At 54.9% G+C, this 69814-nt stretch overlaps 2 protein-coding genes across 5 annotated transcripts in view; one reads left to right on the top strand and one right to left on the bottom strand.

The window, feature by feature from the left end:
• SLX9 (SLX9 ribosome biogenesis factor) overlaps positions 1-7158 on the bottom strand; it is a gene marked incomplete at both ends in the record, with an annotated part of 21776 nt that extends 14618 nt beyond the window's left edge. For all 3 annotated transcript variants that reach the window (XM_080696255.1, XM_080696254.1, XM_080696253.1), the window contains 2 exons: positions 4552-4660; positions 7021-7158. In XM_080696255.1, coding sequence (XP_080552381.1) covers positions 4552-4660; positions 7021-7158 — 247 coding nt within the window. The remainder of the gene's footprint in view (positions 1-4551; positions 4661-7020) is intronic.
• A 27359-nt stretch (positions 7159-34517) lies between these two features.
• Positions 34518-59310, top strand: ITGB2 (integrin subunit beta 2; the record flags this gene model as incomplete). Of its 2 annotated transcripts, none has more annotated exons than XM_080696775.1 (15): positions 34518-34575; positions 34761-34849; positions 36949-37129; positions 37937-38107; positions 40164-40405; positions 42528-42683; positions 43948-44043; positions 47277-47366; positions 48652-48792; positions 53036-53223; positions 54164-54412; positions 55114-55329; positions 56038-56243; positions 58805-58971; positions 59248-59310. In XM_080696775.1, 15 exons carry the CDS (start codon positions 34518-34520, stop codon positions 59308-59310), a joined length of 2313 nt encoding a protein of 770 aa, XP_080552901.1. The 2 variants fall into 2 exon arrangements, with proteins under 2 accessions (XP_080552901.1, XP_080552900.1); XM_080696774.1 differs by having other exon boundaries at positions 54164-54408; positions 55110-55329.
• Positions 59311-69814: the final 10504 nt, after the last annotated feature.

Raw genomic sequence — 69814 nt, forward strand, 5'->3', positions numbered from 1 at the left:
TTTTCCTGGCTAGTACCATAGAGAACTTACGATGTGTGAAGACAAAGCAAAAGCAAGTTCCACCAAGAGCAGGGCAGGCATCCAGGACAGGCACGGCGCCTCTAAGCCCCGGGGACCCGCAGGGTGCCCACACTTCCAGAGTGCAGGGAGCCCGGCCACCCTCCCTCACATGCCTGCTAGATCTTCTGGGATCAGCAGGTGCCACGGAGCCAGAACAGGCCTTCACCTGGGAACGTGCTGCCAGAATGGCGCCCACTGCCCTCCAGCCAGCAGGCTCCTCTAGGTCAGCCAGGACCTGCAGCCAGACAGCCTGAATGGTGGAGGGCCCCAGCTCGCACACGTCACTGAGTGCTCCCGGCTGCAGAAAGCCTCTGGTGACCATGGGGAGGCACCCAGCTTCAGTCCAGGCTCCACCAGGTTGCCAATCACACCTGGGCGGAGACAAATGCTTCAGCACGTGACTATGGCAGAAGGCCCAGGAGATGGCACTGGGAAGGCCCAGAAGCATGCTCTGGCTGGACAGGCCACACACGCCACAGGATACCAGGCCCAACACAGCAATCCATGGGGCCTCCCTGCGCCAGCGTGAGGAGCGCGGCTGGGAAGGAGCGCCTCGGCCTACCAGTCGACACCAAGCAGCCAGGACCAGTGCTCTGCAGAGACTTCCTCCAGAGCACTCCAGGGACACCCTCACTTGCACGCTTTCTAAGTGGGGGTGACAGGAAGACAATATGTTCAACAAGATTTCTGTCAGAGCCCTGACTTCCTAGCAGTCTTTTAAAAAATCTAAGTACTTAGTGAGGCCTTGGCAACTTAGTAACACTCTGTTTCGAAATAAAGAATAAAAAAAAGGACTGGTAATCTTGTAATCCCCATTCTTGGTAGGCTGAGACAGGAGAATTCCGCAGGTTCAAAGCCAGCCTCAGCTACACAGTGAGGCTCTTAACAACTTAGCAAGACCCTGTCTCCAAATAAAATATAAAATAGGTCTGGGAGTGTAGCCCGGAGGTAGAAGGCCTCTGGGTTCCATCCCCAGAACCACCAAAAAAAAAAAAAGGACTTGGGTGGAGCTCGGAGGAAGAATGCCCCTGGGATTCCATCCCCAGCACTGCAAAATGAATGAATAAATGAAGAAAACCCCAAGACAACTCTCCAAGCCTCCCCTGGCTCTGCTACTGCCAGGAGCTGAGAGTTCCAGGAGCGAGAGCCCCCTGCCGTCCTTGTCTGCGCCCTGGACTGCCCTTCAGCCAGGCTGATCTACATAGGCAAAGGGCTCTGCTGCCCTCTGCTGGCAGAGCCCAGGCACACCGGGTACAGGTCAGGGAAGGGACTCCAGCAAAGGTCTCGCCTGTGGTGGGGGGCGCAGGCAGAGTCTAAGCAGGTGGAATCACCCAGCCCAGCACTCCTGAAGGCTGCTCCCACAGGCCCGCTAGGTCCTCCGCGTCCAGCACTGTGACCCAGAGACAGCTTCCTCTCAGCTGGCCCCAGGCCCCTGCCTTCCTGCCAGGCCTCAGCCTCCTCCTGTGGTCCCCAGTGCGGACCTGGAGGGCAGGGGCACAGACGATGGTGCTCACCGCCATCTGCCCCAGCCCCGGAATCCCACCCGAAGAGCAGAGAGCCTCTGCGCATGGGGTCCAAGGGCGCATGTGGAGCTCCTCTGAGCACAGGCCCCGGCTCAAGGAGCAGAGCTGGGGCGAGGGGACCACAGGACAGCTCCAGCCAGCTAAGCTCGGCACCACACCCTTTCCGGGGCAGGAGCGGGAAGCCCTCACTGCTGTCCCATGCCTCTGCCTGTAACAGGAAGGGGGGCCAGGGGATGGAGGGCGCTGGGGCAGACGGCCCACAGCAAAGAACCCACCGGGCTCAGGCCCTTCACCTTCCGGGGCTGCAGCATGCGTGCAGAACAGCCCACACGTGCTGCTCCCTGTGCTGCCCGTGAGGAACCACAGCCCGGCAGGGGGCCGTGGCCTCCTGGGGCTGCACCAACTGCAGCCAGCCCAGCTCTAGGTCCAGAGATGCAGACTGTGATGCTATTTCTAACTCAGCTCCGGGCAAGGACAAAGCACATGGCAGGAGGTGTCGTGCTAATGCAACAGACAGACCACCAGGGCCACCGTTGTACCCTCACAGCCAGGCAGGGTGCCGAGCAGCAGCAGTCAGCCCGAGATGCAGCTCTGCGCGTGACCTGCATCCTCCCCACCTGTTGGGACCGGGCACTGGCCAGCCAGGAGCAGATCCATCAACACCAAGAGCGAGGCAGTGCTGGGGAACAGGGAGAAGGTGTAGGGGCGGGACACAGGCCAGCCGTCCACAGGCCCTGAGGCTCAACACCTGGACGCCCTGCAGAACGGTCGGTGGAGGGAGCCCAGGCCAGAGAACAGCAGGCAATGCGGCATCACCCTAAAACTCCAAAGCAGTGATGGAGACGACAAAACACCACAGAACACACCTGATCTACGACCATACTGTGATACGACAACTTAAAACAAGAGCTATTTACAAGCTCAAAACTAGAGGAGGACCAGGAGCTGACTAATTACACAATAGTAGCTAAGAAAATAATGTGTCTGAGCCAGGCGTGGTGGCGCACGCGTGTAATTCCAGTACTTGGGAGGCTGAGACAGGAGGATCACAGGTTCAAAAACAGCCTCAGCAACTCAGTGAGGCCCTCCACAACTTAGTGAGGCTCTGTGTGCAAATAAAAAATAAAATACAGGGCTGGGAATGTAGCTCAGAGGTTGAATGCCCCTGAGTTCAATCCTCAGTACTGCCAAAAATAAAGACACAGTATGGATTCCATGGAGCACCACGAGACCGCTGAGACTATTACCGCAGCAGACAAAGTGTCTGCCTGAACACCCAACCAAGTGTCCAAGGTGCACCATGCACGCACGCGTGCACACGGGAGGGTTGCAAGATGAGGGCAAACAGGCTGTGCTGGAGGGCCCGTGGGAGATCCTGAGCCCCCAGTCACACTACTGTTCTGAGTGCTCAGCTGTCACCGGAGCAGAAAACACCATTAAAGCACCTACAAAGGCGAGTCACAGGGCGTGCCTGTACCCTAGTACTTGGGAGTCTGAGAAAGGAGGGCAGGTTGCAGCCAGCCTCAGCGACTTATCGAAGCCCGCTGCACTTTAATGAGGCCTTGTTTCACAATACATTAAATAGGGCTAGATGTGTAGCTCACAGGCAGAGTGCCCCCACATTCAATTCCCAGTAACCACACACACACACACACACACACACACACACACACACACACACGTATATACAAGGGTTTCTCTCCAAAAGTAGGTGGGGGGAGGCCCCGCCAGGCTAAGGCCCCACCTCCCCAGCATGCACCCAGTTAAATAGGGGCTCTATACCCCATATGCCACAGCTTGAAGACAGAAGCTTGAGATAGAAGGCTGTCCAGGTCAGAGAAACAAAGAGAGATACCAGGAGAATGCTATTAGCAAAATACAAAATGAGGGAGGGGGGTGATTAAAAAACCAACCTGCACTCATATCATAAAAACCATGAAGGGAAAATGATGGAGAAGGAAGGCAGGAGGGACCCTGGTTTGTACCAAGAGACTCTTTTAGGAGATGGTCACGAAGATGAGCCCCATGGGTTTAACTGATAGTAAGAAACTATTGCTTATTTATATAGGTGTGATAAAAGCACTGCAGGAACCTTATCTTTTTTTTTTTTTTTGGCGGTACTGGGGTTCCTGAAAGCCCTTCTATCTCTGGGCTACACTCCCAGACCTATTTTATATTTTTAATTTGGAAACAGGGTCTCTTAAGCCAGCAAGGCTGTCTCCGAACCAGCGCGATCCTCCTGTCTCCGCCTCCCAAGCGCAGGGATTACAAGCGCGCGCCACCACGCCTGGTGGAACCTTATCTTTTTAAGAGCCCTTAGACATGCATACTAAAGGATTTAAGAATAACATGTATGGAGTCTGGTGTTTGCTTCAAAGGAATTTCACGTGTGTGCATGAAGGCAGTTAATGGGCACACAGAGTTTTTCAACACTGCTCTTTCTATTTCACATATCTTTAAATTTTCCCATAAAAATGAAACCTTTTATTTTAAAAGTACAGTTGTTGAGCCGGGCGTGGTGGCGCATGCTTGTAATCCCCGCGCTTGGGAGGCGGAGACAGGAGGATCGCGCAGGTTCGAAGCCAGCCGTGCTGGCTTAAGAGACCCTGTTTCCAAAAATAATAAAATAGGCCTGGGAGTGTAGCTCGAAGGTAGAAGGGCTTCCAGGAACCCCAGTACCACCACCAAAAAAAAAAAAAAAGTACAGTTGTGCCAGGCATAGTGGCACATGCCTATAATCTCAATACTTAGGAGGCTTAAAAAAGAGAATCACAGGTTCAAGGCCAGCCTCAGCAATTTAGCAAGGTTCTCAGCAACCTAGTGAGACTGTTTCAAAATGAAAAAGGCTTGGGGGGGGGGTGTGGCTGAGAGGTCCCCAGTACCCAGAGCCTTGCTGCGCTTGGCCCACAGGTTGGAGTGACGTGCAGAGCAGGCCCTCTGCAGCAGCGCACTCCTGCCGGTGGCTCACCTCTCCTGAGGGAGGCGACACTCTTCTCATCCAGGTCCAACTTCTGCACCAAGGCACTGGGATCTATCTGGGTCTTGGCAAAGATGTCAGTGCAGACTAATGCCCAGTCCTATGGTCGCCAACAAAAAGGAAAGAAGACCATGTCAGGTGGCACTGTGATTGCAGAGGGAAGCCGCAGGACAGGTCTGCAGCAGAGACGGGATGCACAGGACAGCTCCCACTTCTCTGCCAGGCAGGACCTAGGGAGTCAGCTCCATTCCCAGAGTGCCCTGCGCCTAGTCCCCGCCTCCCACCTCCTCCTACCCTTTCGTTTTCCCTTCCACCACCCCCTCTAGCCAAGGTAGCCAAGCCCAGGCTATCCAACCCACATCCACCCCTGTATCAAGATTCCGAACCCTCCAAGTCACATCAGCCACACAGATATGTGGGGTCCCCACCCCCATGCCTACCTGGCTCCTTCAAGCACCATGACCTCTGCAGGGGGTCAACACCAGCCCCCAGGGGCTATTTACTGACCACACCAAATATGTCACTCTGGCAGGAATACTTTGGGCCAAGAGCACTTCAAATGGTGGCAGATACAAGGGTGCTATAACACCCCCCCTCCCGGAAGCAGATGAGCCCCCACATGGAAGACCTCCTTCCCCTACTCCTATATCAGGCTAGGAAGTCAAAGCTGCGAATTCTGGACAAACAGACCTTGTTAAAACAATTCTTAGCGGGTGTGGTGGCGCATGCTTGTAATCCCAGCATTCGGGTAATCCCAGCATTTGGGAGGCTGAGCCCTAAGGATCACGGTTCGCGGACAGCCTCAGCTACTTAGTGAGGCCCTCCGCAACTCAGTGAGACCCTGTTTCAAAATAAGGAATAAAAAATTGGGCAGGGGTGTAGCTTGGTGGTCAAATGCTTCTGGGTTCCATCCCCAGACTCAAAAAAAAAAAACATATATATATATATATTTATAAAACATATATATATAAATATATATATATTTATTTCAGTCATAAAAAGAAATTAGTGCTACAAAAAGAATGTTACAAAGCCGGGTGTGGTAGAGCATGTAATCCCAGTACTTGGGAGGCTAAAACAAGAGGATCATAGGTTCGAAGCCAGCCTCAGCTACTGAATGAGACCCTGTTTCAAAGAATGGAAAATAGAGCTGAGGGTGTAGCTTGGAGACAGAATGCCCCTAAGTTCTATTCCCAGTACTGCAAGTAATAATAATAATAATAATAATAATAATAATAATAATATTAATAAAATAAGGCTGGAGGCGAAGCTCAGAGGTAGAATGCCTCTGGTTCCACTTCCAGTTCTGCAATAAAGAAAAAAAAGAATGCTACAATAACCGTTGAAAACATGCTAAGTGAAAGAAGCCAAACATGGGCCGCATGTTGTATTATTTTGCATGTATAAAATGTACACAACAGGCAAATCCACAGAAAGAGAGAGCAGACTAGAGTTTGGTACAATAACTGGCGTTCTTTTGAGGGTGATAAACATTTGGAAACATGTAAGGACAGCTGCACAACTCCGAATCTACTAGAAAACACTGAGCTGTACACTAGAAATGGATGGACTTTATGACATGGGAATGACATCTCAATACTTTCTTCGGTTGTTTTAAAGGCAGGACTGAGCCAGGCCTAGTGGCCCATATTTGTAATCCCAGCACTCGGGAGGCTGAGACAGGAGGAACACAGATTCGCAGCCAGCCTCAGCTACTTAGTGAGGCCCACCATAACTTAGTGAGAGCCAGTTTCAAAAATAAATAATAAGCCGGGCATGGTGGCGCACGCTTGTAATCCCCGCGCTTGGGAGGCTGAGACAGGAGGATCGCACAGGTTCGAAGCCAGCCTCAGCTACTTAGTGAGGCTCTCAGCAACTTTGTGAGATCCTGTTTCCAAATAAAGTATGAAATAGGGTTGAGAGTATATCCCGAAGGTAGAAAGCCCCTGGGTTCCACCTCCAGTACCACAAATAAATAAATAACGAATAAAAAATAGGACCGGGGTATAACTCGGAGGTAGAATGCCCCTGGGTTAATCCCCAGCACCTCAATAAACAAACAAACAAACAAACAAACAAAGCCAGGACTGTGAGGCCAGATTGTCACCAACTCCGATGGGTGTCCTCGGTGACTTATTTAACTCTTGGATTTTTCAACAGCTCAAACATGGGGAGGGCGGTGGTGGAGGTGTGCAGTGCACGGCACGCGGCTTTCACTAGCATCACGGGTGCCAGGCCGTGCCTCCCGCGGACCACGCCGGCTGGGTGCCACGCACCAGGCCCTGCGCGCGCCGCTGCAGGAGCGGCGCCCGAAAACCACCTGCGGGCTAGGGGCCGCCACGCGCGGCCCTGCACGGCCCAGGACGCCGCGCTCGACCCTGGAAAGGAGCCGCGACGCTGCCGGCGCCCCGCAGGCCTGCGCTCCCCTCCCGAGCCCGGCCCGCAGGCCCGCCGCCTCACCTTCGCTCCCGCCCCGCCGGCCGAGGCCCGCGGGAGGCCGGCTTCCGGGGCCGGGGCCGCCGGGCCGGGCGCAGCCTCCGCCTGGAGCCTCACGGCCGCCTGGTGCACGCGAGCCCGCAGCCCCCTCACTTTCCCCATCTTCCTCACCCTTGCCGGCCGGCGCCGCCCCCGTGCGCGCGGAAAAACCTCCCGCCGGAAGTCGGTACCTCGGCGCTCGCCACCGGGCGGAAACAGGAGCCGGGGCGGTTGGGATCCGCGAGGCCAGCAGGGCCTCCCCGCTGCGCATGCGCGGCGCCGGCCGCCCGGCCTGGGGGAGCGCGGTGTTTGCGGGCAGGGCAGAGCTAGCCTGTCTGTTGACCAGAAGGTGCTTATTACAGGACACTTGCAAAATGGCCCTGGGGCAGTGGAAAGAGCAAAGGCCTCGGGGTGCTTATTATGAGAAATGGCATTCCTTTCGCGAAGTACTGGCACAGGAACCCGCGGCCCCGAGGGTGGAGTGACGCCTTGTGGCTTGGTGTGAACTCTTGGCTCACACTGTGGCATTTAGTCCTCAGAACAGTTCCTGGAATTGATATTTCTCGGTCACCTAGATGGAAATGGATGGGAAGGGAGCCTCTATTGATTGCTGATAAGGGAAGTACTAGTTGTTAATAAGAACAAGCTTTCATACTTAGGCAGAACGATAAAACCCTTTTCTCTTTCACTGAGCTGTCAGCCAAGAGCTGCAGCCAAGGTTGACCCTGGTCAGCTAAAAGTTGGCGGTTAGCCTTGCCGAACACTGAATGCTGAATTTACAGACACCTGCACTTAGAAAAGAATTATGCACGCGCTCATAGTTGGGACTGAAGTTAAAAGATGGGAAAACAAGCCATATTAACCCAGTACATTAAGAGCACAGAGTAGTTATAGCCCTAAAACCTCCACACTTTAAATGGTTATATTTTTGTGTCTTTCTTTTTTTTATTATAAAAAAGCTTTTCAGTCGGGCGTAGTGGCGCATGCTTGTAATCCCCGTGCTTGGGAGGCAGAGACAGGAGGATCTTGCAGGTTCGAAGCCAGCCGCGCGTGCTGGTTTAGAAGACCCTGTTTCCAAAAAATGTAAAAATAGATCTGGGAGTGTAGCCCGGAGGTAGAAGGGCTTCTAGGAACCCCAGTACCACACACACACACACACACACACACACACACACACACACACGCAGCTTTTCATATAATAACTTCTCGCAGATGGAGATAAGGGGATGCTGAGAACTTACCAAGTTCACGGATGGACAATACAAGCTTTAAACTTAAATGGTAAAAATAAATAAAGAACAAAGAGGCTTCTACCCTGCAGCCCCCATAACCCTGCCAAATAAGTAGCACATCTTGGTCAGTGATGTCCGACCAGTCTGTCCTTGTGAGGATACACAAAGAAGGCTAATGAGTAAGCTCACGCAGCGGAGATGACCAGCAGAGACAGACTAGTGCCTGCCGCTGCTGAAAAAGGAAGACTATCCGTAGGGTAGGAAGGATGAGATACCGAATTCCTATAAATACCGCGTTCTCAAGGACAGCAGGTCTCGCCTCTGAGACCCTCCATCACGTCTGTCTCTGACATGCTTTCCTTGCTCTGACCCCCCCCCCTTTCCTGTATTAATAAGATCTTGTTTAGGTTTGCAGCAGTCTGGATTTTTTTTTTCTATTCTAGCCAGGAACCCATGGTGACATCTCAAACTGTAAAAGAAATGAGCCAGGTGTGGTGGTGTACACCTGTCACCCCAGTATTTTAGAGGCTGAGACTGGGCAATCAAAGCTTTGAGGCCAGATGCAGCAATGTAGCGAGACTCTCTGAAACCTAGCAAGACCCTGTTTCAAAACATAAAAATAAGAAAGGGCTGGAAACCGGGTGTCATGGCACACACTTGTAATCCCAGCATTTGTGCTACGGTCCCGCTTTCCTTGGTGTCTGCGTGCCCCCACACATGACTGGCATCGAATCTCAAGGAGATGAAGCCCCGAGGGAGCGTTGTTTCTGGCCAAAGTATTTGTTGCTCTTAGATAATGATTCTTTTAACTTTCCACACGAATTGCTCCGGTGATGTAAGATCAGGACTGTGGGAGAAACTGAATCGGTGAAAATTAAATTTTCTAGTAATATGTCTGAGCCTTTAAACGCCCTCGGCTTTGCTCAAGCTGTAATAAAATGTAGTCAGAATTCAGATGCTGTGGTAGCATTCCAGCTGCAGCAATTACAATGCAGAATTCCTCTCTATCTCTGACCTTCATTCTACTCATTAACCTATAGTAAAAGCCTTAAGAGTCAACTGAAGCCATTAGCCCTAAAAATTAGCAAGGGAGGCAACCTGTGCCTCTGTTTACCCCCTCTCCTCTGGAATCCGGCTTGAGCATAAGAAAGGTAAGCTTTGTGTGCAGCTTTTTTTTTTTTTTTTTTTTTGGTGGTGGTACTGGGGTTCCTGGAAGCCCTTCTACACTCCCAGACCTACTTTTTTTACATTTTTTATTTGGAAACAGGGTCTCCTAAGCCAGCGCATGCAGCTGGCTTCGAACCTGCGCGATCCTCCTGTCTCTGCCTCCCAAGCGCGGGGATTACAAGCGTGCGCCACCACACCCGGCTTGTGTGCAGCTTTTAAGCAGCCTAGTTGATGAGCAGCCAATACTGCCCATACAGTAGAGCCAAGGGCTAGGAAGGTTCTTGACCTTTGCACCCAGTATGTGCTGCCAGAAGACAGGGAAGCGCCACGTGGTTAAGAAATGATTATGTCAGAACAAAGGACAGATATAATAAGTGTGCAGGTATGGAGTTTTTTGATGGCGATAAAGAAAGGAAATATTGTGAGAATAAGAAAGCATTTTGTATGAAGTAAAGTTTATCCTAAGATTGTCCCAAATGGGAAAGAAAGGAATCAGAAAGATTAAAAGCAGGTTGCAGAAGGATTGTGGTATGAAAATGGATTATTAAAAGAGGAATAGGTTTCTAATAACCCTATCACTTGAGGAAAAGTGCTCAGCAGCTAGAGAAGTACATCTGACAACTAAATCTAAAAACTTCATGTTACTTTTTGATGTTTATCTGCTAAACTGTGTTGTGAGTGTTGTTTAAGCTTTCAGACTTCAGATGATGTTGCAGACAGAACCTGAAAGACACCTACTGCTGCCCTTTGGACGGCCATAGACACATACTGTAGGGGTGCTGGAAAGCAGGCTGGAAGAAGTGCTTTCCCCCCCTATATGAGAAGTTAACTAGAGAAGTCTTCTCCCATATTAGGATTAGAAATAAGGTATTAAAATATAGTTAAGATAGAAGTAGGGTAGGATTGGAAATAAAATCAAGATCCATCCAAGGACAAGGGTAGGGGACCCACAAGGTCAAAGCCTCTAATCTCCAGCTTGCCGGCCAAGGTCTTTGTAAATGGGACCCCATCCCCATATCTCTGAGCTAGATCAGCAAACAAGGCCAGGCTAATCTGCTCTCCAGTGCAGAGATAATCTGTTCTTCAGTGCAGAGATGAGCCTGGCCCAGCCAAGGTGGGTGGGAAAGGCAGAGCAGGCTCTGACGTGTGTGGATGCATGTTTTAAAATTATTGGTTGTACTTGTTTGTCCTTGTATCTGATTGGTTGTATTCTAAGGTTGGCGGGCTCTGACTTGTGTAACCACTCCCTCATGTGTAACCACTCCCTCCTAGGGTTATAAAATTCAGAGCGTGGAGTGGGGAGGGGTCGGACCTCGGCCATGGTGTCTTGGTCTCGACCCCTGGCTAGCCGGGACAATAAACCTCGCTTGCATTCTTACATCTCTTGTGAGTCCTTCGATATTTGGGTTGGTGGGCAATTCTTGGACCCTTCATATGGGGGCGCGTCCGGGTAAGCCCCTCCCCATTTAGCGAACGGCACCAAGGGGCAGAGGTTTCATTTTGGGGCCCTCAGGCCGCGAGACGTCGTTGTAAGTCCTGGGATGAGACAAGGGAAAAGGCTTGGGCATCAGGACGCTGTGTTAGGCCCTTGTGACCCTTGATCGAGTCTGGAGGCGACGGCCTCAGGCGGGGGAAAAGGCTCGGGCGGCAGGACGCTGTGGTAAGGCCCTTGTGACCCCCTGGGCTGGAGGAACAGGCTTGGGTATAAAGTCCCTTGTGACCTCCAGTGGTGGTGCTGACCAGGGCCCCTAGCCCGAAGGCACCACCCACGCCGGGTCGGAAGTTGGAGGAAGACCCCAGGGGCAGTGCGACGGCACGTAAGACCAGTGACCTCCAATAGGAAGCGCTCAGTGGAAGTCTCTCTGTGAGAGGGGGAGCTCCATTCTTGAGTTTCTTCATGAGAAGGGAGTTGGAGCTGTTTTAGAATTTTTTTTTTTTTTTTTGAGAGAGGAACAGTGTCCTCTATGCGTGAGCAAAGAAGGTTTTGAGAGAGGAACAGTGTCCTCTGTGCTCGAGCAAAGAAGGAATCCTGGCGCCCAACGAAGAAGTTGATCTGCCACCGGTGAAGTGGACTCCATTCGGCCTCATCAAGGATCCTAACTGTGTGAGTGTGAGAGTGTGAAAAGGACCGGTCCGTATGATTGGAAAAAGTGGAGTGAATGGAAACAATTGCGATAGGTGATTGGATTTGCAATTTTGTCATTTTTGTTGTATGATATTTTGGAGTATTGGTACCAGTAAATGTATCATAATTAGTGGTTAATTATAATCCTTCTAAATTTAGAAATTGCTCTGTTAATGATAGTGGTAATTTGCATGCCTAAGTTTTCATGGTATCCATTTAATATTCATTAATTGCTATTCTAAGGTATCTGGCTAGGGAAACAGCCGATTTTGGGTGGGGTGAGCAACGACATCTGTAGAGCCCATCCTAGACTCTGGTCTAGGTGAAGGACTTCTACCGATTGCCCAGGTGGCTTTCCCATCACCTGTGGCCCTTAAGGATTGGGGGGAGCAATTCGGGATGAAGGACTAGCCTCCAGAGTTCTAAAATCATACCCCTAGACTTATAAAGGAGTAGTAGGGACTGAGATACCACAGACTCGAGATCAAGAGCACCTTAAGCGAAGTCATAGTGACCCAAGGGAAGAACCCAGAGAAGGCACAAACTTCCAAAATCATGGGAAAGAGGAATAACAATGGAGCAATGAATGCCCACAACCCCAACATCAGAACCCGATAAAACAGAAATTCAGAGATTTCTAGAAGATCAAATCAGGAAAATAACTATAGAAATAATAGAGGTGTTTCGAAAAGAATTCAGAGAGAGCCAAAAAGAGATAAAGGATGCAATTAATGAAATAAAGGCCTCAATTCAAAGTACAAAAAACCGATTAGACCACATGGAGAACAGAACCTCGCTCTTAGAAGATGATCACTCCAAAAATGAACGCATAGTTTCTAATCTAGAAAAAAATATCCGACAGCAGGAATCTGACATTGAAGAAATATGGGCCCATTTTAAGAGAGCTAACCTAAGAATAATTGGAATAGAGGAGGGAAAAGAAGGTGAAACCAAAGGGATCAACAATCTCTTCAAGGAAGTAATAGCAGAAAAATTTCCAAACCTAGAGCAAGAGGTCGATACACAGGTCCAGGAAACCTATAGAACTCCCTTTAGACAGGATCGGAGAAGAGGATCCTCACGCCACATAATTGTCAAAATGACCAATGTGGAAGCCAAGCAGAGAATCTTAAAGGCAACAAAAACAAAGGGCCAAGTGACATTCAGAGGCAAACCAATTAGAATCACTCCAGACTTCCCAAACCAAGTCATGAGAGCCAGAAGGGCTTGGAGTAACATATTCCAAACTCTGAAAGAAAACAACTTCCAGCCAAAAATTTCCTACCCAGCAAAACTTTATATCAAATTAGATGGGGAAATAAGAAGCTTCCATGACAAACAGAAACTGAAGGAATTTATGTCTTCAAAACCAGCGCTAGAGAAAATACTCAAAGAGATTAACTACAAAGAAGAAATAGGTAACACACACCAGAACCAGAGAAACAAGAGTTTCCATCCAACAGACAACTAAGATTGGTTATCTGTGGAGATTCATTATTTATGTTAGTCTTTTACCTATTTCTAAATTGTATTGTTTCCTTTTATTGTTGCTAATTTTTAGGATTTCTAGTTGGAATATTACCTTCAGATATAGCATTTGGAAATATTTTATCCCATTCTATCAGTAACTTTTAACTCTGTTTACATTGTCTTAGGAAATACAATATTTTTTTTAGGGAGCTTGTTTACCCTTTTGTTGCTTGTGCCATTGAAATCATATCCAAGAAATCACTGCCAATTTCAATGTTGCAAGGTTTTATGACCCAGATTTTCTTCTAAAAGTTTATAGTCTTAAGATTTATATTTAGGTCTTTTATCTATTTTGAGTTAACAAATGTATATGGTGTTAGGTAAGGGTCCAATTTTATTATTTTTCAACAATATTTAGTTAAAAGATTATTATTTCCTCCACCAAATGTTTGTGAAAACCTTGTCAAAAATAACTTGACAATATATGAAAGAATTTATCTCTAGGCTTTTATTTAACTCCAATGGTTTATATATCTGCCTTTATAACAGTACTAGTCTGTTTCAATTATTGTAGCTTTATATGGTTTGAAATCAGAAAATATACATCTTCTAGTTTTGTTCTTTTTTGAGATCGTTTTGGGTATCTAGAGTCCATATTCCATATTAGGATAGATTTTTTTGTGTGAGTGGTACTGGGGGTGGAACCCAGAGGCTTTCTACCTCCGGGCTATACTCCCAGACCTTTCTTATATTTTATTTGGAAACAGGGTCTCGCTAAGTTGCTGAAAGCCTCACTAAGTAGCTGAGGCTGGCTTCGAACCCGTGTGATCCTCCTGTCTCAGCCTCCCAAGCACGGGGATTACAAGCGTGCGCCACCATGCCCGGCGGATAGATTTTTTTTCTGAAAAATAAATAAATAAATGTATGATAGTTTCACCTAAAAAAAAAAAAGAAAGAAAAAAAATATTCTCTAGTAAGAAAGAAAGCAAAAAGAAATATTGAAATGTTATCTTTAAGTCATCAAAAGCTTGGTATCAGACAAATTAAACTGTTATGTGAGATTATCATTGTTAATTTTGGATAAATTGCTATAATACTAGATGTCAACCACTAAGCCAAGCATGAGAAGGAGGGATGGGGAGGGAACGGGGTGGGGATCGGGTGGGGGCTAACTGGGCGATGTGTGCATGTATGTCTACAAAAGTATTTTTTTATCCCATTATGATGTATGAATACAGTGCACCAATAAAAAATAAAATAAAAATAAAAATAAATAAATAAATAGCCATTCCAGTCTGAGATTGCTCCATGAGATTATACCTGATTTGATTTGATTTGATTTGATTTTGCAGGTCTGGGGATGGAACCCCAGGGCATTTGACCTCCGAGCTATACCCCCTGCCCTATTTTTTATTCTTTGTTTTGAAACAGGGTCTCACTAAGTTGTGAAGGGCCTTACTAAGTAGCTGAGGCTGGCTGTGAACCACGATCTTCCGGTCTCAGCCTCCCAAATGCTGGGATTACAAGTATGTGTCACCACGCCCAGCTCTGTGCCTGATTTTATTTTATTTTTTATTTTTTCAAATATTATTTATTGCCAGGCATGGTGGCGCACACTTGTAATCCTTGTGCTTGGGAGGCAGAGACAGGAGGATTATGCAGGTTTGAAGCCAGCTGCGCTGACTTAAGAGACCCTGTTTCCAAAAATAAAAAATAGGTCTGGGAGTGTAGCCCGGAGGTAGAAGGGCTTCCAGGAACCCCAGTACCACCAATAAATAAATAAATAATATTTATTTATTTATTTTATAAATTTTTATTGGTGCATTGTAGTCAAACATCACAATGGAATACAAGACTTGTGTGGATATCCAAGCACATATCATCCAATTTGCCTTTATCCAATCCCTATCCCACTCCCTCCCACTCCCTCAATCCCATGCTTGATTTAGTGTTAAACATTGATATATTTGTTTACGTACATCTTATGTTTTAATGAGATTCCATCTTCCCCCTTCCCATCCCCTCTGATTGGTCACCTTAACTGCTCCTCCATAGGGCCCCTTCTTCCACTAGATTCCCTCCTATTACCCATTTCTTCCTAGTTTTTGAATATTAGGAAAAGCATCTGATTTTTTATTTTTCTTTGATATTTCTCTGTGTTTGCCTCATTGCAAGTTCTGATCCCACTCCCGAAGGCCCCGGCACTGGCCTGGTCACCCAGCAGACTCTGTTCCCGGCTCCAGCACTGGCCTTGCCTCATGGTGGGCTCCGATCCTGGCCTCAGAGGCCCCTGCACCAGTCTTGCCTTTAGGCAAATTTCTATTCCAGCCTCACTGGCCCCATCTATGGCCTCACCAAATGGCAGGCCCCGATCCAGGCCTCGCTGGCCCTAACCCCGGCCTTACCCCTTGGCAGGCTCCGATCCCAGCCTCGGAGGCTCCAGCACCAACCTTGCCTCACAGCAGCGTCCGATCCCAGCCTCACTGGCCTGGCGCAGGCCTCACACCTTGGCAGGCTCCAATCCTGGCCTCAGAGACCCCAGCACCGGCCTTGCCTCACGGCAGGTTCTGATCCCAGTCTCACTGGCTCTTGCACCAGCCTAGCGTGATGGCAGGCTCCGATCCTGGCCTCAGAGGCCCCAGCACTGGCCTTGCCTCACACCAGTCTCCGATCCCGGCCTCACTGGCCCCAGCACTGGCCTTACCCCTCAGCAGGCTCCAATCCCGGCCTCGGAGGCCCCAGCACCAGCCTTGCCTCATGGCAGGCTGCAATCCCAGCCTTGGAGGCCCCAGCACTGGCCTTGCCTCACAGCAGGCTCTGATTCTGGCCTCTCTGGCCCTGGCACCAGCCTCACCCCTTGGCAGGCTCCGATCCCGGCCTCGGAGGCCCCAGCACCGGCCTTGCCTCACAGCAGGCTCTACTCCCAGCCTTGTTGGCCCAGGCACCGGCCTTACCCCTTGGCAGGCTCCACTCCTGGCTCCGGAGGACCCAGCACCAGCCTTGCCTCACAGCAGGCTCCGCTCCCGGCCTCACTGGCCCCGACACTAGCCTCACCCCTCTGCAGGCTCCAATCCTGGCCTTGCTGGCCCGGGCACTGGCCTCATCCTTCAGCAGGATCCAGTCCCGACCTTGGAGGCCCCAGCACTGGCCTTGCCTCACAGCAGGCTCCGATCCCGGCCTTGCTGACTCTGACACTAGCCTCACCCCTTGGCAGGCTCCGATCCCAGCCTCAGAGATCCCAGCACCAGCCTAGCCTCACAGCAGGCTCATCTCCTGGCCTCGCTGGCCCTGGCACTGGCCTTACCCCTCGGCAGGCTCCGATCCCAGCCTCGGAGGTCCCAGCACCAGCCTAGCCTCACGGCAGGCTCAGCTCCCAGCCTCGCTGACCCTGGCACCGGCCTTACCCCTTGGCAGGCTCCGATTCCAGTCTCGGAGGCCCCAGTCTGTGCCTGAATTTAAAAACCATACTTGTTAAATACCATCCTCATCTTCCACTGTCCATCCAGTACCCCAAGACCACTACACCTGGCTTGAAAAAATATATTTTCACTTGTTCTTTCTGTCACACCAGGCAGCTCTGCTGTCCAGCAGCCGCTGCGTCCATGAAGTTGGGATCATGAAGTTTGTCTCCACTCCCCTTGCCCTCACTAGCATCAGCAGGAAAGGCTCCAGATGTGGGGTGGGGGTGGGGGGCAGGGGCAGGCAAGGTCCCACAGACACTGGGCCTAGAGGCCACCCAGAGCCGGACCGGGTGATAGCACTCTGGTCCAGCTGCAGCCAGCAACGAAAGTGGAGGGAATTACTGACGCATGTGGCGCAGTCTGCCTCGGGATGTCGTGCCAGTGTCTACCCAGGGGTCTGCAGGAACCCCACGGGCGAGGGTGTGGTGTGAGAGCGTGCTCCTAGCAGAGCTGATGCCCAGCTCTCCTATCTCCTGTCTCTGCTGCCTGCCTCTGAAGGTGCCCATGTCCTTGAGGTGCCCACCAGCTTGAGAGAGGACGCCGTCCTGACTGCAGTTGGTCCTGTGTTATTGGAGTGGGCACTCAGCAGGCAGCGGCCCCTTCTCTGCTTGAGTGGAGAACTGGGCATGAGGCAGGGGACTTACTCTCCCTATCCAAAGCAGAGGCTCTGAGGAGGAGACAGGTAGGCAGCCTCAGTCAGGCCAGAGACCCGAAGCCAGAGGCAGGCACGAGGTCCCAGCCCCCAGGCTGGGTGCAGCGGGGTCGCAGGCCACCTCTCAGCAGTTCTCAAAAGTTTGGTGCTAGGAAAGGTGAGAGGCTGCCGGCTGCAGGATTGGGACCACCTGAGCAGGGTTGGGGGTGGCTCCTGCCTGTGGCCTCCACCCAGGTGATTGGGTGCTGGAGACCAGTTGGCGGCAGGGACCGGGTATGCTGGGTTTGGAGAGCGCAGCTGGGCTGGGAGACCCTGCCCCCGGGACCTGCTGGCTTTGGCTGTGCTTCATGGCCATCTGGGGTGAAAAGCAAAGTTTGATCCAGGGTGGTGGCTCACACCTGTAATCCCAGGGACCTGGGCCTCTGAGGCGGGAGGATTGCAAGTTTGAGGCTAGCCAGGCAACTTAATGAGATTCTGTCTCAAAACAAAAATTAAAAAGAACTGGGGATGTAGCTCAGTGGTAGGGTGACCCTGGGTTCAGTCCCCAGTGCAACACACACACACACACACACACACACACACACACACACGTGCGCGTGTCTGGGTTTCTGCAGTGCTGTTTGTTTGTGGCCTGTAGATTTCCTTGAACCCAGCACGCTGGCCTCCTCCCCCTCCCCCATTGGCTCCTGGGTCGCTGACCCCGCCTGTGACCCCGCCAGCAGCAACTCAGGGGCCCTTCCTGCCTGTCCTCACCCAGGGTGCTACAGGAAGTTGAGACACAACAATTTGTCACTGTGAAGTTCCCACTTTTGGAAACCTTGGGGTAAAAATAATGTGTCCAGCTCATGTTGTGATGCTGAGGGGGGCTCCGAGGCCGTGTGGGGCCGGTGGCTCCACAGGGCGCTGTGCTCCCAGGGCGGGAGGCCCGGCCCCGGGGTAGGAAAGCAGGTGCCGGGTCTCTTTGCTTCTCAGTTCTCTTCCCCATGGTCGTCCTTTCCTGAATAGACGGAAGCTGGCTGCTGGGGTCCAGGTCCTCTTATGCTTGTTTGGGATTCAATGAACTTTTCTGACTATAATGCGAATTCCTGGTTTTCACAATTTGGAGAACTCGTTGAATACACTGAAAACACTGGGATCCCATTGGCTGGAGCTGCGGCAGGCAGGGTGCCGCCCACCTGTGTTCTCCCCGCCACAGCCCATTCTGACCTGGAATCCATGTTGCTGCGTCGCTGGGACGGGCCCCTCCTCTGCCGCCCGTGGGCCCTTCAGTGAGTCACTCTCCTGCGTGGGGTGACGCCCACACTAGAGTGCAGTTTCCCTCCCAAGGCCTGCTCAACCTCACCCACCCTTGCCCGGCAGCCCTGTCTCTGGAGGAGAGCCTCCTCATTGACCTCCAACTCCCAGTCCTGCCACACCTTATTTGCCACCCTGGCTGGGTTGGGAGCCCACCCAGTGCCGCCCAGCCCAGTGTCTGCTGGAGTTTCTTTATTTGCAGTACTGGGGATGAAACCCAGGGGCATTCTACCTCCAAGCTACGCCCCCAGCCCTATTTTTTACTCTTTATTTTGAAACAGGGTCTCTAAGCAGTGGAGGGCCTCACTAAGTAGCTGAGGCTGGCCGTGAACCTGCGCTCCTCCTGTCTCAGCCTCCCAAGCGCTGGGATCACAAGTGGATTCCCGGCTCTGCTGGAGTTTCTAATGTGCCCTTGCTCCCACCTGAGATCAGAGCTGGCACTGCAGTTTACTAATGGAGAATGGCCCTTCAGAGCCCAGCTTGGGAGCGTGGCCCTGGACCTCAGCCCAGCCTCAGGGCTGCCACGCAGATTTGAGTGCAGAGGGGGCATCATGGCCTGCCGTGGTAGGTGAGGGTATTAGTTCCCCCCTTTCCACAGTTTCCTATTTAACCCAAATGTAACTCTTTTGCAATTCTAACCACATGAATGTTGTTCGTTGTTGGGCCAAGTCGACAGTCCATCAGTGCGTTTTCGTCTGTATACAGCTCTCTGGGTTGGTCTCAATGACCAACTCCAGGGTTGGTCATTGCTTAACTGTTTCCTTGCTCAATCTCCTTTGAGTTAGAGCCAAGACTTTGCACCCACCACAGGCCTGTAAAACACTCCCCGGGATAATTCCCAGAGATTCAAGACTGTTTGAGAAGGGTTGGGAAGCGAGTCCGGTGTTTGGCAGCCCCTATGCAGGCTGAAGGCCGGCCCCTCCTGGGTGCCCTGCCATCTCCTTTGGGTGAGTCAGGGAGGCCGGAATGCCACCTCTTCAGTCCCCTCCCACAGGGGATGAAGCCTCAAAGAGGAAGGGCAAGGAGGAAGAGACCGTGTCATGGGGCAGTGGCTGCGTGGGGAGCCGAGCTGTGGGAGCCCAGAGTGGCCATCTCTTCCCTCTCCTACACGCAGTCAGCTGCCCGGCGCCTGCCCAGCCTGGGTGCCATGGCACCTGCTCGCGAGGCTCTGGGGATGAAGTGAGAACTGTGGGCCTCGCGGGCGCCCACGCGTTTCCTGCGCAGCCCCCCCCCCCATGCTGCTTTCTCATCTGTTGGCCCGACCCCCACCCCGCCGCGCTGCAGGGGAGGAAGTCACTGGGAGAAGAGTCAAAAAGAAAGAAGAGGCCAGGCTGGGGGCTGGGCGGCCAAGGGCAAGGTGTGGACCAGAGGAGGCTTTGCAGCCAGCAGGGAGCGGCAGGGACACTGCTGGGGCTGGGGAGCTCCCCGAGTGGCTCTCCACAGGGGATGGCGTGACCCCGTGGCATCCTGTCCTGGCTCCACGGGGGACCCCGCGTCGCCTCGGTGGTGCTGGCCTTGGCTCTCGTCCCTCAGCAGCCCTGTGGCCTGAGCCTCCAGCCTCGATTCCCTCCCCTCCGATCGCAGCCCCGGGGCCTTTGAGCTGAGCCTGGAAGCTCTGACTCCCGTTCTCCATCAGAGAGATCTTTCTGAACCTCCACTCCAACGCGGCCCCCTCGGTGGAAGCTTCCAGCATCCCACCTGTGTTACTGACCTTTCTTTCCATCGCTGGAAGAGAACACCCAAGAAAAACAACACAGAGGGAGGAAAGCTTTCTTGGGCTCGTGGATTCTGAGGTTCAGTCCACGGGCAGCAGGCTTCACTGCTTTGGGCCTGTGGTGAGGCAGAGCCGTGTGGCTGGAGCTCGTAACAGAGGAAGCTGCTGGCCAGGTGGTGACCAGGAATCACCAGGCAGGGAGCAGCTGAGAGACAGAGACAAGGGGGAGACTGACTTTTATAACAAAGCCCTACCCAGTCCCGTCCGGTAGGAGCCCATCCTTGGGTTAATCCACTGGGGAGGTCGGAGCCCTGGGGATGCAGCCACTTCCTAAGAGCCCCTCCGAACACTGCCGCACATGGGACCGAGCCCCAGCATGAGCCTAGGGGACCCCTACATGCAAGCCACGGTGCTGCCACTGGCCAGAAGCCCCTGGCCGTGCCCTCGGGCTGTGTGTGTGGGGGTGGCTGGGTGAAGTGAGCCTGGGAAGCAGGGCCACCACTCTGGGGGGCAGGGGATGAGAACAGCTCCCCCCACCCATCTCCTGAGCTCTCCCTTCTTGCTAAACACCCTGGCTGCCCCTTGGCCCCCAGGCCTGGGGTGCTGCTTGGGCCCCTTACTTTCTGCGTGCACCACTGCCCACAGCTGAACCGCCTTTCTCTGAACCAGCCCCAAAGTTCTGGGCGGGGGCTCTGCCAACCCTGCAAGGTCACTCTCTAGCAGGTGGCGAGAGTGGCCGAGATGGAACTCCCTGGCTGACCTAAGGGAAAAGAAGACCTGGAAGGCCGAGCATCCGTTGCTGGCCTGGGGCCTTGCTGGCGCTTGGAGCAGCGGGAAGTCAGCAGCAACGGGAGTCTCTCCAGGCTTTGGCTCTCTTCCCCCTCCTAAGCAGGACCAGCATGGCTCTTCCACTGACCAGCTGCGGGGTCTGGTGGGGGTGTGGGAACCAGCCCTTGAGCCCAGGACCCGCACAGGCCCTTCTCCAGCCACCATTTCCTCACCGTGAAGCCCGAGAGCCAGCCCTTGGAGCCCACACCGTTCCCAGTGCCACGCCTGGCACAGCCGCTATTCCAGGTGTCAGGCAGACGCGCGGCAAACGTGAGAACGAAGGGATAAGTGGCGAGCGGGCTGCCAGACAGAGCCTGCTCATGGACACAGGCCACCAAGTGTCAGCGTGTCCACGGGGTCTCCATGCTGAGGGCCGGGGCTGAAGGAAGCCCAGGAGGCTTCTTGCCCTGGCTCTCCCTCGCCTGGCGGGGTTCCCTGGCTGAGGCCGACCCGCTGTCCCTGGGTCCTCGTCTGGGCCTCCACTGTGCCCGACCTGCACACACTGCCCTGTGCAGCCAGGCCCGTCCAGGTGGCCTTCCGGTGGCCTTCCGAGCAGAGCCTCGCTCCTCCTGCAGCCCTGGGCTCCTGTCTCGGCCTCCCAGCCGCCTTCCCGCCAGCTTCTCCCAGTGCAGACACCGAGTGCTCTAAACTCTTGGCCATGCATAAACACCTACAATTATGCCAGCCTCCTACTGGGCTGGGCTGTCACCAGGGAGCACCGCCCACAGGGCCTGCTAAAGTCTTTGCTGTGAAGCCCTGTTACTGGGCATCAAGATGGACATTTTAATCTACCCCAGAGTCACGTCTGAATGGCGTATCTGCCCCCCACAACCTACCTGTATCACCGCGTTTAAAGTAGGTTTCATAGCTGGACAAAGTGGCTCACGCCTATGATCCCAGCACTCGGAAAGCTAAGATAGAAGGATCACAAGTTCCAGGCCAGCGTGTAGTAATTTAGCAAGACCCTGTTTTAAAATAAAGCACTAAGCCAGTTGTGGTGGCGCACACTTATAGTCCCAGCACTTGGGAGGCCGAGACAAAAGGATCGCAGTTCATGGCCAGCCTCAGCTACTTAGTGAGGCCCTCTGCAACTCAGTGAGACCCTGCTTCAAAATAAAGAATAAAATATAGGGCTGGGTGTGTATCTCAGAAGTAGAATGCCCCTAGGTTCCATCGCCAGTACTGCAAAAAAATAAAATAAAATAAAACATTAAAATTAAAAAAGAGCTGGGAGCATAGCTCAGATATAGAACATGCCTGGCTTCAACCCCTGGTACCACAAAAGAAAGAGCAGACTTCGTGTCGACAGCACAGCACTGAGTCATTTCTTGCCCCCGCCACAGCAGCCTCGAGCCTGGCGCACACTCGTGCATGGCTGGCGTGGTTGGCGTTCGTTAGGTCTGTCAGGTTTCCTCCTCACTTGTTTTTGTCTCATCTTTTCTTACTTTGTTTCTCGTTTATCCTCATTTTACCACCCCATCTCTTTTCCATTTCTGTTCCCCCGTCCTTCCTATTTTCTTTTAAGTTGCATGAATATTTATAGTATTGCATTTTAATTCATCAACCGATGAATTTTTTTCTGTACTGGGAATTGAACCCAGGGGCATTCTACCTCTGAGCTACATCCCCAGCCCTTTTATTTTTTATTTATTTCTTTTTATTTTATTTATTATTACTTTTTTGGTGGTACTGGGGTTCCTGGAAACCCTTCTACCTCCGGGCTACACTCCCAGACCTATTTTTATATTTTCATTTGGAAACAGGGTCGCTTAAGCCAGAGAGGCTGGCTTCGAACCTGTGCGATCCTCCTGTCTCCACCTCCCAAGTGTGGGATTACAAGCTTGCGCCACCACGCCCGGCTTATTTTTTATGTTGAAACAGGGTCTTGGTGAGTTGTTACGGTTGTCCTCGCACCTATAATCCTCTTATCTCAGCTTCCCCAGTACTGGGACTACAGGCTCAAGCTACTGCACCTGGCTCAAAATGGCTCTTGCAGTCATTCCTGCCACTGCTACCTTGGGAGCACAGCAGCTTCGGGACAGGGGTTAGCCTTGTGGGCGTGACCAGAACAGAGAAGGTAAGCCAGGGCTCTTCCCCCGGGCTCCACACTGCAGGGCGCCCTCGCCAGCCCTCCCAGAGGAAGGAGGCTTCCCTTGGCCGCGCCTGCCGTGTTCAGGCTGCCTGGGGTCTGAGCCAGGAGACGCAGGAGGGGAAGCGCCAGCCATCTCGCCAGGAAGTCAGCCCTTCCTGGCCTTGGGTTCCCTCTTCTGTCCGTTATCTCACTCTGAGTGCTGACTAGTGACAGTGGGCGGACGGCCCTGTGGCTCCCGCTCCACGGGGACTGGAAGCTGCTGGTGCTGACGCCCTGTAAGCGCCTTCAGCCTCACTTTGTCTTCTGACAGCACCGCAAAGACAGGATTTAATGCCGCTGCCCCTACCCATTTTCAGGGTACACTTCAAACATTTTTTAAAGTTCATAGTTACGTGATTGTCACCACATCAGAACCTCCCATCACCCCAAGCAAACTCCTGCTCATCCTCTGTCTGCTGGTCTGTGTACACATCCCATAGTTTTGGAATCCACTCATCTGCTGAAGGACATCTTGGCTGGTTCCACAGTTTGGCAATGGTGAACTGTGCAGCTGTGAACATGGTTGCTCACACATTCGTTTGGTATTTTGGTTTTCATTCTTTTTGGCAGATACCCGGAGGTGGTGTTGCTGGCTCATTTAAATTCGTTTTCCTTCGGAGGATCTTCCATACTGTTTTCCAAAGTGGTTGCACCAACTTGCAATCCCACCGACGATGTCTTCGATTTCTCCACATCCGATCACTTACAGTTTCTTTCTTCCTTGGAAGTCCTTTTAATTTCCACACTTATTCCCACTTCCTGAAATCCAGAAGGTGAGTAACTTTGACAAGATGATCCACTCACAACCAGTTTTTTTAGTAGAGGTCACTTGGATCTGGGAATCTGCTGAGAGATGAGGTGAGACAGCGGCAGCTTCTAGTGCCTCCTGGCCACACGGTTGCAGGGACCCGCTGGCCCTTTGCTCTGGAGCAGGCCCTGGTCCCAGCCCTGCCACACGACAGGCTCCAGGCCCAGCCTCGCTGGCTCCAGACCTGACCTCGTCCTGCGGCAGGCTCCGGGCCTGTCTTTCTTTCTTTCATGTGTGTTGTGGTTCTGAGGATTAAACCCAGGGGCATTCTACCTCCAAGCTACACTCCTAGCCCCATTTTATTGCTTATTTTGAAATAAGGTCTCATTAAATTGCAGCAGGCCTCCCTAAGTTGCCAAGCCTGGCCACAAACCCGTGAGCCTCTTGTCTCAGCCTCCCAGGTACCGGCAGGCTTGGCTCTGATTTTTTTTTTAATGAAATATTTCAAGAAACAGAAAAGTATAGAGAACACCATTGCCAGCACCCATATATCCACTGTCCCATTTTATCAAACAGATCTTAACACTTAGCCTGGAACTTTTTCTTTCTTTTTTTATTTGCCATGATAGGAATAGGGAAAGAAGGTGAGGCCTCACATACGCTAGGCAAGGGTTCTGCCAGACAGTGTGCCCCAGCGCCTCTTCCCTCCTCACCCACTCCCCAGGTCTGCCGCCTCTCTGTCTGTAGTCAGCAGTAGCTGCCTTCCTGCACTTGGGCCCTGAGGCTGCAGATGAGGCTCTTGTAGTCATGGACGCAGTACACGGGGCCACCCTAAGCACCTTCTGAAACTTGTGTTTTTATTGGTTGGTTGGTTGGTTGGTTGGTACTGGGGATTGAACCCAGGGGCATTTCACCTTTGACCTACACCTCCAGGTCTATTTTATTTTATTTTTTATTTTGAAACAGAGTCTCACTAAGTTGCTGAGGCTGGCCAGGAACCTGTGATCCTCCTGTCTCAGCCTCACAAGTACTAAGATCATAGGCATGTACCATGATGCCTAGCTTACAATATGTTTCTAAAAAAATGCTTGTTTGTTTATTATTTGGTGCTGGTGATTGGATCCAGGGTGCTCGACCACTGAGCTCCACCCTCAGCCCTTTTTACTTTTTATTTTGAGACAGGATCCAGCCAAGTTGCCGAGAACCGGTGACCCTCCTGGCTCAGCCCCCAGGTGCTGGGATGATAGGCGTGCACTCTCTTGGACCTCGTGGTCCGTTGTCTTTGTGGGTTCTCCTGCCTGGGCTTTGCCGGCCGTGTCCCTCAATGCTACTCAACATGTCCCTCGTGCCCTGCCTTCACTGTTAACCAGCAGTTAGATCTCGAGGCTTGATCTGATTCAGGTTCAATAGTGATAATTATAATTTTATGTTGTTATTACCTCTATTTTATAGTTATTCCGTCGGCTACTCCATCAGAGACGTGTGCGGCTTCCACGCCCCTGGCCATCAGCGCACAGTAGTGGTTGCTGCCTGGTCTGCGGGTCACCAGCCGCCGGCAGGTGTGACAGGACAGTCTGTTTCCTGGCCTCGAGGACACGTCTGCACCAGCAGAGGACACTGGGTCAGAACTTGCTTGGTGTCTTTAGGGCTCACTGTGAGGACTGCTGGCTTGGAGGGAGCAGGCCTGTGCACAGGGGCCGCCGTTGCTGACGCGTCCAACGTCTTTCCTGACATCTTCTGCTTTTTGTCCACTTTCTCGCTTGTTCTATTTTCTCCGTCAAGTTTTGTCATTGCTTCCTTCTCTCAGAAGTGTGCATCCTACTTTTACTCTTGAGAGGACTCTGAATTACTGCATATCCTTAAAGTTAAATCTTTTTATCACAATGCCTGCTGGCGAGTATCTGGACACTTCCCAGATAACTCAGAATAGCAGCACGGGCCCCTGCCCACCCACCGTGCTGGTCTTCTGGGGCTTTTGTTTTAGATGATTAACACTTTTACTATTTTGTTTTAAACTTAAGACAGATTATAATTATAATCTTTAGACAGATTACAGACTTCATAATTTTGACTTATTTTTTTTGTTGTTGTTGTTGTTGTTGTTCAATTTTGCATAGTCTATCTCGGGCGGGTCTCTCTTGGGATTACTCACTTATCTGCCCCCTCCTGTGTGTGAGTGAGTGTGTGTGTGTGTGTGTGTGTGTGTGTGTGTGTGTATCTGTCTGTCTCTCATAGAACCTATAGATTTCCTTGCTCCCCTCCCCGTTGTGTGACACCATCATAACGGACCTGGTTATGGGACCTTATGGACTCATACCTGGTGCACGCAGTGGCCCCTGGTCTGGGGTGTCTGGGTTCTGGGGTCTCTCTGTCCCTTGTGTGGGGCTCCTCCTCTCTGTCCTGTCCCTCCCGAAGCTCCTGTGCTGGAGGAGGCCCTGTGCTGCGCCGTGGACCTCACTTCTTTCCAGAGCCCTTCCGCGGCTCTCTGGGGCAGGTATGTGGCGTTTTCTTTCCCCATCCAGGCACCTGCAGCACCCAGGGTGTTCTGCGCAGGGGCCTGCAGGCCAGACCCCTCTTCTGGAGAATGAGTCCACTGGAGAGCCCCCGCTGTCCCCATGCTTCCCATGCTCCGGTGTGCAGGGGCTCCCTCGGCCCCCAGAGACCTGCCCAGTGGTTGAACCTCACTTCACGCCCGTCCACTCCTCGCCAAAGCACCAGCCAATGGCAGGGCCCGCCCTGTCTCTGGCACCGCCCTCGCCTCTGGGAGCAGGTGAAGCAGAGAGGGGCCCGCTGTGGGCGACCAGCCGCCTGTCCCTCCACTTCCTCTGAGAAACTGCCTTGAGCAAGAAAGCCTCAGCCTGGGAGCGGGGCCTCAGTGTGTCCTCCAGACGTGCCACAGAGCCAGCCTGGCCTGGAGCAGGCAAAGCCACCGCCAGCCCCACCCAATGCGCACAGCCCAGGCCTCCAGGGACAGAGCGGTGAGTGCGGGCCCGTGCCCACCTCCATGCCCGGCTTTTCCCCAAGGGCCAGCTTTCCCCAGGAACAGCACCACGTGGCCCTGGCAGCCCATTCTTGTCCCCAGCCCAGAGTGTCCGGCAGGAAAGGGTCTCGGGATTGCCCAGTCCAGGCCCCTTCGGCTGAGACGCCGTGAGGGGAGGTGGGCAGGGCTCTGGAAGCCCTCCTGCCTGGGGGGCCGGGGTTTTAGGGTGGAGGTGGCACCGCGCTCTCCTCACAACGGTGCCTGGGACTGGGGCGGTGCACTGGAGGCAGGACCCAGAGGGACGCTGCCACCCACCTCCCCAGGACTGCTACAGAAAGCCTGTGGGCTTGGAGGCTCATGCCCGACAGGGAGAAACAGAAGGAAGAGGCACTGCGCCACCTCGCAAACAAGCAACCTGGGGCCTCCACGTTCTGGGAAGGGGCCCTCCCAATCCAGCCCCAAGCCTCTGGACTGAGTCCCTGGGAGGTGCCACCCGGCACCCAGGGTGCCCACAGCATCCGGGTGGATGAGGAAGTGCCCACAGAGGTCCGCACACCGGCTGAGCACCCGCTTCAACCTGGGGACCCTGTGGGCCTCATCCCAGGAGGGCCACAGCAGGGTGCCCCGTGGGGCCTGGACCCCGTGGCCACCTGGCCTCCATGGGGCTGCGGCCTCTGCCGGGCCACGGTCCCCATATGGCTAGGTCTGCTCCCTAAAGGCTCTTCCTCTTCCCTGGCACCGGGGAAGCAGATTGGTGATTGGCAGGGGCCCACGGAACAGGGACAGAAAATCCCAGTCCTCCCAGGGCCTCTGTTTCCACCAGGGTAAGTCAGGCGGTTTCTGAGAGGCCTACAGGGCTAGAGATGCCCAGTTTTCTACCCCAACCCTCTCCACAGCCCGGCCTACTCAGCCAAAACTGGGGTGGCGACCCGCCTTGCAGGGCGCATGGGCGGGATCAAGAGGACCCCATCACCATGGGCTTGGGGGGGGGGAACACAGCCTGATATGGCAGAGGCCTTCAAGAGGCCCTGCGCAGGGGCCACGCAGGGGCCGCATCTCACTGATGTGAGCAGGAGGCTGGCCTCTGCGGGACTCAGTTTCCCCATCTGTGAGGCAACAGAGCTGGACTGGCCAATTGTACAAACTCCAAGTCATTGGCAAGGAATCTCTGCGATAAAAAATAACTCAAAACCCGTCCCTGGGAACGGGCTTGGGGACACGGGGCTCCCTGAGGCCCAGCTCTGTCCCCTCAGGCTCAGGGGTGCTATGGTGGCTGGGCTGCCCGGAGGTGCTATTTGCCTGTATAGACCGAGCAGTTAGAGCCGGAGGCTCTACTCTGTGAAGTGGTCTGCGGTGGGTCCCCCTCACTGCACACAGGTGGCTCAGAACCCAGTCTTGCTAGAGCACCAGAGGACGGTGACAACCTGGAAGCCCCTCCGCCCCTTTCCTGGGGACCTTCTCTGGGGCAGACCCAGGAGAATGGGGCGTGGAGGCAGGCCAAGCCCAGGCCCGCTCTGTGAACTCCGGACTCCTCCCTGGCCCTGGCCACCACCGGAGCAGGAAGATGCCAGGTTGCCCGCCCTCCCAGGGGCCAAGGCAGCAGGAACGGGGGTCAGCGGGCTTCTGTGTGGGCCTCTCAGTGCCACCCCCCAGCAGGGTGGGGAGCAGCCCCATTCTGGATGGATGCAAGGCAAATTGAGGCTGGTGTGCCAGAGCCACAGATGCGCACTGTCGGATGAGACCAGGCCTGTCTGTGTGCGGTCACTGCCGGGAGTCAGCCCTGACCGGCGAGCAGGCCTGGGCCTTCTGCAGCCTCCCCGCCCCTGCCCACCCCTGGTCATGACCTCGCTTCCTCTTGGCAAGCTGTGTGTGTATGGGGGGCGAGCGCAAGGGTGCGTGCCTGTGATCCCAGTACTTGGGAGGCTGAAACAGGAGGATTGCAGGTTGGAGGACAGCCTCAGCAACTTGGTGAGACTTTGTTTCAAAAATTTTTTTAAATGGGGGGGCTAGAAGTGCGGTGCAGTGTTAGACCACCCCCACGCTCAATCACCAGTACCACAGAAGAAGAAAACACGATGTGGGCGTGAGTGGGCCTTTGGGATGCTCGGAGCTGGCTGGTGAGAGCTGCACAGACCTCCCCTGCCCAAGCTTCATAATTCTGCTGCTCTGGGGAGAGGGTCCTCTCGTCCCTACAGCAGGCCGGGCCCAGGGCTGCGGGCACATAGGGAGCCGGCCCCATGGGAACAGCAGCCTAGCCACTGGAGTTTTAAATAGCATCAGCTGTGCCGGGCGTGGGCGTTTGGAGAGTGGGGTTGTGGCGTTTGGAGAGAGATGGAAACTTGGAGCATGCAGGGTGCCGCAGCCCATGCCGGGCAGAGTCCAAGACTCTCTAAGAGTGGCCAGACCCCCAGGACGGCGCCCGAGAGACCAGCAAGTGCTTGAGTGAGCGAGCCAGGGAGGGGACAGTGCCCAGCAGGAGTCCTCCCCGCCCTCACGATGCAGCCACGGGCGGTGGGGACGGAGAGCCTGGAGGATCCACCAGTCTCCGCGGAGAAAGTTGGAAAATGCAGACAGGAGTGAGGAGGAAAAAGGAAAGGGTCCGAATGCCCCGGGAGGCCGGCACGCTCTGGTGCCTGGGCGCGCCGGTCCTGGGCATCCACTTTGCACCGTGAGTTATGTGAGTTACGCAGGGCTGAGGGGCCGCTCTCGTGGCCCTGTGGCTGTGGAGGCCCCGTGGGGCGGCCATGAGGGCTGCTGCAGACGCTGGCCAGCTCCAGAGCTGCAGGACAGCTGGCATTTGGATGGCCTCCTGAGGCCTTCACATGTGCCTGCTCACCCATCATGTTTCTGCTTCAATGAATTGTTCACAAGTGCCCAGAGTTTTCTATGAACTGGTTTTTTGTTTGTTTGGTTTTTGTGGCACTGGGGATGGAACCAAGGAGCATTCTACCTCCAAGCTAAACCCCCAGCCCAATTTTTTATTCTTTTTTATTTTTTATTTTTTGTGGGTCTAGGGATGGAACACAGGGGCATTCAACTTCCAAGCTACACCCCCTGCCCTATTTTTTATTCTTTATTTTGAAACCGGGTCTCACTGAGTTGCAAAGGGCCTAAGTAGCTTAGGTTGTCCACGAACCGCGATCCTCCGGTCTCAGCCTCCCAAATGCTGGGATTACAAGCCTGTGCCACCACGCCCAGCTCCTATTATTTTTTTTTTATTCCTTATTTTGAAAGAGGTCTCACTGAGTTGCAAAGGGCCTCACTAAGTAGCTGACGCTGTCCATGAACCGCGATCCTCCTGTCTCAGCCTCCAGAATGCTCGGAGTATAAGCGTGCGCCCCCACGCCTGGCTCATAGTTTTTGTTATTAATTTCCAAGATCCCTTTGGAGATAAAGATCAACACTCACACTTGGTATTGGATATTAAAAAGCTTCCTCTACACAATTTATTATTTACAAAATTTGTCATTTTTAAGGTTCATCCATTAGCCCTTTCTTTTTTTGTTGTTTTGCACTGGGGATTGAACCCAGGTGTATTCTATTTCTGATCTATATCCTCGCCCTTTTTAATTTTAGTTTGAAACAGGTGCTCACTAAGTTGCTGAGGGCTCGCTAGAGGGCTGAGGCTGGCCGTGAGTCTCTGATCCCCGTCTCAGCCTCCCACATACAAGGTGAGCCACCGCGCCTGAGCCTTCCTTTTCTTGTTTGATTTTCGAGAGCTGAGCTCGCACACACTTGTGGCCGTGCGTTCCTCTGTCCGCAGCAGAAGCACGTGGGCCTTGGGCTGGGTGTTCCTCAGGACGCAGAGGCCCCCACTGCAGAGAATGGCCGCTTCCCGTGGAATGTCTCCCCAGGTGACTTGGCTTCCTTCTGACGTGAGAGGCGCTTTCCCAAGTGGTTTTGTTTGGTACTGGGGATGGAACTCAGAGACCCTGTTTCCAAATAAAAATATAAAAATAGGTCTGGGAGTGTAGCCCGGAGGTAGAAGGGGTACAGGAACCCCAGTACCACCAAAAAAAAAAAAAAAGAAGAAGAAGAAGAAGAAGAAGAAGAAGAAGGAGAAGCTGGGCGTGGTGGCGAACGCTTGTCATGCCTGTGCTTGGGAGGCTGAGACAGGAGGATCGCACAGGCTCGAAGCCAGCCTCAGCCAATGAGTGAGGCTCTCAGCAGCTTAGTGAGCCCCTGTTTCCAAATAAAGTATAAAATAGGTCTGGGAGTGTAGCCTGGAGACCTTGGGTTCCATCCCCTGTACCACAAAAAAAAAAAAAAGAAAGAAAGAAAAGAGGATTGATCTCATCCTGACCCTCGGGTTGTTCGTTGTTCTTTCCTGGGGAGGCGCGCCCTGGTGATCAGGACCGTCCCCCGCCGCCCCTCCGCCTGACTTCACTTGCTCCCCGCTCGGAGTCCTTTGCCTCTGACGTGGGCGTCTCTCCCGAGGCGGGGAGGGGGCGCGGGGGCGCTGGGCTCTGCTGCAGAGCTCTGCCGGGCCGGGAGCCAGGCTTTCTCAAGTGGCCTTGGCTTAGGGTTTTGCAACGATGCAGCCTTCGTCACAGGAAGCCTGACCCACCTGACGAGGCTAGAACCCTGACACCTAGGCCTCCCCTGCTGCCTTGCTTAAAGCTTGCCTGCCTGTGTGCGCCCTTCTCTCTGCCTCTCCCTCTGTGTCCCCCACTCCCAGGGACGGAACCCAGGGGCGTTTACCTGTTAGCTACACCTCCAACTCTTTTTATCTTGAACAGGGCCTCGCTAAGTTGCTAAGGCTGGTGTCAAACCTGCGATCCTCCTGTCCCAGACTCCCAAATCCTGGATTATGAGTGTGTGGAGCCATACATGACTGCCCACCCACTCTTTCTTTCTTCTTTCTTCCTTCCTTCCTTCCTTTCTCTCTCTCTCTTTCTCTTTCTTTCTTTCTTCCTTCCTCTTTCTTTCTTTCTTTCTTTCTTTCTTTCTTTCTTTCTTTCTTTCTTTCTTTCTTTCTTTCTTGCAATACTAGGGATTGAACCTAGGGCCTCAAACATGGGCAAGCACTCTACCTCTGAGCTACCACCCAGCCCTTTTTATTTTTGGAAACAGTATCTTGTTAAGTCACCCAGGCGGGCCTCAGAGGTGAAACCCTGCTGCCTCCTGCCAAGTAGCTGGTTACCAGGATGGGCCACTATGTGGGCTCCCTTCTATCTAATGTCCTCTGTTGCCCTTTTATTAAGTAAATGCTGTTTTCCATGTGAGCATGTGTGATTTAGGAGGACTCTGTCCTGGTCCTCCTAATACCTTCTCACATCTCAGTACAAAGCTCTCAGTTCTTTTTATTTACTAGTTTGAAACAGGGTCTTACTAAGTTGCTGAGTCTGGCCTCAAACCTATAATCCTCCCGTCTCAGCCTCCAAAGCACGGGGATTACAGACGTGTTCCAGCAAGCCCGGCTAGAGCTTTATTCTTGAGCTGGGCGCCTTGTCAGAGCGCTCACTTGGTGCGGGGACCGGCCCTGCGGCATGGGGACTTGGTGACACCACTTCCTGAGGTGGTACCAGGCTGCGACCGTGCTTCCGCACGTGGAGGGCAGCTCCGATAAGTCAGCGCGGCTCGGGCTACTCAAGTAGCCTGGGCTTGGGGTTTACACCTCGAGGCTTGATGGGGACCCGCCCTTAGATTCAGGAAGCCTTGCCAAAGCGTTGTGGGGGCTTCTGCTCTGCTCCCTGCACTGAGCGAGGGCCGGCTGCCAAGGCTGGGACTCTGCTTCACCTCCAGGAGCTTGGCCTCTGTCCACCCAACCTTTGTCTGGCTCCACACAGGGCACACGGGGCTGGAATGGGGTGGCCTCTCTTGGCAGCGACCCAGCTGACAGGTGCAGCAGAAGGAGGTGCCCCCTGCCGCGGCTGCCTGCGGTCTGCGGTGTGCGGGTCCGTGGGCCGGTCTCGCTGTGACAAGTCGGCCCCCCTCTCTGAGGGTGCAGAGGTGTGCTGCGGTGCCCAGCTCCACCTCCTGCTGAGGCTCCCGGCCTCAGCTTCCCCTTGGGGGATAGAGGAATTTCCATGCTGGTTGTCTCGAGTGTTCTGGGTCCGGGAGGGGAGCTATCGCAGGAGAGGAAGTGTTTGCTGGTCCTCGCCCAGCCACTTTCCCCTCTACTCATGGCTAAGGCCTCCGGAGGAGGCCGGTCTCATATCTACTCAGAGCCGTTGTGGCCTGGGGGGGCTGTCCTGAGCCAGGGCTACCTGCATGCCAACCAGCCTGTGGTATAGGGACATGTGCCAGGCCCCGTCAGCTCTGAGGACTCAGGTGGAGAGGGGACCCACTGGCCCTGAGCTTTTTGTAGACCGTGGGGGTGTAAACAGAAACCACCTCCCACCTGCTTCTGTACCAGGAAGCCAGCCCAGGGCAGGAGTTCCGCTTCTGGCACAAACGGGAAGGATCAGGTTTACATAAACATCTCTGAGCCCTGATGGCAATCTTTCTGGGCAAAGAAAGATTTTTGTCCCCAAAACAATTACCCAGGGCTGGCAGGGCCTCTGGGTTGTGGGATCTTTGGTGGAGGCCCCTGGGTGACCTTCTCCCCACCCCTAGGGCCCCAGGGGTTGAGGCAATTTGGCGGAGCCGGATACAGAGGTTGGGGGAGCCAGCTACCTGTGGTCTGTGGGTGTGTGGGTCTGTGGGTCACAGACCCACAGAGGGCCTGCAGGCCACAGCTTGGACTAGGCCAGGTCAGCGGCCCAGCCCAGGAACCCCTACTGCCCCCCCACTGTTAGGGTGACCTCTGCTGCCTCTGAGCCCCTGAGGAGCTGGCATGCCTGGGGAGGTGTGCCGATCTGCATTTCTGATACCACCATGGGGCGGGCAGAGAGGCTCTTCCTGTCTTCACAGTCTCACCAAAGGTCCCAGCCCTCCCCCTCCCGCGAGGTTCCCAGGGCCTGGAAAGTCAGACCTGGGCCACTGCCCTGGGGCGTGGGCCACTCCTGGAAGCTGAGCTCTGGCCATTCTGGGTACTCCAGGGGAAGAGAGGAAGGCGCTGGGCAGAAGAGAGGGAGCCATCTGGGAGCTCTGGCAGGAGGAGGGCACAGCCAGCCCCGAGCCAGCCCCGTGACACCTCGGTTGTGTCAGGACTGTGAGTGGCCACTGATCGGCCTCTGTCACTGGAGACGCCTGGGTTTGGAAGGCTGGGTGTGTGCAGATCTCTAGATTAGGTACCAGTGCCTGGAGCGGGTGGCTCGGCTGCCTAGAGGAGCACTGTGCGGGCCTTGGCCACTTGCCTGGGGCAGGGGCCCCCAAGGGTCACTACCTCCATTTTCTCCAGGGAGCAGGATCAGCCGGAGGCTGCAGGGTTGTCTAAGAGACAGAGGCAGACAGGCTGTACCCAGGTGGTGTGGTCCTGGCGTCCATGGGCGTCTCTCCCTGGCTGCATCCTGGGCCAGTTGAGGCTCTGAGCTCAGTCTCAGGCCCCTGAGAAGTCAGGGTGGAGGAGAGCCCCACCGGGCCCTCAGTGGGTACGTGTGAGTCCCTGCGGGGCCTGCGTTTCCTGGAGCCTGGTCACCTGGGCAGGCCTGCAGCCCCAGCCACCCCTTAGGACAGCTGGACCCAGCTCAGGGACACAGGGTGACCGCTGTGCCATCCCCTGTCCTCACACTGTGGCAACAGGGAGGGACTCTCAGCCAGGAGGGCCCACAGTCACCAACACCCTCTTCCGCAGGACATGCTGGGCTGCTGCCCCCTGCTGCTCACCCTGGTGGGGCTGTTCTCCCTTGGGTCTGGTGAGTTGTGGTGGTGACTCCACCCACACATGAGTTTGGGGAGGGTGGGATGGCGCTCTGGTCCTCTTGGGGTGGGGAGGCTCTGGCATCCCCCTCTTCTACCTCTCCCTCCTCCGGGGAGCCGCGGACCCTGCCCCGGCCCCTCCAGCTCCCTCCTCTGCTCACTCATCCGCCTTTCTTCCCAGCCCTCTCCCAGGAATGCGCCAAGTACAAGGTCAGCTCCTGCCAGGACTGCATCCAGCTGGGGCCCGGCTGCACCTGGTGCCAGAAGCTGGTAAGAGCAGTGTGGGCCGTGTCCCCAGTTCCTTGGGTCTCTGCCCCCTGCCCCTTCCCACCTTCCTGGGCCAAGCCCCTCACCCCGCCTCTGAAGCCAGGGACACCAGAGGGTTTCCACCGCCATGTCCTTCAGGGGCAGAAACAGCCCAGAGGCCACTGGATGGTCTGCGAGACAGGCAGGCTGCCCCTCTGCCAGCCCCAGGAGGGGCAGGTGCCTGCCCCGAGGGTCTTATGGAAGGAGGGACAAGGAGGGAGGTCCTGCTTTCAGGATACAGAGAGAACAAAGAGGAGCTTGCCTGGGGCCACACTCCCTTTCTCCTCAGTTACTCTTTTACTACTGACCGAGGGGACAGGTCAAGGTCCCATTGTCAGGTGCAGCAGGACTGCCCCATCCCCAAGCCACAGCCTCAGTGCAGCCCCCCCTACACAGCGCTCCTGCCATGGGATCCCCAGACCTGGCTGTGCCCTTCCTCATGGGGTCCCCGTACCACATCCTCCTCCCCCATGGGGCCCCCAGACCTGGCCTTTCAGGCCAAGCTATCTGGAAACCCGGAACTTTCTTTCTTTTTTTTTTTTTTTTTTTTTTTTGGTGGTACTGGGGTTCCTGGAAACCCTTTTACCTCTGGGTTACACTCCCAGACACCTATTTTTTATATTTTTCTTTGGAAACAGGGTCTCTTAAGCCAGAGAGGCTGGCTTTGAACCTCCTGTCTAAGCCTCCCAAGCGCAGGGATTACAAGTGTGCGCCACCACACCCGGCTGAAACCCAGAACTTTCAAACACACACATTATTATCTTTTCTCAAGCATTTGAGAGTCAGCAGCAGACAGGAAGCCCGCCTGTAGTCCCTTATTTCTCCAGGGGTCTGGCCCGAGCCCCAGGGTTCCCAGGCTACCCCAGGCACCCTGGAGTCTGCACGTTGGCTGGAAGAGTGTTATGGTTTGAAATGGTGGGGGTTCTTTTTCTTACTCAACTAAGGTTGGTTGAATAGAAAAATTAACGGGCAGCTCAGTGCAACTTTAACACATCTTTATTACAAAATTAGGAAATAGAGCAGCAGGAAATAGAGAAGAGAAAGAAAAAGCAGCGTGCTGACCCGCATGCTGGGGAGCCCGAAAATGGAACTCCGGCCCCTTTTGGGGACCCCAACCCTTAAATAGAGTTTGTATTGGTATCTTTCTCATCAGCGTTGCCAAGGCAATGGGCTAGTTACTTATTCCTTAGCCAGGTGGCGCCTCTTTGTCTCCAAACAGTGCACGTACTAAGTGCAGGGGTCAAGAATCTACCTGGCCCTCGGCTCTATTGTACTGGGCAGTATTGGTTGCTCATCAACTAGGGTGCTTTGAAGCCGCACACAACTTTACCTTTCCTATATCCAGGCCGGATCCCAGAGGAGGGAAACAGAGGCACAGGTTGCCTCCATTGTAATTTTAGGGCTAATGGCTTCAGTTGACTCTAAGGCTTTTACTGTAGGTTAGTGATTAGAATGAAGGGCAAAGACAGAGAGGAGCTCTGCATTGTAATCGCGGCAGCCCCCTCCCTGCCTGAGCGCCTGCGCAGCACCTAGTCTCTGACTATATTTTACACTTTGGAAATTATCAAAGCAATTTTCCAATACCAGCACCTTAATACATTTCGATGCCTCTTCCCAATACTGGTACAGAGAGGACACAGGTGTTCCTTTGAGAGGAAGCAGCCCCCTTGGGACAGAGGAGTTGCTGAGGGGCTTGCAATCCCAGATAATATGGCCGCTCCCAGCCCCTATGAACGGCCTGCTCCCAGCCCAGGGGCGGCTGGGGCTCCCACTCTGAGCCAGCCTTGGGGCTGGAGACACTGTGTCCCAGTTGGTTTTCTTGCTGGAGACAGTGGCAGAGGCAGAGTGGGGACTGAGGGCCCTGCTCCCCACGGCTCTGGGCGGGATCTGGGAGCCCTCAGGGAGAGGCGGCTAGGAGACTGGGGGTCTCCCTGGCTGGCTGTTCAGTGCCCCCAACCCCACAAGGACGTCTGTCCCAAGTTCCTAGTACAGATGGGGGCAGAGTGGGGTGCTGGGTCCCAGCCCCATGGGTGGCCTCCTTCTGACCTGAGACCCCTCCCCAGAACTTCACGGGGCAGTGGGAGCCAGACTCCGTCCGCTGCGACACCCGGGAGCAGTTGCTGAAGAGAGGCTGCGCGGCCGATGACATCATGGACCCCAGGAGCCTCGCCGAGCCACAGGAGGACCAGGGGGGCGGCCGGAAGCAGCTGTCCCCACAGCAAGTGACCCTCCACCTACGGCCAGGTAGGTGGGCCTGGGTGTGTGGGAGTCGGGTGTCTGTGTGTCTGGAAGCTCCGCTCATCCTGGGTGTGTGTGGGCCAGGGGGACCAGAGGACGCGTGGGACGGGCCAGGCGAGGCCCAGGCTGCTGGGGCCTCGCGCTGGGGTCTTGCTCCGGCCGACCTGTCCCAGTGCCCAGGGTCTGTGCTGGGTTCTGGTCTCTCTTGGTGTCCTGTGTCCTGTTTTTTGTTTTGATTTTTAAGAGAGAACAAGCCGAGTGTGGTAGCCCAAGGTTGTAATCCCAGCATTGGGGAGGCTGAGACAGGAGGATCACAGTTTGCGGCCACAAAAATAAAAAAAGGAGAACAAACTGTTTGGAAAACATTATTCTCCCACCTCTCGCAAGGCCATGGTCCTGTGGCACAGTAAGGGCTCGGAGTCCTACAGCCAGGATACTTAGGCTCCATTTCAAGAGGCCTTGGGGTATACTTGGCCACAACTCCTGCTTCAGAGAGCAGCCAGCCCTGCCCACCCCACTCCTGGCGGCTCAGAGGGTGAGGCCCAGCCAGGGCAGGAACCAGGGTTCCCCTCACGACCAATCACCTCCCAACAGCAGCCCCCTGAAGACACGCGTTCCCACATAGGAATTCGGGGGGAAGGGGGCATACCACTCTGTCCACAACAACAGACAACCTGTCCTTGGGAATCCGAATTCAGATCTGCCCGGCCACGCCGCAGTGGGCTGGAGGCTGGACAGCCAGCTGGGGCCGTGTGCCTGGGAGGCCCAGGCAAGCCATGAGGTGCCTGGCACGGTCTCCCATCGCGCCTGCAGGGCAGGCGGCCGTGTTCAACGTGACCTTCCGGCGGGCCAAGGGCTACCCCATCGACCTGTACTACCTGATGGACCTCTCCTACTCTATGCTGGATGACCTCATCAACGTCAAGAAGCTGGGCGGTGACCTGCTCCGGGCCCTCAACGAGATCACGGAGTCCGGCCGCATAGGTGAGGCCCAGCCCTGCAGACCGCAGACTCAGCCCTCCAAGTCTGGGCCGCCCTGGCCCGAGCACCTCCACGTGGGCGGGACTCCAGGAGCAGGGAGCACGGGGCTCCAGACACAGCCTCCTGGGGAGCCCACCGGGGCCACACGAGCCCTCACGGGGCCTCGTCCAATCACTGGCCCCTAAGGCCTATGGACACCAATCCTCCACTCCTTGTCTTCCTTATTTTATGTATTTATTTAGAGGCACTAGGGCTTATTAATGATGTTTAAAAGATAAGTCTTAGCCGGGCGTGGTGGCGCACGCTTGTAATCCCCGCGTTTGGGAGGCAGAGATAGGAGGATCGCGCAGGTTCGAAGCCAGCCACGCGTGCTGGCTTAGGAGACCCTGTTTCCAAATAAAAATGTAAAAATAGGTCTGGGAGTGTAGCCCGGAGGTAGAAGGGCTTCCAGGAACCCCAGTACCACCAAAAACAAACACACAAACAAACAAACAAACAAACAAAATAAATAAATAAATAAATAAATAAATAAAAGATAAGTCTTAACTGGGTATGGTGGCATACACCTGTAATCTCAGTACTTGGGAAGCTGAGACAGGAGGATCACAGGTTCGAGGACAGCCTCAGGAATGTAGTAAGACCTTATTTCAAAAATAAGCAGACTGCCGGGCGTGGTGGTGCACGCTTGTAATCCCCGCGATTGGGAGGCGGAGACAGGAGGATCGCGCAGGTTCGAAGCCAGCCGCGCTGGCGTAAGAGACCCTGTTTCAAAAATATAAAATAGGTCTGGGAGTGTAGCCCGGAGGTAGAAGGGCTTCCAGGAACCCCAGTACCACCAAAATAAATAAATAAATAAAAAAAAATAAGCAGACTAAAATAAAGGGCTGGGGGTGTGGCTCTGAGGTACAATGCCCCTGGGTTCCATCCCAGTACCACAAAAAAAAAAAAAGAAAGAAAGAAAAGAAAAGAAAAAGGGCTGGGAATATGGCTCAGAGGTAGAATGCCCCCTGGGTTCCGTCCCCAGTGAAACACACACACACACACACAAACCAAAAGTCTTATGGTGCTGCTTATTAAAAAGTATGTACCCAGCCAGGCATGGTGACGCACGCTTGTAATCCCAGAATTTGGGAGGCTGAGACCGGAGGATCGCCGTTTGCGGACAGCCTCAGCTACTTAGTGAGGCCCTCTGCAACTCAGTGAGACCCAGTTTCAAAATAAAGAATAAAGGCAGGGGGTGTAGCTTGGAGGTCAAATGCCTCTGGGTTCCATCCCAGACCCGCAAAAAAAAAAAAAAAAAAAAAAAAAGTATGTATCCAGGTGGTGGCACATACTTGTAATCCCTGTGCTTGGGAGGCTGAGACAGGAGGATCACATAGGTTCAAAGCCAGCCTTAGCTACTGAGTGAGGCTCTCAGCAACTTAGTGAGACCCTGTTTCCAAATAAAATATAAACTAGGTCTGGGAGTGTAGCCCGGATATAGAAGGCCCCTGGGTTCCACCTTCAGTGTCATACATACACAAAAAGTCTGGTTCTACACAGTAATTATAGTATTAAAGGAGAGATCACAGCAAACTGCCGGCCAAGGAGTCTCCGCCTGATGAGCAGCGCTGAGCTCACAGGTGGGAGCCTGGCTGGACAGGGAGCCAGGGGAGAGCCCGCCGCCCCGGGGCCATGCTGCCAAGCAGACACACACGTGCACACATGCCTGGCCATGTATGTGCACGCAGAGATCGCACACATGCACATGTATGCTTGCACGCCCACCTGTGCCTGGCCACAGTGTTATTCACATATAGGCCACACACATGCATACACACACACTCACATGCACACACATGCCTGGTCCTGTGTGTGCAGTCACACCAGCCACACATACGTGCACACATGTGTACATACATATACCAAAATGTTAGGCTAGTGGCCATATGTGCTCACACAGGCACGTGGTCACTCACACGCGCACACACAGGAAAGCAAGGCTCGGCCCTGGCCCCCTCCAGGCTCACCGCCCCGCTTGGCCCCGCCCCGCCCCGTCCTCACGCCATGTGCCCCGCAGGCTTCGGGTCCTTCGTGGACAAGACGGTGCTGCCCTTTGTCAACACACACCCCGAGAAACTGAGGAACCCGTGCCCCAACAAGGAGAAGGAGTGCCAGCCCCCGTTCGCCTTCAGGCACGTGCTGAAGCTGACCGACAACGCCAACCAGTTTCAGAGGGAGGTCGGGAAGCAGCTGATCTCTGGAAACCTGGACGCCCCCGAGGGCGGGCTGGACGCCATGATGCAAGTCGCTGCCTGTCCGGTGAGGCGCTGCCCCTGCTGGGTGTCCTAAGGCAGTCCCAGAGCCACCTAGGGATCTTTGCCTGTGACCCTGGACAGATCAGCTGGGCCGAAACATTAGGCCAGTGGGCACACGTAAAGCACGGCCACTGGACGGCTCGAGCCTGGACTCTGGAGCTAGACCCTTCCTCCCGTCCAGCCCCAGGGCGAGGGCTGTGAGCTCCAGTGCCCTTCCCCAGTTCCTGCCCTGCAGTCAGTCCAGCACCGTGCTATGGAGCAACTCTCCCCTTACGCTGACCCAGCGTTCGCCACGCACAGCCCTGTGCCCCCACCCTGCTCTCAGCCTCCAGCTCTGTGCTACACCCCAGCCCTCTTTAATTTTTATTTTAAAATAGGATCATAGGGTCTTGCTAAGTTGCCGAGGGTCTCACTAAATTGCTGAGGCTACCCTGTGGTCCTCCAGTCTCAGCCTTCCAAGTACTGGGATTGCAGGCATGCACCACCACGCCCGGCTCCTTTCTCCTCTTGACTTGTGGTGTTTCTGTGCTGTTATGAACACTTCTGCCAGTATTTTTCTTCTACTGAGCAAAAGTCTGATTCTGGTAGTACACACCTATAATCCCAGTACTTGGGACACTGAGACAGGAGAATTGAAGGCTGGAGGCTGGCCTCAGCAGCTTTGCAAAATTTTGTTTCAAAACAAAGAAAAAAGCCGGGCGTGGTGGCACATGCTTGTAATACCCGCGTTTGGAAGGCTGAGACAGGAGGATCGCACAGGTTCGAAGCCAGCCTCAGCTACTTAGTGAGGCTCTCAGCAACTTAGTGAGACCCTGTTTCCAAATAAAATATAAAATAGGTCTGGGAGTACAGCTCGGAGGTAGAAAGCCTCTGGGCGCCCCCCCAGTACCACAGGAAAAAAAAAGAAAGAAAGAAAGAAAGAAAAGGGCTGGTGGTAAAGCTAGGAGGTAGAATGCCCCTGGGTTCAATCCCCAGTAACACGCACTCGCGCGCACACGCACACACACAGAATGAGGGGGGAAGATGGCTTTACCCAGAGGCCAAAGCATAAGAAGGCCAGTGTCCCCCACCCTGGGGTGCAGGCTCAGGATGGGAATGATGTGAGAGCAAGACTGGTTGGTGAGCAGCGGATGTGTCTTTCTGGGACAGGTGAGATCTCCAGGAATTCGGCCACCTCCTTTTGCTCAGTTCATGGTCTAGAGACTCTGGCCCTGGCACTGGTCGGTATCTAACCTTGAAGGGGCGGGGGAGAGACAAGCACGTCTAGGTCATGTCAGCCCTGGGTCTGGTTTAGAAAAACATCTTTCAAGTGTCCACTTCTCCATACAGAGCTGAGCAGGATCTGAGCACAGATGTAGGTAGCGCAGGAGACGGACGCTCCGGGAAGGCGGAGAGGCATCCTTCTCCTGCGTCCATCCAGTCACCCCAGCCACCCGCTTTCAGCAGAAGTGGCCTTCAGGGCCTGCAGAGGAACCTGGGCAGCCATTATCATCACAACCCACACGTCAGAGGTGTGCCCTGCAGCAGAGCTGGGACACCAATAACGTATTGTCCAGCCGCACGGCCTCTGACATGAATGATTTCTTTCTTTTCTTTTTCCTTTGTTTTTGTTTTTGTTTTGTTTTGCAGGACTGGGGATTGAACCCAGGGGATTCTACCTCTAAGCTACCCCGCCCCCAGCACTATTTTATTTTGAAACAGGGTCTCACTAAGTTGCAGAGGGCCTTGTTAAGTAGTTGAGGCTGTCCTTCAACCTGTGATCTTGTCTCGCCTCCCAAGTACTGGGATTACAAGCGTGTGCCACCACGCCCGGCCACAATTAGTGATGTATAAGTCAGCTGAGAACAAGTGAAGCTAGAGAGGTGGTTGAAGCTTTTCTTGGTAACAGGACATATTCCCAGGTCTGAAACCATGGGCCTGCAGAGGATGGGTCTCCTTTGAAAGGCAGACTTGTGTTTCAGGAACCCTCAGCTTTGGAGAGTCATCTTAGGGGTGTGTGTGTGTGTGTGTGTGTGTGTGTGTGTGTGTGTGTTTGGGGTACCTCTGCTGTTGTGAAAATCCTGGTTCTGGAACCACTGGGCCAGGAAACCAGGACAGGTCGGTAAGCCTGGCTGCCTTCTTCCCAGGAGGAAATTGGCTGGCGCAATGTCACGCGGCTGCTGGTCTTCGCCACTGACGACGGCTTCCACTTTGCGGGTGACGGGAAGCTGGGTGCCATCCTGACCCCCAACGATGGCCGCTGCCACCTGGAAGACAACATGTACAAAAGCAGTAATGAGTTTGTGAGTGTTCCCATGGCCCCAGGCCCCGGAGTCCCCTGAGGACTTTAAGGAAGGGTGGGGACCAGGACAGGGTCACAGGCACAGGGTCATGGGCAGGCCACCTCGCCAGAGCCTGGGCACCTCCTTTCAACCTGAACCACGCATCTTGAAGAAACTTCTAGAAGCTCTGAGCACCACTGTGAGGCCCCTGGGACCCAGCCTCAGGCCACGGAGGCAGGCCTGGCCCTGGCCCTCGGAGCAGGGGCTCTGCTGATGAAGTCACCTGCCTCAGAGAAGCTTAGCTAGGGCTCGAGGTCCTCAGCTCTGGGACACCACCCTCAGCCCTCAGGAGCTGCAGAGCACGTTAGGGATGCTAAAACTCCGGCTTCCCCACCTGCAGCCCGCAGACGCTGGCAGGAGGGTGTTGGTAGATATAATCTAAGGGTCCTGAACCTGGACAGGAAAGAGTGACATCTTCGGGTCATGAGCTCTGCCCTGAACTGTCCTTCAGTGGCACAGGCAGGCAGCACGTGGGAGAGACCCGCGGCGCCCAGCCCCGCAGTGTGGACGGGCAGTGCGCCGCCCACTCCGCTCAGCGTGGGCAGTCCGAGAGTTACTTGCACTAGAATTCCTTATGAACCATGGATCAAGACGCATGTCACAATTGGATTCCAAGTGGGGTGTGGTGGTGTACACCTGTAATCCCGGTACTTGGGAGGCTGAGACAGGAGGATCATAGGTTCAAGACTAGCCTCAGCAACCTAGCAAGACCCTGGTTTTTGTTGTTGTTGTTGTTTTGGGGTTTTTTCTTGTTATTTTTATTTTGGTTTTTGGTGGTACTGGGGTTCCTGGAAACCCTTCTACCTATGGGCTACACTCCCAGACACCCATTTTTTATATTTTTATTTGGAAACAGGGTCTCTTAAGCCAGCAAGGCTGCCTTCAAATCCGTGTGATCCTCCTGTCTCTGCCTCCCAAGCATTGTTTTTTTTTTTTAATAAAAAATAAGAAAGATCTGGGGGTATAGCTTGGAGGTAGAATGCCCATAGGTTCAATCTCCAGTAACACACACACACACACACACACACACACACACACACACACACACACACACGGAGCTGGGCTCCCTGTAATTCCATGACTTCACGTATTCATGGTGCTCCTTCAGAGAGGCTGAGGCTGGGCCGCGGGTGGCGTCCTGGGGCCTGGTTGCCGGCTCTGCGGGCTGCCTGCAGGGCGTGCCCCTGGGCTCAGGAGCGGCAGCCTCACTGGATGTCTTCTCTAGGACTACCCGTCGGTGGGCCAGCTGGCGCACAAGCTGGCGGAAAGCAACATCCAGCCCATCTTTGCCGTGACCAAGAGAATGGTGAAAACCTACGAGGTGAGCAAGCGGGAGCCGAGCCACGCTGTGGGCTGAGCTGCCACCTCGGGGCGCCCACTCATTGGGCATGACCACAGCCCCATTCCCGCCTGGCCGGCCGCCACGGGGCTCCAGGGGCTGCCCTGAGGGTCTGAACCTTAGCGCGGTTGTCTTGGCCGCAGCAGTAGTGTTTCTGGTTTAGGTTGGAGCACTGGCAAGTGTCTTGGATCTTTGGGCCCAATTTTTGTTTATTGGTGGGAAATGTCCTTGTTATATGCCCACATCCCTTAGAGCAGGGACATTTCTTACCAAGTAAAAGAGACATTCAGGAAAGTGCGTCCGGCTGGAGTGCAGAGCTAGAATACTCCACAGAGGAAGTATGGCTGGAGGGGACGTGGAGCCCGGCTGGGCCGCGGCCTCCTGCCCAGGGCAACCTCTCCAGGCCCGATGAGAAGCTTCCTTCTTCCCTCCATTGGCTGGGGACAAGCCTTCCATAAACACCTCAGTGAGCGGGAGCCAAGACCCAAGCAGGCAAGCCTGCACTGTGCATCAGCTTTGAAACGGCCCGTCCGTCCATCCTGCCTGGAGGAGGAGTGGCCAACCCGCCTGCGCCCTGAGCTTTGGGTTTCAAAGGCGCAGTTAGAGTCAGGCCTGATTTCCCCAGGTCCCGAGTCTGGGAAGTTCATCTGCGCTCTGCCAATGTGGAAACCAAGGCCAGGGGACAAAGGCAGAGCCTGCCTCTTGTCGCCAGGCACCCTCAGCCCCTTGCCCCTCCAGGCAGGAGTCTCTCTGTCCACTTGTCGTTGCAGAGCAAAGGTTGGCTCCAGCCGTGTCCGAGAGCAAGGAGTGGCTGCAGGACTAGACAACGATTCCAATATTTGGGGGCTCCCTGAGCCCCTCGTCTCTCCATCTGTGGTCTGTTCTGTGTGTCCAAGCAGCAGGCAGGCATGGGCTGTTCTAACAAGAACTGTCTCCAGGGCATATGTGACACTCAGGGGTTCCTGGGCTCCCAAGTCCACTCTCCAGTTCAGTGATTTTACAGATGGACTCAGAGAATTCAGAAAAGCCACAAGACTCATAATCACGCTGGTTTCAGTGCAGGATACGATTAAAATTGCAGGTGGAGCCAGGCGTGGTGGCGCACGCTTATATATAATCCCAGTACTTGGGAAGCTGAGACAGGAGGATCGCGCAGGTTCGAAGCCAGCCTCAGCTGCTTAGTGAGGCTCTCAGCAACTTAGTGAGACCCTGTTTCCAAATAAAATATAAAATAGGTCTGGGAGTGTAGCCTGGAGGTATAAAAGCCCCTGGGTTCCACCTCCAGTACCAAAAAAAAAAAAAAAAAAAGGCAGATGGAAGGTTGCTGGCAGAGGCCAGGAGAGAGAGCAGCAGCAAGCTTCCCGTTGCCCTCTCCCCGTGGGGGTGAGCCTGTGCTGAGTCCTGCAGCAGGGACATGTGCCAACGTACATAGAGGAGGCCACCCCGTGCCAGGGTTTTTATTGGGGGTGAGTCATGTAGATATGGCTGACCTCGGTCTCCAGCTCCTCCAGGTCAGACTGACCCCCAATGGCCCCCTAAATCACACTGTTGGACCACCTGAAGGGGCCCAAACCCACTAAAGAATATGGCTGCCAGGCGGGACCTTCTGAGGACTTGTGGTCACTTCTCAGGCCAAATCTTTCTTTAAAATGTGCAGGATACAGCTGGGTATGGTGGTACACACCTATAATCCCAGCACCTGGGAGACTGAGATAGGAAGATCTCTGGTTCCAGGACAACCTCATCAAGTAGTGAGATTCTCATTAACCTAGTGAGACCCTGTTTCAAATATTAAAAAAAAAAAAAAGGCCCTGGGGTATAGCTCAGAGGTAGAATGTCCGTAGGTTTAATCCTCAGTACCAACAACAACCACAAAATCAATGTGCAGGATATGAGCCGGGAGCAGTGACACACACCTGCAGCCCCAGTGCTTGGAGGCTGAGCAGGAGGAGGATCACAGGTTCAAGGCCAGCCTTGGGAATTCAATAAGACCTTCAGCATCTTAGTGAGACATTGTTTCAAAATAAAAAATGAGAAGGGGCTGGAGCCATATCTCAGGGATAGAACATCCCTGGGTTCAATCCCCAGTACCAAGAAAACAAAACAAAACAGCCCGGGCCTGTGGAGTGAGCCCTTCACTGTACAGGGCTTTGCTACCAGGGACAGGTCCTGTCCCTCGCACCCCAACAGGAACCCTTGCCCACAGCAGCCTGCACAGCACGGGGTCAGAGGCCCGACGGAGACGCACGAGTTGGGAGGCTAAGCAGAGGGAGCCGAGGCTGCTGTGGTGTTTGTAGTCAGGAACCAGTTCAGTCAGAGGCCTCGGGTCCCAGAGCTCGTACTGCCTGATACCACGCCGTCTTAGGGGGTCCTTAGCTCCCTCCTCTATGGGGGACAATGGCGGCCACGGAAGATACTCAGACGCGCCACCCAGTGAACTCAGCTGCACAGAGGGCCAGATCATCCTCCCAGACAGTGACCATTGTCCCTCTCCTGCATCTAAGCGGAGGCCCAAGTATAGGATGCGTGGGTGAGGGCAGCAGATCCCGGAGGAGGCTGGCGGCGATGACAGTCCTCCGAGAGGCACAGGAGGACACGGCAGGGAGTGGCCTGACCACTAGCCGCGCATTCCTGGAGGGAAGGCAATTGTATTTTCTCCTCCTTGGATGGGGCGTGATGCCTGAACGATGCCCAGGCGGGTGTGGGGAGGGCTGGCCACCTGCCATCCAGGGGCCTAACTGGCCTGTCTCCTGTGATGCCACTGGACAGAGGGCAGGCCTGCCAGAGCCGCTGTCACGGGGACATTGTCACAAAGTCACTATTAGAGTCAAACCACGGATGCCCACTGAGACGCCCAGGGCCCCGTGACCTCGCTGCATCTCCCTGCTGTCTGCGCCCGGGGGTTGTTTCTGCCTAACCTGCCTACAGGTGGAGATACAGTCCCATGGTGCCATGTGTTCCCGCTCAGTGACGTCACTAGCTTGAATCTGACGGGGTGGGGGCATGCGCACCGCAGGACGGGCGAGCCCCTAAGAGCCGGTGGCTGAGCACCTGACAGCACAGCGCATGCGCTCTCGGGACTCAGTGACGCGAGAAACTGCGCTGGGCATCATGGGAGCCACCTCCCAAAGCGGGAACCCCGAGGTCAGAACCAGGTGGGGCGGAGGTGCCGTGCCCCCAGGTGCCAGCCGCCCGCGGGGTCTTCTCTTGCACAGAAACTCACGGAGATCATCCCCAAGTCGGCCGTGGGGGAGCTGTCCGAGGACTCCAGCAACGTGGTGCAGCTCATCAAGAATGCCTACAACGTGAGTCGGCCCGGACACCTGGAAATCTCACCCACCCTCTGCTGCGGGGAGCGTGGTAGAGGAGGAGAGCCCGGCTACTGGCACCAGCTACGGCCTCCTGCAGCCCTGCAGGACCCCTCGGTCCCGGACACGCTGGCCAGGCCCATGGTGTGGCATGTGCCACACAGATCCACCAGGTGCTCCGTGAACCGAGCCCAGGCCCTCTTCACTGGGGCTCGGCCTGCGGTCACCATGGAGAAGTGGGAGGTGACCGCTGGGGCAGATGTGCCCCAGGGTGGGACAGAGGCCCTGGGAATCGCCGCACTGGACTTGGGCCCTGTGAAGACTCTGCCCTGGGGCGGAGCGCCTCTTGCCCATCCACCCAACCTGACCTGGGCAGGCCGTGTGTGGGCTCTCACCCTCCACCTCATCCCTGGCATGGGGCTGCTCCCTTGTGGGGGTCTGTGGTCCTGGGGTGGGGTGCACCAGGCACCTCTCAGGGCCCCCACAGGCCTGGCCACCCTGGAAATCTACCCCACATGGGAGAGGTCTGAAAGCTCGGCCTGCCCTCGCCTGGCCAGAGTCCTGCAGGTCCCACTGCTGACTGCAGGCAGCATTGTGGCCATCTGAGAGGCACGCTAGCCTGGGGAGGTCCCCGACGCCCACAGGCCCTCGCACCCTGTGTTTGTCCTTACACGGAGGACACGCAGCCGCCACGCTGGCTCACCCCCCAGTGTCAACGTGGTGAGCCGGGCGCTGGCGTGGCTCGCCGACCTGTGTCTCTCTTTCTGGCTCCTCTGTCTCTCTCCTCCGTGTCTCTGTCCCTCTGTCTCTTTCTGACTCTGTCTCTCTTAGTCTCTCTGTCTCTGTCTCTTTCCTTCTGTCTCTTTCTCTGTCTCTCCTCTGTCTCTCTGTCTCTCCATCCTCTCTCTCCACTCCTCTCTGTCTCTGTCTCTCCTGTCTCTCCATCATCTCTCTCTCCACTTCTCTGTCCCTCCTCAGCCTCTCTCTTCACTCGTCTGTCTGGCCCTCCATGCTGACACTGGGCTCCACTGGGAGGGCCGCCCTCACTGGGCTCATGGCCTGCGTCCACACTGGTGCCCTGAGGTGTCTGTCCTGCCTCCCAGTCAGGCCTGTGGCATTGACAGTCCCTCCATCCTGTCTGGGCACACCCCGCTGAGCTCCCGGTGGGCACGGTGCCGTTCACCATGAAGGGCGGGGATGAGAAGGGACCTGGTCCGCACCTCTGGCCAGCAGGGTGGGAACAGCAGGTCAGCACCCCTGAGCAGCTGCTCTCTGCCTGCAGAAACTCTCCTCCAGAGTCTTCCTGGACCACAGCACCCTCCCCGACACCCTGAGAGTCACCTACGACTCCTTCTGCAGTAACGGAGAGTCAAACATGGACCAGCCCAGAGGGGACTGCGACGGCGTGCAAATCAACGTGCCGGTGAGCCTGGCCGGGACTCCACCCCACACACTGGGAGGCCCGGGGGTGGGGCGTGGGGGTCTTCGTGACACTGTCCCAGCAGACTGTCTGTACCGTAAGTGCCAGAGAGCCTCACATCCCCTCCTCCACAAGCCCTCGTTTGTTAACACAGCAGAGGGGCTCCACATTCTAGAAGAGCCCCTTGGGGAGCCGCTTGATGTCCAGAGCTGGGTGAAAACTACCCATCTAGCCAGGCGGAATCCCAGGACTTGAGAGGCTGGGACAGGAGGATCACGGTTCGAGGACAGCCTCAGCTTCTTAGTGAGGCCCTCCACAACTTAGTGAGACCCAGTTTCAAAATAAAGAATAAAAAATAGGGCTGGGGGTGTAGGTTGGAGGGAAAATGCCCCTGGGTTCCATCCCCAGTACTGAAAGAAAAAGAAAAAGAAAAACATTTGGTCGTGTTAGGTTTTCCTGATTCTTGTTTTATTTTTATGTTTGCTCCCCTGGAATGGAACCCAGGGCTTCCAATGAACCACACCCCTGGCTCTCTGGTGGGTTCTTGTTTGTTGGTTGGTTGGTTGGTTGCAGGTCTGGGGATGGAACCCAGGAGCATTCTACCTCTGAGCTATAACCCCTGGCCTATTCTTTTTATTCTTTATTTTGAAGAAAGGGCCTCACTAAGTAGCTGAGGCTGTCCGCGCACTGTGATCCTCCAGTCTCAGCCCCCCGAATACTGGGATTACAAGCATGCGCCACAACACCTGGCTTCTGTTTTAATTTTTTACAAAAACATTAAAGCACAGGCCACAAAGATGGTTAGAAATAGGCATTATATTCCTAATATTTTAGATTTAAAATTTTTATCCAATTTTTTCACATTTTATTTGTGATGTCTGTGACTTAATACTCAGCAAAAGACCTGTTTTTATTACTGTTAACGGTTTGGAAGATGATGGTTTGGGAAATTGTCCCCGAGGACCCCTGTTAGGCTCCCAGACACAATTTCCCTCAAAACACACAAAAAAACCCACAAAGAAAGATAAAAAGCGTGGGTTCTTGTCCTGAGCTAAAGATAAACATGCAACAGCCCAGACTCTTGCTGAAGATTTAAAGGAGTTTATTAAAAAGATAGAAATAGACAGCCACAGCCTCCTGTCACCGAGGGAGCTCACCGAGATACAAAGCACGGAACGGACTTGATACACGAGGTCCTCCATCTTGTTCACGTAATTCTGACGTAGTCAAAAGCCCCTGGACTGCTCCCGCTGAACCGAGTTTTACGCCCATTTTTCTCCTTTCTCCAAGGTCGACCCCTCCTCCCACTCAAACTACATCATCCAACCATGTAGATCTGTCTTTAGAAAGAGGAAGTCCTAGCTCCACTCTCCTCTCTGTAAGAAATAAAGTGTGGCGGGGCCATCGGCGCACAGATACACGCGCAGGCCCCATCGGCGCACAGACACACACGCGGGTGTCCGATATAAGTATGCCAAAAGCCTTTATTTGTGGAGAGTTGGCCGCCAGCCCCCGTGGGCCCGCGGGGCGAGTGGGGGAGAGCGCCCCTCTCTGTCTCTGTCTGTGTGTCTCTATCGGGCTTCTGTCCCTCGGAGGTAGCAGCGTCTACCTTAAATCGAGGGGAGTGGTCTCCTCTGTGGGAATCACGGAGATCTGCCTCCTGGCTTCCGGCCCGCACCCGGTGCTGACGGGCCTCAGACCTTTTACTATCTACTTGCTAATTACTTTTAGCCAAGTCAATCTAAGTTTCAGTAGCTGTTTGCTTCCTGATGGAAACCAAGTCTTTCCCCCCAGGTCTGCCATTTTTCCACAATTATTTTTGAAATATATCTATTGATAATCAGAGCTTTCTCAAATCTTCCTAAGCCATTCCCAATACTGGTACAATTACATTTGTAACATAACACTGGAATCCCCTCAGATGTTACTTCCTAAATGTGCATGTGATTTTTTCCCCCCTGGTACTGGAGATTGAACCCAAAGGCATTCTACCTTTGAGCTACATTTTATTTCTTATTTGGAAACAGGGTCTGGATAGGTTGATAAGAGTCTTAACACTTGCTGCTGAGGCTGTCCTCGAACCTATGATCCTCCTGTCTCAGCTTCTCAAATACTGGGATTAAAGGCAGGTACCACCACACCTGGCACCCGTGAATTTTTTACCAAAATATTCCCACTCATACTGGCTGACCTATGTGAGAGTTTATTCAGTTCTGTTCTAATTTTCTCCTTGCTTGTTACACATCTGCACAATATTTATGCTCCATCATAAAGCACCATGTAAAATTTAAAGGTTTTTTGTTTTGTTTTGTTTTTTGCTGAGTGTGGTGGCGCATGCTTATAATCCCAGCGCCTGGGAGTCTGAGACAGGAGGATCGCACAGGTTCGAAGCCAGCCTCAGCTACTTAGTGAGGCTCTCAGCAACTTAGTGAGACCCTGTTTCCAAATAAATTATAAAATAGGTCTGGGACTGTAGCCTGGAGGTAGAAAAGCCCCTGGGTTCCACCTCCAGTACCACCAAAAAAAAAAAAGTGTTTTGGGTTTTGTGTGTGTGTGTGTGTGTGTGTGTGTGTGTGTGTGTGTTGAACCCAGGGATATTCTACCTCTGAGCTATACTACCAGCCCTATATTTTATTCTTTATTTTGAAACAGAGTTTCATTAAGTTGCAGATAGCTGAAGCTGGCCAGACCTGTGATCCTCCTGTCTCAGCCTCCCAAATACTAGGATTACAGGCATGCACCATCATACCCAGCTCATTTTTAATATTTATTTATTTATTTATTTATTTATTGGTGGTACTGGTGATGGACCCCAGGGGCTTTTCTACCCCCGGGCTATACTCCCAGACCTATTTTATACTTTCTTTGGAAACAGGGTCTCACTAAGTTTCTGAGAGCCTCACTAAGTAGCTGAGGCTGGCTTTGAATCTGTGGGATCCTCCTGTCTCAGCCTCCCAAGCGCGGGGATTACAAGCGTGCACCACCATGCCTGGCTTTTATTTTTATTTTTGAGACAAGATCTTGTTAGGTTAATGAGAGTCTCACTACTTGCGGAGGCTATCCTTGAACCTGTGATCCTCCTGTCTCAGCCTCCCAGATACTGAGATTAAGGGCATATGCTACCACACCCAGTTTCCCTAGAGTGGAGATAAGGCTTGACCTTGACAAACTGGTGTTCCCTGTGGCCAGTGTCAGTGTCTGTTCCCCTTGTGCTGAGCTGCAGGGACGTCTGCTCTGCCTGGCACCATCTGTGTGTACCTTCTTAGTCCCCAATGACTTTTACCCTTTATCTAGGGCCACGGTGTAGCTGCCTTCCAGGACTTAGGACTTCCTGTGGGACTCATGTCTTAGCACACTGGACCATGGATATTATACATGGAAAAACTGTCCCCTGTAACGTCAATTTAAAATCACCAGCTTTCGGGAGGCTGAGACTGGAGGATCGTGGTTCACAGACAGCCTCAGTTACTTAGTGAGGCCCTCCGTAACTTAGTGAGACCCTGTTTCAAAATGAATAAAAATAGGGCAGGAGGTGTAGCTTGGAGGTCAAATGCCTCTGGGTTCCATCCCCAGACCCGCAAAAATAAGTAAGTAAGTAAGTAAATAAGTAACTAAATAAATAAATAATAAAATAAAATAAAATCCCCTTTAAGCTGGCCATGTTGGCTCATGCTTGTAATCCTAGCATTCGGGAGGCTAAGAAAGGAGGATCGTGATTCATGGCCAGCCTCAGCTACTTAGTGAAGCCTTTTGCAACTCAATGAGACCCTGTTTCAAAATAAAGAATAAAAACTAGAGCTGGGGGTGTAGCTCAGAGATAGAATGTCCCTGGGTTCCATCCCCAGTACTGCAAATAAATAAATAAGTAAACAAACAAACAAATAAAAAATTAAATAAAATCCCCTTTATGCTGGGTGTGGTGGCACACACTTGTAATCCCAGCTCTTGAGAGGCAGGTGTGAGGCCAGCCTCAGCTACTTAGTGAGGTCCTCTGCAACTTAGTGAGACCCTGTTTCAGAATAGAAAATAGGGCTGGGGGTTTTGCTCAGACGTAGAATGCCTCTGGGTTCAATCACCAGCACTGCAAAAAAGTTAAAAAAAATTAAAAATAAAATAGCCCTTCCTGCATGTATGATACAAGGTATGCTAAAGGCGCCCTCTCCAGCCTCACATGCAGCCACCGTGAGCGGTGAGCCTGGCAGAGCCTTGTCAGCCACAGCTCCTGAGCCCTGCCACTCCCCTGCAGGTCACCTTCCAGGTGAAGGTCACGGCCACAGAGTGCATCCAGGAGCAGTCCTTTGTCATCCGGGCGCTGGGCTTCACAGACACGGTGACCGTGCGGGTCCTGCCCCAGTGCGAGTGCCACTGCAGGGACCAGAGGCAGGACCTCAGCCTTTGCGGAGGAAAGGGCTCCATGGAGTGCGGCGTCTGCAGGTGAGAGGCGCCGGTGAGGGCCAACGACTGCCAGGGAGGGGAGCACAGGCCCCCGGCACCCCGCTCCACCCCAGGGCAGGTGAGCGGGCATATGTGGTCTCCAGCACCCGCACGCAGGCGGCCTCCTGACCCGTGTTGCGAGAGGAGGTGGAGGAGCAGCCCGCTCTTGCTCCTGAGCCAGGCAGTGCAGCCGTGTTCCCCACTCTGGCCAGCTGGGGACTCTTACCAGAGGACAGAGACCCTAACCACTTACCACATTCAGCCCCCTCCTCAGCCCCCAGGGGGCAGCCAAGCAGAACCCTTGTCCCCATAGATGCCTGACAACAAGCAGCTGCTCCCCACCTGTGAGGTGGGGAAACCAAGGCCAGAGAAGCACGGGGTAGAACAAAGTGGGGAGGAGGGCCCCATGTGGGGAGCCCTCCCCACAGGCACTTGCCGCCCAAAGGTGTCCCCTCTGGACACCTCCCAGGACACTAGGTGCTGTCTGTGATGCCCACCCCCACCCCGCACACTGCACTGCCGGGCCGCCCACCCTGAGGAGCCCAGCCAGCCAGAGCTGGCAGGGGTGCTCTGCCCCACGCCTCCCCTGCCGCTCTGTGACAATGCCGTCTGTCCGAGCCCCAGCTCAGTGGCAGCTTGAGGGGCTGGGCATCCCTGAGCAGTTCCCAGGGCTGAGGACAGGCGGTTGGGGCGCTGGGTCAGCGGCTCCTATGGCTTCCTCCTCTGGGGGGGCAGCTCAGCCCTTCCGTCGCCTGGGTGTGTGCTCAGTATCTGCATGCCAGTGGCCCAGAAACAGGTGCTCCTGAGTCCCTGTCCCTGCCAAAGGCCCCGGAGCATGTGGGAGTAGACCCTGCCATCTGGTGTCGTCAGAGGAGAGAACAGGTGCAGCCTGGCCGGGTCCCGCAGCACGGAGGAGGGCCTGACCCTGCCCTCTGCCCAGGTGCCAACCCGGCTATGCAGGGAAGAGCTGTGACTGCAGGACGCAGGGCCGGAGCAGCCAGGAGCTGGAGGAAAGCTGCCGGAAGGACAACAGCTCCCTGGTGTGCTCGGGGCTGGGGGACTGCGTCTGCGGGCAGTGCGTGTGCCACGCCAGCGACGACCCCCACAAGGAGATCTTCGGGCAGTACTGCGAGTGCAACAACATCAACTGTGAGCGCTACAGGAGCCAGGTCTGCGGCGGCCCGGGTGAGTGGCCGGGCCTTCCCCGACGGCGACCTGTGTCGGGCTTCTAGTCCACTTGTCCCCAAAGACCGAGAGCGGGGCGCTGAGGATGGACAGACAGAAGCTTACATGGCCCCGGCAGCCGCTGAGCGGCAACAGGACTGGGCCGGCCCCTCCCCTGCCTGGCTGGCTTCTCCCTCTGTGAGGGCCAACTCATGGCTGAGCAGGAGTCCACTACAGGTGGGCCGGAAGGGCTCGGGCTGGCGGCACTGCTGCGGGGCCAGGGTGGCCAGGCCAGGACCTGTGTCTCTGAGCCTGCCCAGCCTTCCACCACACTGGGTGCATGGCCGCGGGGGAAGGGACGGGCGAGGAGGCGGGCACTGGAGGACTGGGGTGCCCTGGGGATTGCAGGAGAGAGGCGGGACAGGGAGGAGGCTAGGGGTACCCTGGGGGCTGCCAGGCAGGGGAAGCAGGGCGCCAGATGGGGCTGTGGTGCTCTTGGCGTGCGGGAGAGGAGACGGGAGGAGGCGGGCACTGGAAGGGCTGCCCTGTGGGCTACAGGGGTGGGGGACAGCAGGTAGGGAGGCAGGGCACTGGAGGAGGCTGGGGTGCTGACCTCCCCTGCAGGAGCCGGGCAGAGCAGGGCGCGGCCCCACAGGGGTTTCCTGGCTGCTGGGCCTGCCAGGGCCCGAGCTGCAGCCGCTGTGGCCTGCGCTGTCTTCCAGACAGGGGTCGCTGCTACTGTGGCCAGTGCCACTGCAAGGAGGGCTTCGAGGGCTCAGCGTGCCAGTGCCAGCGGTCCACCACGGGCTGCCTGAACGCCGCGAAGGTCGAGTGCAGCGGCCGCGGCCGGTGCCGCTGCAACACCTGCGAGTGTGACCCCGGCTACCAGCCGCCCCTGTGCGAGACCTGCCCTGGCTGTTCCTCGCCCTGTGCCCAATATATGTGAGTCCCTACTGCCCGTGGCCCAGCTCACCTGGGGCCCCGAGAACACCCCTGCTCAGCAGTCCTGGGCAGGGGCCCAGATGGGGTACTGTGGAGTCCACACCTGTGCCCCATTCCGCCCTTAGACCCCACTTGCCCCACTCTCCATCCCATCCCAGGAGCTCACTGTAGCCCCAACCCACGCCCTGCCTGGGCCCTGAGAGCACCCTAACCACAGCTGGGGCTGGCTGGAGTGCAGACGCCCACGCCCCTTGCACATGATCATCCCCTTGCACACCCATATTTCCTGCACACACACACCCTGCACACCTGCATAACCTCACACACCCACATGCCCTGCACACCCACACACCCCTACACAACCTGCACCCTGACACACTCACGCGCCCTTGCACATCTGTGCACCCGTGCATACCCACACATCTTCACATACCTGCACACTTCAACACACCGTCACCCTGACACACCCAAACACCCTTGCCCAGCCATGCCCCCGGCACTCTGCACACCTTTGTGCCTGACACATCCACATACATGGCGTGCCCGTGCACTCCCCCACACGCACCCTTACGGCCATGCACACTGTCACACCTCATACCTTGCACGCCTGTGCACCTGACACAGCCTCGCCACCCACACACTACTGATATTTCACACCCTCACGCCCCTCAACACCCTCTCGCGCCGCTCATGCCGGGCTCCCACCAGCTCCTGCGCTGAGTGCCTGAAGTTCGGCAAGGGCCCCTATGAGAAGAACTGCAGCGTGGCGTGTGCCAGAGTGCGGCTGCAGAGCGCCCCCTTGGGGTCGAGAAAGCCCTGCAAGGAGCGCGACTCGGAGGGCTGCTGGATGACCTACACCCTGCGGCAGCGGGACGGGAGGGGCAGCTACGACATCCACGTGATAGAGGACCGAGGTGAGCCAGGGGGCGGGGCCGGGGCAGGCCGTGGGGCCCTGCCGCGGTGGGAGTGCGCTCTTCCAAGGGCGGGGCGGGCCCAGGTGGTGGACATGGGCCCTGAGGGTACCTGGGGACCCCTGGCTGGCAGGCGGCTCAGCGGGGCGGGCTGAGGCTCCCCATTCACCTGCCGGCCTCACCTACAGTCCTCTTGCCTTCCTGGTCCCATGTCAGGGAGGGGACAGCGCATGGGTGTCCTAGGAGACAGCCAGACACTGAGCACTGGGTGCTGGGCACAGCCAGCTGGGCACGGCCCACTTGATGGGGGCGCCTGGGCCAGTGCCTGGCAGCTGCGTCAGCCCCTCACATGTGAAGAGTCTTGGGGGGCCCAGGCGCAGCTGGCCCCAAGTGCTGTTGCCCCCCTTCATTTGGCCCTGGTCCTGAGAACCTGGAGACTGACCTGGTCTTCTCAGGGTTCACGATCCAGGTGGGGGAGACAGCGGGGTGTGTGGGTGGGTCGCAAGACACAGAGACCCTGGGGTGGGCCTCCCTGGAGTTGGCAGTTTTCTTGAAAGGGAAGGGAGAGTGTGAGTGCAGGGGGGCCAGAGGCCTGTGGTGAGGGTGGCGGGCACCAGGCCGTGGGCCCCAGAGTCCTCAAGTGACTCTGGCTTGTCACTGGGGGCCCAGGAGCAAAGTGCTACATCTGAGTCGTGAGGTGTGTGTGTGTGTGTGTGTGTGTGTGTGTGTGTGTGTGTGTGTACGCGCGCACATGTTACTGGAGATCGAAGCCAGGGGCTTTCTACCTCCGACCTATACCCCTAGTCCTATTTTATTTTTTATTTGGAAACAGGGTGTTACTAAGTTGCTGAGAGCCTCACTAAGTTGCTGAGGCTGGCTTTGAATCTGCAATCCTCCTGTCTCAGTCCCCTAAATACTGGGATTACAGGCATGCACCACCATACCCAGCTTTAAATTGTGATTTTAAAACCTACGTGGGCCAGATGTGGTGGTGCAGGCCTGTAATCCCAGTACTTGGAAGCTGAGACAGGAGAATCATGGGTTCAAGGATAGCCTCAGCAAGTAGTGAGACTCTCAGACTGGCCAAGTCCCCATTTCCAAACAAAAAATAAAAAGGGCTGGGGTGTAACTCAGAGGTGAATGTCCCTGGATTCAATCCCCAGTACCAAAGAAAAAAAAGAAAAAAAGTTCACCTGGCAGCCAGGTGAGTAGTGTCCTGTCAGGGGCTGGGTAGACACTGTCCTGCCAGGGAATGGGTGGATAATATCCTGTCAGGAGCTGGGTGGACACTGTCCTGTCAGGGATAGACGGGTAGACATTGTCCCCTCAGGGAATAGTGCTTTCTCAGTCCAGGACCTGGCAGAGTGGCGGAGATGGGTGGGTCTGGTGGGGCCTGGGGCGGCGTGGCAGGGCCTGCCTGGGATGAACAGGATTGGCGGCAGCACAGGGTGGGGCCGAGGGCCCAGGACCGCAGCAGATGGCGTGGGAGCTGGGTTGGGGCAGTGCGGAGGTACGCTGAGTGCTGATGGCCAGTGGTGTTGGGGATGCTGGACTGGGCAGCAGGACGTGATGGGCAGCCCCGAGGATTATGGACACACAGCCCCGGGATTCTCCCTAACCCCCACTGCTGCTCCAGGAGCTGGGGACAGAGCTGGGGGTCCACTCAGATGACCACAGGAGGCACCAGGCAGGCACATGCCAGGGCTCTTGCTGGACTAAGCCTGGGGCCCCCAGCTGCCCCCAAGATGGGAACCGTGAAGAGCAGGCGGGGCTCAGGCTCACCGTGTGCTGTGCCCGGGGCTCGGGCTGCGCACCCAGCCTGCAGGGCCACTGCCATCTCTGGCTTCCTCTGCTGAATAGGTCTGGGTTGGCGTCTGGTGTGGGGCAACTTTGGCCATGCTGCTTGGGCTCTGCGAGGACCACAGGACTCTGTGCAGAGCACAGGTGACAGGAAGGAGCCCAGGAGGATGTCAGTGTCGGGGGCCCATGAACAGGGGCTCACACTAAACCTTAGTGCCTCTGTCCTGCGGTCAGGGCCCGCAGAGGGGGGCGCTGCGCTCAGGAGGAGGCTAGACAGGCGCGGGGGGAGGTAGGACCCTGCCCACGTGGGCCCGCCACGGCCTCACCAGCGGTCAGTCTCTGGTCCCGGGCCTTGGTTACCATGCACCCTTCACAGGGCAGGCCAAGTGCAGCAGAGAGCTGACCGCCATTCCTAACTCCGCTGTGAGGTGCTGGGGTCCCTGGGCACTGGCTCTCCTGGTGTGTGCGGGTTTTGGTGGGCGCTAACTGGCTTCCCGCAGGCAGCAGATGTGCGCGGAGGCTGGCCCCATCGAGGCTCTACCTGGCTGGCGGGAGACCTGCCTCCCCTCTGTGAACAGAGGCTGTGTCCGGTGGCCTTTGGGCATGATTGGAGCATTTTCGGCACCAGCTGGGGCAGGTTCCCTTATCCATCGGGGGCAGTGGGGGCCAGGAGCCCCGCAGAGGGAACCTCGCAGGACGAGGCGTGGGGCAGCCACCGCGGGCCTGTGGGAGCGGGGTTGACACGGACGTGTGCTTCCCCTCAGAATGCGTGGCGGGCCCCAACATCGCCACCATCGTAGGCGGCACTGTGGCGGGTGTCGTGCTGATTGGTGTCCTCCTGCTGGTCATCTGGAAGGCCCTGACCCACCTGAGTGACCTCCGGGAGTACAGACGCTTCGAGAAGGAGAAGCTCAAGTCCCAGTGGAACAATGTACGTCCCCACCCTTGAGGTCTCGTGGGCGGGGTGTGCCCCACACTGTGCGACCCTCTCGCTGGTGGCCGCGGGCGCCCGGGAGGGATGGCACACTCTTGCCCGGCAGCTCTCTGCTGGGCATGTGCCACAACGAGCAATCTGCTCCAGCCGGGGCAAGTGGCTGTCCTTCGGATCCTTCCTCCTGCCCGGGCTTCCTATTGGCCCCGTGGGTGCAGGGAGAGGCCTTCCGGGAGCCTCCCTGCTCAGACAAGTCTGCCTCTGCATTTCTCGCAGGACAACCCCCTCTTCAAAAGCGCCACCACCACAGTCATGAACCCCAAGTTCGCTGAGAGTTAGGAGCACCCGGTGGAGATGAGGCGGACAGGAGCGACGGAGGGGACCCCTCGAGTCCGCTCCATCCATCCCGCGGCTGCGACGTGGCTTACGGCTCACGACAGGGTCACCAGTGAACCGGACGCCCACTCTGCTTCCTGCCGCCTTCAGAGACAGTACGGCCAGGTGTCCCTGTGGGCAGCCTGCCCCTGCCGAGCCGGACAGTGCTTCCCTAGAGACCCGAGGGCCGGGCTTCCTGAGCCTCACAGAGTTAGAGGCGTCTCCCTGCCTGAAGTAGAGGCCAGTGGGATGAAGCGTGGCACAAATTTACTTCAACTGCCAGGATCCAAAACGGCATCCTGTCGACTCTACTGCTAACTGATGTGTACAGAAATAACCGAGCTCCGTGCAGGCTGAGCCTGGGCGCTGGGCTCCGAGCCACCCTTGGGGCAGGCCTGCTGCGCTCCAGGGAGTGTGTCCTGCCTGCTCCCTCTTCCGCCACGGCCTGAGGGTGGGACCCAATTTACACACTGGGTCGGGCTCCTGTTTTCTTTTCTTCTTCTTTGCCTGTTGCCCACACCTCCAGAGGCCCTCTCCAAGAACCTCTGGCCCCAGTCTCAGGCAGCTTTCCAACAAAGGTGTTGTGGCCCTACAAAAGGGGGCCTGTCGCTGAGCCTGGCCAGAGAGGCAGGAGTCAGGTCCACCTGTGCGTGCTTCCACCTGCCCGCCTGGCACAGGCTGCTCCAGAGGGCGTGCTCAAGGGCTCTACTTGTGGGCCACTTCTGGGCCGACCCGGAAGGTGTTGTTAAGTGCCTCACTGAGTGAGTAAGCCTAGATTGTGTGTAATCACAGTGTGGCGCCGTCTCTGAAGGTGACAACCTGACGTGAATGGCCGCGGGCACAGGCGCCAGCCGCTGAGGGGGCGGGGACGGGGTGTGGCTCACGAGACACCCTCTGGTGGGGAGGCCCAGGCCCCAGCGTCTCACGTCACCTTCAAACAGGAGCTCACTGTGTCTCGGATCTGTGTTATGTGCACAAGACAGCTGTGTAGACGTGAGTGCAGGAGCATCTTTGCTTATCTGTGTCCTGTGCAAAAACACATTTTAAGATGATACTTACTCTTCACATTTTCCCCCCAAAATATAATTCTCTATTAAAATTCCAGCGAAGCTATTAATTAAATGATATTCAAAAAGTACTATTGGTGTGTACGGCGTGGCAGGCCAGGGGGTGAAACAGCAGCCAGGGGGCTGGCTCCTGGCCCCGCGGGGTCACCAGGACAGGCAGGACGAGAGGAGGCTGGTGACACTCATGGGAAAGCCCCTGGCACCAAGGGAGCGGGACCACAGAACCGCACCGTAGTCACCCTGCCCGCCTCCTCTTCCCTGCTGGAGGAGCCTTTCCTGCCTGAGCCAACGGCTGGCCCTCGTCCCATCCCGCTCAGAGTTGCCTTGATAGCAGCAGCCTGTCTGGGCCCCAGTGACCTCCGTGCATTTCCTCAGCCATCTCCCCTCCTGCCTGAAAGTTCCATCCTGACCTCACCCACACCTGAGACCATTGGCGGTCCTCTTCCTGGATCCCTCCCCTGATACCTGAGGCCATCAGGGTCCTCTTCCTGGCTCCCCCACACATACTTGAGGCCATCAGAGGTCCTCTTCCTGGGTCCCTCCCCCCACACCTGAGGACATTGGGGGTCCTCTTCCTGGGTCCCTCCCCCCACACCTGAGGGCATCGGGGTTCTCTTCCTGGGTCCCTACCCCCACACCTGAGGGCATTGGGGGTCCTCTTCCTGGGTCCCTACCCCCACACCTGAGGGCATCGGGGTTCTCTTCCTGGGTCCCTACCCCCACACCTGAGGGCATCGGGGGTCCTCTTCCTAGGTCCCTCCTCTCACACCTGAGGGCATCGGGGTTCTCTTCCTGGGTCCCTACCCCCACACCTGAGGGCATCGGGGGTCCTCTTCCTGGGTCCCTCCCCCCACACCTGAGGGCATCGGGGGTCCTCTTCCTGGGTCCCTCCTCTCACACCTGAGGGCATCGGGGGTCCTCTTCCTGGTTCCCTACGCCCACACCTGAGGGCATCGGGGGTCCTCTTCCTGGGTCCCTCCCCCCACACCTGAGGGCATCGGGGGTTTTCTTCCTGGGTCCCTACCCCCATACCTAAGGCCATTGGGGGTCTTCTTTCTGGGTCCCTTCTCCGGGTTCTGGCACCAAATGTAACATTGAAACTGAGCTAGGGAGTTGCGAAGGAGGAAAACACCAACTAGGTTATTAAAAGCTGCTTTAATCAGCCTAATCAACCAGCGCCTTCAGGCGAGGTCTGCCACTCGTGGGGGAAGGGACTGATGACCGAGCAGCAGAGCCATACGGTCAAGCAGGGTCAGTTGGCTGGCAGAGCCACGTGGCAGAGAGGAAGTCAGGGTATTACATAGCCGGGTCTTGGGGTGGGGCTAGAATGCCCTCTCACAACACCTATAGTCCTGCAGTCTCTGGAGTCTGCCTTGCGATGCCTGGAGTCTTGAGGCACCTGGATTCTCATGATATCTCCACTTCTAGCTTCTGGAATTCTGCCTCCTGTCCCTGGTGTGTGGGGTCGCGTGGGAGATGGGGGGACCCGGCCTATCACCTTCCCCATACCTGAGGCCATCAGGGACCTCTTCCCAGCTTTCACCTCTCCCTCCATCTCAAAGTGAGGGTCAGATGGAGGCCCCTCTCTCCTCCCGGCCCCACCCTGGCACCCCTCACTCCAGCAGCCTCCTGCTGACCCTCACTCCCCTCCCCAGAGACTGGCCTTATGCTGTGTTCTGAACGTCCCCGCAGAACTCACAGATTGGCACCTACTTCTCACTGTGACCTGAGGAGTAGGGGTCCTGAGGCAGAGCGCTAATGGGGGTTAGTCCCTCAGGAGGCAGGCTGGAGGGAGCTTGCTGTCCTGTCCACCATGTGAGGACACAGGGACAGGCGCTGACGAAGCAGAAAGCAGCTTCTCCAGATGCAGAATCCGCGGGTGCCCTGACCCGGACTCCCCGGCCTCAGAACTGTGAGCCATGAATGTCTGTGGTTTCTGTTATGCAGTCTCAGAAATGTTATTACAGCAGTAGGAACAGACTAAGGCTCCCTGTGTGTAAACAGATACGTTTGAAACAGAATCACACAAGATGATCTTTGAACCATATTAGCGGTGCCGTGTGCAAGAAGGGAATCGGGCCTTTATTTAACATTTTAAACATTAAAACCTGATTGAACAAGTCTGCACAGAGCTGCTTTCCGGCAGAGGGGACTGCAGGTCACTCTCGCCTCCTTTGCCCATCGAGGCTGGTGGTCTGCCGCCCCTACATGGCCTACATCCCCCAGCTCTCCTCCTTGGGGTCCCATGGTCCCCTGGGTGGGTGCCCTCAGTCCCTTCCCAATGCGCTGAGGGCTGCACAGACACCATAGATGGACGCGCATCCAGATCCTTCAGAATCGGAGCAGACGCTCTTCCTCACCCTGTGCAGGCCCCGTCCCCACAGCTCTGGCTGCAGAGCCCCCTAGCCTCTCAAGTGGGACGCATCCAGGGCGCCCTTCCAGATGCACCATTTGCCTTCCCATTATAAACACAGGCTTTGAAACCTAAGTAGGGCCCAAAGCTTACATGGTTAAAGGTAAGCCAGGTGTTGGCACTGCTTAGAACACTGGGTCTTTTCAAGGAACCAACATCGCATAGATGGTGTTTTACCTGGTGTGGTGTGTGTGTGTGTGTGTGTGTGTGTGTGTGTGTATGTGTTTGTGTGTGTGTATTTCTGGGGATGGAACCCAGGGAATTCTACTTCTGAGCTACACCTCAGCTCTATTTTATTTTATTTATTTTTTGAGGTACTGGGGATGGAACCCAGGGGCATTCTACTTCCAAGCTACACACCCAGCCCTATTTTTTGTTCTTTTCTTTTGAAATAGGGTCTCATTGAGTTGCAAAGGGCCTCACTAAGTAGCTGAGGCTGTCTGTGAACCCAGCTATTTTTTTTTATTTTGAAACAGGGCCTCAGCCGGGCGTGGTGGCGCATGCTTGTAATCCTCGTGCTTGGGAGGCTGAGACGGGAGGATCGCTCAGGTTCAAAGCCAGCCTCCGCTGGCTTAAGAGACCCTGTTTCCAAATAAAAAATATAAAATAGGTCTGGGAGTGTAGCCCGGAGGTAGAAGGCGCTGGGTTCCATCCCCAATACCTCCAAAAAAAAAAAAAAAAAAAAAAAAAAAAGAAGAAGAAGAGGAGGAGGAGAAAAGAAAGAAAGAAAGAAAGAAACAGGGAGCTGGGCGTGGTGGCGCACGCTTGTAATCCCAGCATTTGGGAGGCTGAGACCTGGAGGATCGCGGTTCACAGACAGCCTCAGCTACTTAGTGAGGTCCTCTGCAATTCAATGAGATCTGGTTTCAAAATAAAGAATAAAAAAAAGGCAGGGGGTGTAGCTCAGAGGTAGAATGCCCCTGGGTTCCATCCCCAGACCCTCAAAAAAAAAAAAAGAAACAGGGCCTCGCTAAGTTGCTGAGGCCCGTGGAGATGCTCCTGGCTCAGCCTCCCACGTACCAGGATTCAAGAGGTGCTCTTCCAGGCCTGGCTTGTACCCACTGCTAAGCAAGCCTCCCTAGGCTCCCCGGGTACTGTGTATGTGTCTGGCATCTTCTCTTTGCCCAGCATCAGTGTGACCTGTCCCAGTCCTGGGACACTGCTAACCCCACCACTCTGTTGGGACGGAGCTCCCACCATGAAGTCCTCTGCCATGCTGAGGAAGCCTCTGGCCCCACATTGAAGTTGAATTGCCCTGTGACGTGCTGTGACCCCGGGTGGGTCATCTTGCAGCAAGGTGAGCCATGGGGTTGACGTGCTCACGGCTGAGACGCGGCAGGAAGTGTGGGCCCCTGGGTGCATGTGCAGGCACCCTGCTTCCTGGACCCATGACCTTGAACTAGATGATTTGTGTCTTTCTGGGCTTGCTGAGGACCTCATCTTTGGGAGAACTCAGGGGCTGGCTGCTCACAGGGGATGGGTAACTGGTTTTCTTTTTTTTTTTTTTTTGGTGGTACTGGGGGTGGAACCCAGGGGCTTTTCTACCTCCAGGCTATCCTCCCAGACCTATTTATATTTTATTGGAAACAGGGTCTCACTAAGTTGCTGAGAGCCTCACTCAGTAGCTGAGGCTGGCTTTGAACCAGTGCGATCCTCCTGTTTCAGCCTCCCACGCGCTGGGATCACAAGCGTGCCCACCACGCCCGGCTGTAACTACAGTGTTCTGAGTCCCTGCGCCCAAGAGGCCCCACATGGCATGAACCAGCTCCAAAACCCACTAAGCAAACAACTGCTCGCAGCCCACTGGAGCCATTCCACATCCCAGCACACAAAGTCCCCATCCCTGCCTCCCTATGCCTCCCCAGACCCCGGCCCTGCCAACCCCCGCCTGCCTAAGGTCTCCCACAGGCCCAGCCCCCAGCCCTTGCTGGGCAGGCCCTCAAAAACTTTGCCCTGTGCAGAGTTAATGATCCTGGCGGTTTAAAGTGTTACAACCCAGAAAGAAGCGTCGCCTGACTTCGGCACTATTCTGGAAGCAATTCTTTTTTTTTTTTAATTTTTTTTATTGGTGCATTATATTCATACAACTTATTGGGGTAAAAAACTTGTGTGTACAAACATGTACTCATCGCTGATTTAAAGAAGCAATTCTTTACCTACGGAGAAATGTGCTCACAATGAAACATCAGTGGCACAGCCACCACTACCAAGTTGAAACGTGGGTGAAAATCCTCAGCAGTGACCCCAGCAGGGTAGGGGCTCTGGGTCCCAGGACACGAGGCTCTGGCCTCGGCCTTCACGGCTGCCCGGCACTGTGGCCGGCCTTCTCCGGGGCTCAGTCTCATTGCATCCGTCTAATTCCTTAATCACCTTTCTCTTGGAGAAACGTGATGTTTCACTGCCGGACTGCCCAGGAGTCATTCTATTGTCTAAGAGCCCTCACGGGAAGTGTGAGCTTCCTGCACGGCGCCCTGTGGGTCGCTCCTATGAGCTCGGAGTCCCTCCGCCACCGAGAAGCGTGGGAGTCCGAGACGTGAGGTTGCACAGAGCGCTCCTCCGCTCCAAACTCTCCGTCGCTGTGTGTGCAACGGGAACTTGGGCTGTAGCCCCGAGTGTTCTTTTCTTTTCATTTCGGTGTTACTGAATTGTCCCAATGAGATCAGGGAGGTGGCACACAATTGTAATCCCAGCGTTTGGGAGGCTGAGACAGGAGGATCGCGGTTCGTGGCCAGCCTCAGCGACTTAGTGAGGCAACTTGCAACTCAGTGAGACCCTGTTTCCAAATAAAGAATAAAAAATGGGGCTGCGGGTATAGCTCGGAGGTAGAATGCTCCTGGGTTCCATCCCCAGTAGATTGTGTGTGTGTGTGTGTGTGTGTGTGTGTGTGTGTGTGTAGAAAGGGCCAGGCAGGGTGGCACATACGTGTAATTCCAGTACTTGGGAGGCTGAGAGGAGGATCGCAGGTTTGCGGCCAGCCTCATCTACTTAGGCCCTGTGAACTTAGTGAGACCCTATTTCCAAATTAAAAGTAAAAAACAGGACAAGGACGGCTCTTCAACTGGAACTCTATGTCTGGAAACTCCAAGAGCACTCTCCTTTGCCTCCCAGTCCTGTTTTCTTCCAGGCCTAAATTCTTAAAAGGTCTAAGAAGTCTTAGCCAGCTAAATAGCGCTCACATACCTTGTTACCTTACACATATTTTTAGAGTATTTTGTAAAGCCGAGAGAGAGAGAAAGATTGTTAAAACCCTGCTATGGGTACAGTCCTAGTACTATCTAGTAACTAGATAGTATCAACCTCAAAGTCCACAAAGAACCAGACCGCACTGGCCCGCTCTGTGTCCCAGGACCTGAGCGCTGAGCTCCGTAAGCTGACTCTGCTCCCGGCTCCTCTCCGCTCACCATTCACAAAGCTTCAGCGCATCAGCGCATCACCGAGGCGCCGCCCCAAGTGTGCCCCCTGCACTCCTGCTTGCTCTCCTGAATGCGGCTCTGCAGCTCTGCGTGTGCCTCCTTTACATTCCCTGAATTTCCTTCCTGGGATGTCAAACACCTGCTGGGGCTGAGTTGAGCCCCCTTCTCCCTTCTAGGGGCCTCCTTGGGCTCCCAGCCAGTAACATCAAGTCTCAGTTGTGTGTGTGTGTGTGTGTGTGTGTGTGTGTGTGTGTGTGTGTGTAGTACTTGGGATTGAACCCAGGGGTGTTTGTTATACCACTGAGCTACACCCTCAATCCTTTAATACATTTTTTTAAAATTTTGAAATAGAGTCTTGCTAAGCGATAGGGGCTGGCTTCCAACCTGCAATCCTCCTGTCCCAGTCTTCCAGGTAAGGCTTGGTTGTATTTTAAAACACCACTGCCAGTGGTGATATCTGGAATGTGGCGGCATTCCCTGTGTAAGAGTTAATGTTTACGAGTGCTTAGGGGTCAGGCTGTGCTCTGCCCGAGTGACCCCGTGGCGCACAGAGCAGCAGCTTTGAGGCTGCGTCCAGCCCTCAGCTACTTCATCTAATAAAGCAGCAGCTTGCCTCGAGTTGCTCACCGTGAGTCCTCGTGCTGAGACGAAACAGCTCTCACCGTGTTTGCATAAGTCCATAACCGCCACCTGCCTGGCACAACCTAAGGCACAGACTGATACGTTACTCGCTAAGAGATGACCACCCTGAACTTCCAGATTAAATCAGTAGCACATGGACGCACAGGTGTATCAGCCCCATATCAGAGAAACCAGGCCCGTGAGCCAATCAAACACGGGATGAGGCAAGCCCTCCCTGAGAGCCGCGAGAGGAGCGCCCAAGACTGGGCACCGCAGCGCCCCGAGGCCACCCGCTCACTCCTCACAAGCCTCGCACAGGAACCGCCACAGCCACAGACCTGACTCGCTGTCCCAGCGTGGTTCTCCTGCGCATGACAACTGCAAGCTGGCTTCCCAGCTGGCACTCTGAAAATGTCCTCCGTCCAGACCTTGCCCTCGACGACCGCAGCCCTGGTGTGTTCCAACTCCTATCTGACCATTTACGGAGACTCCGCGTCCATGTTCGTACCGGCTCTGCTCTCGTGGAGCCTCCTGAACCCACCCACTTTCACCCTTGCTCAGCCTTTCTGTGACCTATACGTGTCCTTGTGTAAAGTGTGCTGTGTGATTTGAGTGCTGCAGAGATTAGAAAAAAAGGATTGGGATAAGAGAATTTGTGAGAAGCCAGGCGTGGTGGCGCACACTTGTAATCCCAGAACTTGGGAGGCTGAGACAGGAGGATCGCGGTTCGCGGCCAGCCTCAGCGACTTAGTGAGGCCCTCTGCAACTCAGTGAGACCCTGTTTCAAAATAAAGACTAAAAAATAGGGCAGGCGGTATAGATAGGAGGTTGAATGCCCCTGGGTTCCACCCCCAGACCTGCAAAAAATAAAAATAAAAAAAAAGAATTCGTGATGCCTCTGGTCATGACGCCAAGTGAACCATAAATACCTGGTTGAAGAGCAACCAAGGAGAAGGCTACCTTGGAGTTTTTAGAATTAAAACGACAGTCATGCCGCATGTGGTGGTGCATTCTGTAATTCTAGTACTTGTGAGGCTGAGACAGGAGGATCGTAGGCCTGAGGCCAGTCTCAGCAACTAAGAAGCCCTCAACGACTTACACCCTGTTCCAAAAATAAAAAGTAAAATGGTAGCCGGGTCTGATGGTGCACACTTGAAATTCCAGTACTTGAGAAGCTGAGATAGGAGGACTGAGGTTCTTGGACAGCCTCAGCTACTTAGCGTGGCCTTCCGCAATTTAGTAAGACCTTGTTTCAAAATAAAAAATAAAAAGCCAGGTGTGGTGGCGCACACTTGTGATCCCAGCATTTGGGAGGCTGAGACTGGAGGATCATGGTTTGCAGACAGCCCCAGTTATTTAGTGATGACCTCTTTAACTTATTGAGACCCTGTTTCAAAATAAAGAATAAAAAAAATAGGGCTGGGGGTATAGTTGGGAGGTCAAATGCCCCTGGGTTCCATCCCCAGTACTGCAAAAAAAAAAAAAAAAAAGTAAAAAAGTAAAAAAGTCTGGGGGTGTAGCTTAGCTTAGAGGTAGAATACTCCTGGGTTCAATTCTAAAAGAAAAAAGAAAAAGAAAGCTACAGTCCCTCTTTCCCTGTCTCTTTTCTTTTTCTCTTTTTTTTTGGGGGGAGTACTGGGGATGGAGCGCAGGGGCATTCTACCTCCGAGCTACACCCGCAGCCCTGTCTTTTATTCTTTATTTTGGAACAAGGTCTCACTGAGTTGCAGAGGGTCTCACTAAGTAGCTGAGGCTGTCCACGAACCGTGATCCTCCTGTCTCAGCCTCCCGAATACTGGGATCACAAGCGTGCCCGGCTGTCTGTCTCCTTTCTACTTATTTCTTTTATTTTCTCTTTTTCTATCCTCCCCACGCCCTTGATACATGGTGCACAGTTCCCTGCTCCTACCTGAACCCTGCTTGCCAAAACACTCCTAGGCACACTGACATGTCAGCCATACACCGTCCTTGTATGGGAAATCAAGGGCAGGCTTCTGCGAGCCCGCGGCACCAGGCCGAGGAGTCTGCTGGCAACCATCGTGGCCCTCTTGAGCTAGCCCAGGTCTGCCCTACGGGGAGGGGGCAGGGAGGTTACCCCTGGGCGTGGTGCCTTCTGTGCCCGATAACTTATCCCCCGCTCTTGTTTGCAAGCCCGCTGCAGGACTGGATGAGGTCCTGGCAGGGGAGGGGGCTGGGGTGTGAGGGACTTGAGAGATCGCCGCTTCCCAATCTTGGCCAGCCCTCCTCTGAGCCTGCGGCATGGGCAGTAGTGTCTACCCCCGGGTCCGGCGTTTGGTGGCTGGGGAGGAGGCTGGGTGAGGAGCTGCTGCCGAAACTGAACACACAATAGAGCCGTTCTTGTCACGCCACCTAAACAGAGCCTCAGAGGGCTCGGGAGGCTCAGTCCCAGCGCCCTGGAGCCCTCCCAGGGGCGGGGAGATGGAAGGCTTCCTGGGCTGCACAGGTGAATCCCAGCAAGCTGTGGCAGAGGAGGCGTGTGAAGCCCGAAGCCCCCTGTCCTGTTGGCCGTACTTGCTGAGGGTTCGGGAAAGTGTGCAGCAGCGACACACCTACTTGTCAGTGTGCAGAGACGGACACCGGGCCCTGGAGGGCAAGGCTGGAGGACACCTCCCCTGGCCACGCCTCACCCTAGCCACCTCTCTAGGAACCCCCGCCGCTGCTCCTGCTGCGCCAGGGTGGCCGTGACAGCCACACTGCATCCCCGTGAGATGGCGCCGCGGGTGCTTGTTCTTAGCTATTTTAGGAAAGAATAGCCAGAACTCTTCTACTGTGAGCCTAAGCGATTTGTTATGAAGGCAGAAAGGACAGAAATTTACAAAGCGCTGCGTTAAAGAAATAAATGCAGTGGAGTGACTTGAAACGAGCTGCTGGGGTTTTGAATGCCCAACGGTTTTTATAAAGATTTTTATCTCATATCTTTGCTTAACCAATCA

The sequence above is a fragment of the Muscardinus avellanarius genome (assembly GCF_963383645.1).
Source record: "Muscardinus avellanarius genome assembly, chromosome: 5".
Lineage (NCBI taxonomy): Eukaryota > Metazoa > Chordata > Mammalia > Rodentia > Gliridae > Muscardinus > Muscardinus avellanarius.